Here is a 69101-nt window from a genome sequence, read left to right as displayed (position 1 = left end):
AAACTTTATTGCTTTCTTTAACGGCAGCTCTAAGTGTCTCTCCATTTCCATCGTTTATCTATATCTGCATCTGTGTCTGTATTCGGCATCTCTTGTGGGCTGTTGTGTGTAATCCGTATAAACTCTTAAAAAAAATGTGGTATTTCGCAAAAAAAAAACTGACTCTGTCTCTCCTCTCTAGCTACAGAATCCAATCTTAGAAAGTAGAATTCATAATCCTTTTTCTATCTTGTCAAATGAAAAAGTTTTTTTAGGTGATTGCTTCTTTTCTATCTCTATCTTCATTTGTGTGTGCCGCCGCAGGATCGGACGATCAGTATCAGCAAGGCAGATCAGGGTGCGGGAGATGGTGCTGCGGCGGCGCGGTCATCCTGCTGTGGGTCCTGAGTGCTGCCGCCAGGTGGCAATCGGCCATTGGATCCACGCTTTGACCATTGGCAAGACAGGCAGTTTGACCCCTACCTCGCTGAAGCCGGAAAGGGGAAGAATCCATGCTTGTTCACACTTTGTCGCCCACCTCTATATTCTTTTTTCCCTTATTTTTGTGTATTTTCTGCATTCCTAGTCATGCCATGGCCGCTGTAAGAACCCCTAATTTTTATGCTTTTATTGTGCTTAATATTCCAGATAATTTTAAATCGGGATGGTCTGATCATGATACAAACCTCGGTCTAGGTTCGTATCGGAAGGAGGGTAGAGGGCGATGCGAGGTAGACGATCCCGAGGTACGAGAGTTGAAATGGGAATGATAGGAGGGGTCAAACAGATAGGGCAGGGATCGACCAGGGACGAGCCGCATGATGACGTGGTGAAGGGTTGACGATTGCGGGTATGGGGATCGTCGGAGACTCGAAGAGAACCGAATGGCAACGGTAGGGATCAGATTGGAGGGGAGTCGGCTGAAGATCCTGTTAGACAGCCTTTATTTTTATTCTTTTCTTTTCTTTTGTTTTTCTCTTCTTAATGTACTAATGGGGCACATGATATAAGTGGCCCATTTCGTTTAAGTGATGTGGGCCCACCTTCTCACTCTGTATGGCCTTTTAAAGACCAATCCCGTTCAATAGAATTAAGTGTGTTTTTGGCCAAAACCCTAGCCGACAGAGCTTCAGGGCAGAGAGCAGCTGGAGAGGAGAGAGGGCTGATGCAAGTTTGACATGGTATTAGAGCAAGTCTGGTGAGCACATTGCGCCTCCCTTCTCTCCAGTAGAAACCTTCCTCTCTGTTCCACTATCTCTCTCTTGCTAGAGGATTCACTGTTTGTGAAGAGGCATTTCGAAATCTGGAATGGAAGACCAGAACAAGATCTCTACCACTGTGGCCATCACAGATCGAGACAGGGTCACGATTTTGCTCCCTGATATCAAGATAAAGTTCAATGGGCTTAATGCATATCAATGGCGTAAGCTGGTGGAGTTATCTTTGGAGGCTAGGTTCCTTGGAGACCACCTTGAGGAGGATCCAATAACCCCTGGAGATCCAAGGTATAAAGTGTGGAAGTCAGAGGAGTCCCTTATCCATCAATGGCTTCTTGGAACTATAGCCTCTGATATGGTAGACGATTACCTTTATGTGAAATCTGTTAAGCAGATGTGGGAAGAAATTATCAAGAGCTGTTCTAAGCAGCGGATGGATTGGAGAATTTATGAACTCAATGCACAGGCCATTCATGCAAAGCAAGGGGAAGCAACCATCATGGTTTATGCTAGCAGATTGAAGGGAATTTGGAGAGAAATCGACCACTATTGGCCAGTTGAGAATCCCCAGTCCAAAGAAAGAAAATACACCCTCAAGCAGAGACTCTTTACCTTTCTCATGGGTCTTAATCCAGAATATGAAAGTGTCCGAAGTCAGATCCGTCATCGTGAACAGCTTCCAGACCTTGATGAGGCAGTTGGAATGCTTTTAGACGAAGAGAAGAGACTGAAGCTTACTCCAGATGCACTTGGTGCAGGTGGCACATCTGGAGCATTCTCCACTAAGAAGAATGATTCCAGGGCTATCCATGGTGAACCAACCGGAATATCTCAGTATGCTGGAAACTCAGTCCAGAAACAGATGCAAAAGGGAGACACCAGGGACACTCTTTTTTGTGTTTATTGCAAGAAGCGAAATCACACTAAAGAGACTTGATGGAAATTAGCCAACAAGAACCATCATCAGCATCAGCAGCCTCAACAGTACAGGAAAGCATATGTAGCGACCTCTGACACTCAAGAAATGGGAGAGATCCCCTTGGGAAAGAATCAGGTGGATGAAGCACAACAAGACACAGGGGAAAGTGTTCATGCACTGAAGGCTGAGGTGAATCGCCTTAAGGGATTATTGGGCTCTACATCCTTGGCTCATTCAGGTAAAACTTTGGCATTGTTGGGATTGACTTCTTTCCTAAATTCTAGTGAAAGCACCTGGATTCTAGATACTAGGGCAACTGATCATATGACCCTAGATCGGAATCAGTTTGCTTCGTACCTACCATCAATGAGCCCCACATGGTAATAACAGCTGGTGGAGGAATTTTGACTGTTGCTGGGATTGGAAGTATAAACCTCAATATTGGTGTACTCAAGAGGGTGTTACACGTACCTGGCCTCAGGGCGAGACTGATTTCATTGCAGAAGTTGATGACAGTGGATGGATGTTTGTTCTTTATAATAATGGGTGTTTTCTCTATGACAAGGTAACCGGGAGGAGGACTTCATCGTGTAGTAGGGAAGATGGCTTGCTGCTCCTCGAGGGCTCCCCCGTCACCTGTCTCACCTCCATTAAGCTTCCTCAGGCTGTGGATCGGGTCCTACTGCTGCATAAGCAAATGGGCCATCCCTCTTTTGAGTTACTAAAACTATGTTTTTCCTCTGTTTTTGAAGGAGTTGATATTAGTACTCTGTTTTGTGATATTTGCCAACTGGCTAAGCACCGAAGGATATCTTACAAAAGATTAAATGAAAGGAGTTCAACTCCATTTGATTGCATTCACAGCAACGTGTGGGGCCCATGCCCAGTAACCAGTCTCTCCGGGCATAAATGGTTTGTGATTTTTGTGGATGACTGCTCCAGGTTAACCTGGCTATATTTGTTGAAGTCGAAGGCATAAGTATCGTCTGCGATTGTTCAATCTTGTGAACTAATTAATAATCAATTCGGTGTGAGGATTAAACGACTCCGATCGGATAATGCTAGGGAGTACTTCAATGTGACAGTTAATACCTACTGTGACCAGAGATGTATTCTTCATGAATCTTCATGTGTCAACACCCCGCAACAGAATGGGCTAGCCAAAAGGAGAATCAGACATACTTACAACAGCTAGGTCTCTACTCTTTCAGGAAAATATGCCCAAGCCATACTGGGGAGAGGCAGTATCAACTGCAATCTATCTCATTAATAGAACTCCGATAAAGGTAATTGGATACAAGAGCCCTATTGACCTTATGTCCTCAATCTATCCTCACATGACATTGAGGGCTGGGCTGATGTCCAGGATATTTGGGTGTGTTGTGTATGTTCACATGTATGCAGGAAAGCTTGATCCGAGGCCGACCAAGTGTGTGTTTATTGGGTACTCTAATACTCAAAAGGGTTATAGGTGCTATCACCTTGGGTCCAGAAGATTTTTTGTTACAACAGATCTGACATTTAATGAAAAGCAGATGTTCTTTGCCCATGAGAAAGAGGACACAGGAGAAGCTTCTGTGATAATGCAGCAAGACTTCCAGTTCCTAACTCTAACGACGGGAATTCTAAGTGTGGGAGAGGCCATTCCACATGAAATTGGTCAACCGGAGTCAGAGGGTCCAAGATGTGATGAAATGTTGCCACTGGCCTCTGAACAGACGATGGAGATTTAGGAGACATTCAAAGAACTGATTGTGCCCAGTGAAGGAGAAGCCAACGATGTTCCAGCAGGCGATGAAGAACAACATATTGAACAACTTGAGGAGATTTCTGGAACTGATCCAGTTATTGATCAGGAAGAGGAAGACCTGGGACGGCCAATTGCATTGAGAAAAGGGTACGAGGAGTTGTCGAAACAAACCCAGATATCCGTTGGAGAATTATGTCTCTTACGCCAGACTGAGCCCACAATACCAAGCATTCTTATGTGCTCTCAATGGAATATCTGTTCCCAGAAATGTTGAAGAGGCTCTAAAAAGTAGAGAGTGGAAGACTGCCATGGATGAGGAGATGGAGGCATTAAAGAAAAATCATACTTGGGACTTAACTTTCTTACCTCCAAGAAGAAAAGTTATTGGGTGTAGGTGGATATATACACCAAAGTTCAATGTTGATGGGACTCTAGAGAGATACAAGGTAAGGCTGGTTGCCAAGGGTTATACTCAATCATATGGCATCGATTACTTTGAAACTTTTGCACCTGTAGCCAAGTTCAATATTGTCAGAATCTTGATTGCTCTAGCTGCAAAGTTGGGATGGAATTTGCTCCAGTTTGATGTTAAAAATGCTTTTCTGCAAGGTGATTTAGAGGAGGAAGTGTATATGACTACTCCTCCTGGATACCAACTAGCAGATAGACCAAATGTGGTGTGTAAATTGCGGAAGGCACTTTATGGCCTAAAACAGTTGCCAAGGGCCTGGTTTGGAAAATTTTCCACAGTCATGAGAAGTTTGGGATATCAGCAGAGTAACGGTGATCATACACTGTTTATCAAGTACAGTCCCTTTGGCTCTATGGCAATTCTTAGTGTCTATGTGGATGATATAATTGTCACAGGAAACAATGAGGAAGAAATTCAACAACTTAGCCAGCGACTTTCTGAGAAGTTTGATATTAAAGCATTGGGGGCCTTGACATATTTCCTGGGTATTGAGGTTGCATACTCAAAAAGAGGGATTTTCATTTCACAGCATAAGTACATTCTGGATCTACTCCATGAGACAGGAAAACTTGACAGCAGATCGCTGGGAACACCAGTTGACATCAATCTTAAACTGGGTAAGGAGAACGATAGTCCTCCAGTGAATAAAGACTCGTTTCAGAGGTTGATCAGGAAACTCATCTATCTAAATCATACCCGGCCAGATATTTCGTATGTTGTTAGTACTTTGAGCCAGTTTATGAATAATCCATGTGAAGCTCAGCTCCAGGCAGCAAACAGAGTATTGCAGTAAAGCTACAGTGGGACTAGGTATATTGTTCACAAGAGATGAAGATGTGTCAGTAAAGATTTATTCCGATGCTGACTTTGCTGGTTCAATAACAGACAGAAGATCCACCTCTGGCTATTGTACTTTTATTGGGAACAGTATGGTGACATGGCGAAGTAAGAAGCAGAAGGTAGTTGCTCTCTCAAGTGCAGAAGTAGAGTTTAGAGCCTTACCACATGGTGTACGCGAAGCACTTTGGATCAAAGGCATCATGGAAGACCTTAGTTTATTCTCCCAAGGGATATTAAATTGTGCTGTGATAATCAATCAGCCATTGCAATTGCTCAGAATCCAGTTCAGCATGATAGGACGAAGTACATTGAGATTGATCGGTATTTCATTAAAGAAAAAATTGATGGAGGAGTTATCACACTCCAGTATGTGAGGTAATTGGAGCAAGTTGCTGACATCTTCACCAAAGGCCTTGCTGGTCCCCAGTTCCAGAGACTCATCTCCAAGTTGGGCATGATCAACATTCACGCCCAACTTGGAGGGGGGGGTGTTAGACAGCCTTTATTTTTCTTCTTTTCTTTTCTTTTGTTTTTCTCTTCTTAATGTACTAATGGGCACATGATATAAGTGGCCCATTTCGTTTAAGTGATGTGGGCCCACCTTCTCACTCTGTATGGCCTTTTAAAGACCAATCCCGTTCAATAGAATTAAGTGTGTTTTTGGCCAAAACCCTAGCCGATAGAGCTTCAGGGCAGAGAGCAGCTGGAGAGGAGAGAGGGCTGATGCAAGTTTGACAGATTTGGTAAGACAATCAAGGGGATAGGGGATTGCTGGACGGTCAAGGGGACGGGACCGAGACAGGGAGGATCGAGATAGTGAGCCAAGAGGCTGATCTTACCTTAAGTCTTGACTGCTTTCCTCAAGGGAGGGCTATACATATTTATAAGAAAAGAAAGCAATTTACCGTAAGCATGATATGACTAAAATGCCCTTAGTGGGCTAAAATGCCCTTAGTGTGAAGGGTTGCGCAGTGTGATGGGGGCGAGGATGGCTCAAGACCGGTTTCGTCCTATCCCACATCCCATTTTTTGGGGTTGTTCCAAAATGTCCTGTCTAAAAACCATCCAGTTGGGAACATGCGCACCCTGATATCCAGATTTCGTACGACATTTGGAATGGAAAAAAATAATTGTTCTCATCAATAAAAGTTTTAAACTTTCATATAAAATCATAATATGAAATTTTAGTACATTTTTCCCACATCGCAGCCAATACCTAAGGACATGATGGTTTTTCATCCCATAGCACAGGACATTTTTCCAAGATCCTGGACAGGACAGTTTTCTTCCCATAGCACACTCCCGGGCCTTGGGTAAAGCGAATAGATAAATGACTAGTGTGAGTTCATTATGTGTTTAAAATATACTTTCTGGCATTAAATCTAGTGATTTTTTTGTGAATGAATTTAGAGTTTGCCATTTTGGACCAGGAGCTGGTTAGACCGGACCTAATGGGGACTAGTGATGCGCCATTTCTGGGTGGACCGACTGGTCGGTCCAGATCCAGTCCGAAGGTCAAACCGGATTGGGACATATTATTAACTAATATTCTGCTCAGCCCCCACTCCTCGCTTCTCCAGCATTGCCACTCCCCCCCACTCACACACAGTCATGGTTCTCTTCCCCCTTCCTGACCCTCTCCTCACATGTGGGCTCGCCTTCTTTTCATCTTCTTCTTTTATTCTTATTTTTGTCTTCATTTATTCTTCTCTTCTCTTCTTCTTATTTTCTTTTTCCTCCTCTTCTTCTCTTCGTCTTCATTTCTACTTCTTTTTCTCTTCTTCAGTTGTTATTTTCTTCTTTGTATTCTTCTAATTTTCAACTCCTTTCTTCTTATTTTTTTCTTCCTCACTTGTTCTTTTCTTCTTTGAATTCTTCTAATTTTCAATTCATTTCTTCTTCTTTTATTCTTCTTATTTTTCATCTTCCTTTCTTCCTCTTCTCTTCTTCTTCCTTTGTTCTTCTTATCTTCTTATTCTCTTAGTCTGATTTTCTTCTTCATTTTCATTTTCCTTTATTTCAATTTTCTTAATCTTCTATTTTGTATCTGTTCCACTTGTTTTTATTTTGATTTTTTTTTCTTATTATGTTGGTTTATAGTCTTGCACTATTTCATATTGATTAGTTCCAAATTTAATCAGCTTTGGATTAATGGAATTGGGTGAAGACAATGTATTGTACACTACAATAACTGATTTAGGGATAATGGATAATGCCTATCTGGCTGACACCCAAGATCCCCATCATCAAATTCATCGATTATCCTACAATGCTATACTAAAAATAGTGATAATAATTATAAACAAAAACTTTGCATTAGAAAGTAAAGAATAGTGACCAAGAATAAGACTCATAGCACATCAAAGTTATAGAAGCACCATAAAGCATGCCATATCAAGGAACACAATGACTTAAAATCTCCTATGGGTGTGAAAGCTATCTCAGGTTATTTTGCAAAGACTATAAGGAAGCAAAAAAAATACTTTTGTTGGACCTCTTTCTGAGTGTGGATCTACTGTTCTCGCTCATTGACCATCCAAATTTAAGAAAGTTTTATCCTTCTATGCACAATGAGATGATACATATATTCCAAGTTCTAAGACTGTACAATGTTCAGCTGTTGAAAAAAATATGCAGGAAAATTTGAAGCTGAAAAAGGTACTGAAGCCAATATAAAAAGTGTCGCTCACAATGGACACTTGTAAAACCTTTAACCGAGTCACTATACTTGGGATCACTGTGCATTGGATTGATACAACATGGATAGTTTGTGATGTAACACGACCTGCCGGGATCGAGCGGCGCGCGTAAACATCACAAGGAGTGGAGGTAAGCGGCGGAGCGGCATCACGAGGCGGACGCTTCGACGGTGGTTGCGGAGTGGGCCCGACTTCGTTCTGTTATCGAACTGCAAAGAAAGGCGTCGTCGTTGCGGAGCGGAGGCTGTATATCCTACTGCGATCATCTACTTGCAGCGGCAAACTAGCTGCGACATGTCATCCAACAACCGTCTCCTCTGAAGCTTCTCTAGGAGATCGGAGTGACGGGCAAGTGGCTACGGACGGCGCAGCGGCATAAGGCGACTGCCTCTACAATCTAGCGGTAGACTAGGAAGGCTTATCTAGGAAAACTGTAACTAGCTATGGTTCAATCTAAGAAGGCTCTAGCTAACTACGAGGGGCAACGCTTCTAACGGCTCTAAGGCTCTAGCTAACTCGTGCGCGATAAGGATGATGGATGCGACGCACGATGAGTTAAGGCGATGGAGGCAACTGAGTGCGGTCGCGTCGACTAAGGGTGGCAGAGGGTTCTATCAGCGATTGAGGACGACGGATGGTAAGGCAGCTAGAGGCAGCGGAACGAACTCGGCTAGAGGTGGCTGACGGTGGCTCGGGCGACTAGACGTGGTGGGGTGGCCCGAGGTGGTCTAAGGTGGCCGAGGTAGTCGTATGTGGCCATAGGAGGAGGTCTTCGTCGGGCGGTTCGTGACGGTCGGTTGGAGACCGAAGGGGCTGGAGACCGTCCGAGGGCCGGCGGCAGCCTAGTGGGCTCGAGGCGACCAGCGAGACGAGAGTCGGCATGGACGACGGAAGGGGGAGCCGAGCGGCCGAGGGCGACCGACAGCAGTCGGGCACCCAAGGACCTTCGAAGGCGAACGGCGGCGGTTGGATGACCGAGGCCGGACTGACAGCAGGGCGACCGTGGAGGCCGTGGCGGCTGTAGTGGCGGCAGCGGCGACCGTCGAGGGCGGCGGCTTGGAGGTGGACGGGGGGCCGAATCAACCGAGGAAGGACGGCGAGGGCCAAGGGTGGCCGAGGAGCGTCCAGGGACATCGTCGAGGGCGGCCGAAGGGCTTCATAGCCGCTGGGGCGGCGGATCTGGCGACGCCAGCGAATGCGGCGCCGGAACTGCAGGGCGGATGAGGCGGAGCCGGAGGAAGCCAAGGATGGCCGAGGAATGCTCGAGGGAGCCAATGACATCGACGAGGGCGGCCGCGGCGGTTCATAGCTGTTGGGGCGGTGGAGCTGGCGGCGCCGGAGCTCCGGCGACGGGAACAGAACGAAGCCCTAACGCGCAATCTTGATGGCAATATCGTAATTTCCTCCAACTCGGAAAATACACTAAAAAAACTCTCAAAATTCTCAGAAAAATGACTAGAAACTCAAAAGAACAAAGGGGTTACATTTTGGCAATTCGATTTTCAACTCTTGGTCTTCTTCTTTTACAATGGGCATCCTTCCTTTTTATAGGGGAAAAGCGGAAGCCCAAGAGGTTTTAGGGAAGATGAAACAACAAAAAAAACAGAAAACAAAGGAACATAAAAAACAAGGAAGATAACTCCTTGAGGATTGATGGTCCCCCATCAGTTTGTGAATGAGTTCTCAGTGTTCAATTAGTTGGTTCTCAGCAAGGTGTAAACTCGGTGGAGTTAGTACACACCATGTCGAAGGATCATCATCTCACATAAGTCATAGTTAATAACTTATTATGTAGTAATTACTGAATTGAAATATTCTTCCTTGGTTTCCTAGGAGCTTACTATCACAGATGAAAAAATGTCAATTATAATAAAAACCGCCATTGAAACTTTTAAAAGGTTCATGAAGGGCTCTGGATCAGACTTCACTGGCTGATATCACTCACCATGCATGCCAGAAGTTCTGAATTGGCGAGGCAGTGAGGCTTGAAGGAACTAGGTATTTAAAGTTACTCATTTTTTTATAGTTCAAATGTTTCTTTTTAAAAATATGTCGCACATACTTTTATTCATATAAAAATTTGACAAGCTCACTTAATGATGACATTGAATACCATAATAATCTCGTCAATAATACTCAATTAAATAAATTCTATATAGACTTTGGAGTCTTGTCATTGCAGCCAAAGTTTCACCATATGTACTTTACCATTATTTTACGTTATGCCATGATTTGGGCGTGGAAAATCAGAACTTGCTCATCAAAGATGTGCCCACTGCGTGGAACTCTACAAATGAAGTGACTGAAGCAGCTTATGAGAATATAATAGTATTAGGCAAGATGGGGAAGGATTATCTAAATACAAACAAAGTGACCTATTTGATCATGGCTGTAGAGGGGGGTCTCGTGAGAAATTTTTTTGATGTACTAGGGGGCTTTCATGATGCTACTAACATCCTTTCAAAGTCAGATGCCACTACACCATCTACTATTTTCAGGCACATTAAAATATATTAGATCAATTAGACTATGCAATTCATGCATTAGACGATCTGCGTACAGAGCTCTCAAGGTCTCCAAGCAAGCTACAAATAAGGTGGCTTAAAATTGCACGTGATGTAATGAATGCGAAGTTGATTGATTATCAACATCACTTGAAGTTGATGTATATGTTCCCCATAAAATAAAATTGAGTTTATCCCTGATGATGATTTTTTTTATCACTGACATTTATGCGCAATTTCTCAATAAAGTGCCCTCCTCTTCAACTTTGACTAACCAGAAAATTATTGAAAATCAACCTTTATACTTTCAAAGCAGTAAATTCATAATTAAGGTAAAACTATGTTGTTGCGGATTTGGGTTTAATCAATAAAATTTATAAACCTTTACTCCTGAACAATTTGATTAATTAGTGATGGGCAAGAGTCGTGTCCACAGGGAACAAATCTTAGGGAATAACTTTCTCTATCTAGCGAGTTTAAGAGGATGAGTAAGGAAATATATCATTTTAGGGGTAGCGGTAGGACGAAGATAATGATCAGAGATAGGGGTAACAATTGTGTACGAAGAATGGGATTAGTATTACACTATTGGTGGACTGTAATCGAAGCAAGTGAAAACGAGAGAGAAGGATGAAGGAATTTGTGATTAAGTAATGGCAAGAGGAGACAAGAACTTATGGGAGATGATAATAAGAAATTTATGTTTTATGGTTTTATATAAGATATGAGACTTGAAGGCAATAGTGAAAGTGGGAGTAGAGTGATGAATGAAATCAAGGAAGCTAGTGGTTTGGATTTTCTTAGAGAAATAGAGGTGGGAATATGTGATGAGATCATGATGGCGTAGGTGATATGTGAGGCGGAAGGTAGTGACGGTAGATGACGATAGATAGAGATGGATGATGGATGATGATGTATTGATTCCAGCAGACCATAGGGATCTAAGGTTAGTCTCTTGTCGTATATTGGTCATTCTCCAACGAATTCATTTAGTTAGATCAATTAGTTAGAGTGATGAATGAAATCGAGGAAGCTAGTGGTTTGGATTTTCTTAGAAAAATAGAGGGGGGAATATGTGATGAGATCATGATGGCGTAGGTGATATCTGAGGTGGAAGGTAGTGACGGTAGATGACGATAGATAGAGATGGATGATGGATGATGGATGATGGATGATGATGTATAGTGATGACTAGAATGATCTAACTAAATGAATTCGTTGGAGAATGACCAATATACGACAAGAGACTAACCTTAAATCCCTATGGTCTGCTGGAATCAATGCATCTTCGTGGTACAAATGAGCATTCCACTTCTTTGTTGACCTTCTCCAGGCACACAAGAAACCAAGTCACTCTCGATGAACCTTCAAAACCTCACTTGTTTTTTAATATCTAGGAGGAAGTGATCTTAAAAATGTTTTTTACAAATATCGGGCCAAAAGTGGTCTAATGGAATAAATACATCTTCGTGGTACAAATGAGCATTCCACTTCTTTGTTGACCTTCTCCAGGCACACAAGAAACCAAGTCACTCTTGATGAACCTTCAAAATTTCACTAGTTTTTTAATATCTAGGAGGAAGTGATCTTAAAAATGTTTTTTATGAATATCAGGCCAAAAGTTTGGTCTACAAAATAATGGTCAGAAGTTTGGTCTACAAAATATGCACTGTTTGTAATGGTTGTAAAGGATCTCCTCTATATTTGTGCATAGAGTGCACCATAACAGCGCACTTGTTCAGAAGGTAGAGGGCTTGTCACTTTTAAAAGAGGACCCTCTATCTACAAATGACTTTAAAATGTTTGTCTTCAAAGCCGATCAGGAGTACAAAGAGGAAGATGGTGAAGTGGAGGAAATTGCAACGGTCGACGATGAAAACTCAACATTTTTGTGACCATTTTATGTTAGTAATATATTCGATTTTTAGAATGTCTTTTCCAATCATATGTTCTTTAATTGTGACACATGTCTATGCTTCTTTCAGGTTCAAGCAGCGAGGTGGCACCAAAGCAATGCTATGTTGGATGTGGCGTGACAATCGAATTGAAACGAGCTAGGAAGCAACATCAAAAAGGATTTTTTTTGTTCGCCGAGATGGACATTATAAATCACCTTGTACAACATTATTCCTTTATGAAAAGTTATCGTCAATTTTTCATCATTAACTTTGACTTTAACTTTGACCATACTGAACTTAAGATAAGGTTTAGGTCCATGCTGAAGACCGGTAGTGTGAAACCATAATTGAACTCTTGATTTTTATGCTTTAATAACTTTATTGGGTGAGAATTCCATATAGGGAATGGCAGCCGTCATCCGTCACGTCACATGTCACGGTGACGACAATGTGACGGATGACGTGATGGTGACGGTGATGAAATTAGGGGCCCGTGACGGTGATGGTGATGGATGACGAGCTGGGCATGACGGTGACGCGAAAGCGACGGAGGGCCTCAGATGAGTGACGTGACGGGACGGCCATCACAATGGATGGCCATGACGGGTTTTTAAAAATTATAAAAAAGCTTAAATATCTTTAGATTTAAGCTTTTCGAAGGCTGAAATTTCGCCATGTGGTGTCGCTAACTCGATTCCTTGGCATTTTGCTGAACAGTCCCAGCATTAATTTGCGCTCGCAAAAGGATGCCGTCCAAAGATCATTGGAGATATGCCCCTCCAATTCTCTCTCCTCCGCATAGTTGTTTTTCCCGTCACATGTGATGGTGACGCAGTCCAGTGACGGGGACGTGACGGGAACGCCACAAACCATGACGGTAATGTGTCCCGTCACGTCCGGGACCAGATACGAACATGACAGATTTTTCCAAAATGCTCGAATGCGTGACGGGATGGTGACATGATGAAACTTTCGTCACATCACAGTCTGTCACAGATTGTCGTCAGTACCGTCACGTTCCGGCCGTGCCGTTCCCTAATTCCATACTATTCAACCCAAGAAAATATCGGGCCGGCCCAACGTGGCGTGGGCGAAGGCGGAGGATAATTTCCACAGATAAATGCCACAGCACGTTTCGTCAAGACTCAGCCAATCAGAAGCAGCCACGTGGTCCACTCATCTACCGCTCTCTGGGAATCGGAGCCGACCAGATGACGTATGGACGGCCAGGATCAGCGCAAGAGAAAGCGTAACGGATGCAGTCCAAAAAGCGCGGCGAAAACGAAGGAGAGAGCGACGGCATTCGAGGAAGCCTCCCAATCTCCGGTACGTCGATACCCTCTTCGATCGATTCTTGTTCATTTCTACGTTTTTCCGCTCAAATCTCTGTTTTTTTCTTCGTTTTTGGTGTTGTATGATGATCAGAATGCGAAAATCGAGCTCCTGAGATGCTCCGGCCGTAGATTTGATTGCATTTTCGTCAGATCTCGTGTTCTACAAGGTTTATCTAGCCGGCGACCATGGCCTGGTTCAGAGTTGTGTCCGGAATCGCAAGGCAAGCAATCAGAAGAAATCTAGCGGCGAAGACGAACGGATTAATCGTTCTTCCATCTCGCGGCTTCCGATCGAGCTGTGCCAGGCCAAACGCGGCTCCGATTCCTCGTCCGGTGCCTCTTTCCAAGTTGACGGATAATTTTCTTGATGGCACGAGCAGCGTGTATCTCGAAGAACTGCAGCGGGCTTGGGAAGAGAATCCCGATAGCGTCGACGAATCTTGGGATAATTTCTTCAGGAATTTCGTCGGGCAGGCTTCGACTTCGCCTGGAATATCCGGCCAGACGATTCAGGAAAGCATGCGCTTGCTCTTGCTCGTCAGAGCTTACCAGGTGAACGGCCACATGATCTCGAGATTGGATCCATTGGGGCTTCAAGAACGCGAAATACCGGCCGATCTCGACCCAGCTTTTTACGGATTCTCGGAAGAAGATCTCGATCGAGAGTTCTTCATCGGAGTCTGGAGAATGTCCGGATTTTTATCGGACAATCGCCCTGTTCAGACGCTTCGATCGATTCTCGATCGTCTGAAGCAAGCTTACTGCGGCACTGTTGGGTACGAATACATGCACATTGCGGACAGAGATCAGTGCAATTGGTTGAGAGACAAGATCGAAACTGTCAAGCCCAAGAACTATGGCAAAGATCGGCAAGAAGTGATCTTGGATAGATTGATCTGGAGCACCCAATTCGAGAATTTTCTTGCCACCAAGTGGGTGACTGCGAAGAGATTCGGGCTTGAAGGGGCAGAAACTCTCATTCCAGGAATGAAGGAGTTGTTCGATCGAGCTTCTGATCTTGGAGTAGAGAGTATTGTGGTGGGAATGCCGCACAGAGGAAGACTTAATGTTCTTGGGAATGTTTTCCGCAAACCCCTTCGCCAAATCTTCAGTGAATTCAGCGGAAGTGGTTCAAAGGCCGATGAAGAAATTGGGCTTTACACGGGCACTGGCGATGTTAAATACCATCTGGGCACCTCTTATGATCGACCCACAAGAGGGGGAAAGAGAATACATCTCTCTCTTGTTGCAAATCCGAGCCATTTAGAAGCTGTCGATCCAGTTGTTTTGGGGAAAACAAGGGCTAAGCAGTATTATTCTAATGATCTTGATCGCACCAAGAACTTGGCTGTTCTTATTCATGGAGATGGGAGTTTTGCTGGGCAAGGCGTGGTTTATGAAACTCTTCATTTGAGCGCTCTTCCTAATTATACAACCGGGGGGACTATTCATATTGTGGTGAATAATCAGGTGGCGTTCACTACTGATCCGACGGCTGGGCGTTCGTCGCAGTACTGTACTGACGTTGCAAAAGCCTTGAACGTTCCTATTTTTCACGTCAACGGAGACGATATGGAGGCCGTCGTCCACGTCTTCGAGCTGGCAGCCGAGTGGCGTCAGACATTCCACACGGATGTGGTTGTTGATGTTGTTTGTTATCGGAGATTTGGGCATAATGAGATGGACGAACCTTCTTTCACTCAGCCAAAAATGTATCAGGTGAGAGTTTTCGCTAAATCTTTCTTAGAAAATTTTCACTAAATCTTTAATAATTTAATGTTTTGATGAATACTCTTTTTCAATATTCTCGTCATAGGAGATTAATATTTAACAGTGTTATGTTTTGATGAATACACTCTCGATTTTCTCTTCATAGTGATCAATCTTTAATAATTTAATGTTTTGATGAATGCTCTTTTTCGATATTCTCGTCATAGGAGATTAATATTTAACAGTGTTATGTTTTGATGAATACACTTTCTCGATTTTCTCTTCATAGTGATCAATCTTTAATAATTTAATGTTTTGATGAATGCTCTTTTTCGATATTCTCGTCATAGGAGATTAATATTTAACAGTGTTATGTTTTGATGAATACACTTTCTCGATTTTCTCTTCATAGTGATCAATCTTTAATAATTTAATGTTTTGATGAATACTCTTTTTCGATATTCTCGTCATAGGAGATTAATATTTAACAGTGTTATGTTTTGATGAATACACTTTCTCGATTTTCTCTTCATAGTGATCAATCTTTAATAATTTAATGTTTTGATGAATACCCTTTTTCGATTTTCTCGTCATAAGAGATTTATCTTTTATAATTTTATGTTTGGATGAATACACTTTCTCTATTTTCTCTTCATAGGTGATCAATGTATAATAATTTAATGTTTTGATGAATACCCTTTTTCGATTTTCTCGTCATAAGAGGTTTATCTTTTATAATTTTATGTTTAGATGAATACACTTTCTCGATTTTCTCTTCATAGGTGATCAATGTTTAATAATTTAATGTTTTGATTAATACCCTTTCTCGATTTTCTCTTCATAGGAGATCAATATTTAATAATGTTATGTTTTGATGAATACCCTTTCTCGATATTCTCTTCATAGGTGATCAATGTTTAATAATTTAATGTTTTGATGAATTCCCTTTCTCGATTTTCTCGTCATAGGAGATTAATCTTTTATAATCTTATGTTTGGATGAATACCCTTTCTCGATTTTCTCTTCATAGGCGATCAATGTTTAATAATTTAATGTTTTGATTAATACCCTTTCTCGATTTTCTCTTCATAGGAGATCAATATTTAATAATGTTATGTTTTGATGAATACCCTTTCTCGATATTCTCTTCATAGGTGATCAATGTTTAATAATTTAATGTTTTGATGAATACCCTTTCTCGATTTTCTCTTCATAGGAGATCAATATTCAATAATTTTATGTTTTGATGAATACACTTTCTCTATTTTCTCTTCAAAGGTGATCAATCTTTGATAATTTTATGTTTTGATGGATACCCTTTCTTCACAGGTGATCCGCAATCACGCGAGTGCGCTGCAAATTTATCAGAATAAGTTGACGGAGTCTGGGTGTATAGCAAAAGAGGAGATTGAAAGGATCAATCAAAAGGTGAATTTAATCTTGAACGAAGAGTTTAATGGTAGCAAAGACTACGTGGCGAAAAGAAGAGACTGGCTTTCGGCGTACTGGACCGGTTTCAAATCTCCAGAGCAGATATCGCGAATCCGCAACACAGGGTAGAGTAAACCAACGTTTATTTTCTTGGGTTTTTTTAAAAAATGAAAATTTTTAATAATTTCTTTTTTCTAAGACAGTGTTAAACCTGAGATTCTGAAGCGGGTTGGCGAAGCTATTACTACTCTTCCAGAGAATATTAAGCCTCATAAAGTGTTGAAGAGGATTTTTGAGGAGAGAGCTCAGATGATTCAAACAGGCGAAGGGGTTGACTGGGCACTTGGAGAGGCGCTCGCGTTTGCTACGCTCTTGGTGGAAGGAAATCATGTCAGATTGAGCGGGCAAGACGTTGAAAGAGGTACTTTTAGCCATCGCCACTCCATCATTCATGATCAAGCTACGGGAGAAGTCTATTGCCCGTTGGATCACGTTATGATAAACCAAGACGAGGAGATGTTTACTGTCAGCAACAGGTTTTAAGCTGCCATGAACTCCTTTTTTAAAGTGGGAATTTATTATATTTTTTTGAATCAAATGGAATTAATTCTTACTTTGTTTTTTTAAATTACTTTTTGTTGTCTGTCAGTTCGCTTTCTGAATTTGGGGTTCTCGGATTTGAGCTCGGATACTCCATGGAAAATCCGAACTCGCTGGTGCTCTGGGAAGCGCAGTTTGGGGACTTTGCTAATGGTGCCCAAGTAATTTTTGATCAGTTTTTGAGTAGCGGTGAGTCTAAATGGCTAAGGCAAACAGGCCTCGTTGTGCTGCTTCCTCATGGGTACGATGGTCAAGGCCCTGAACATTCATCTGCGAGGCTAGAACGTTTTCTGCAGGTATATTTTGATTCAGTTAACCCTAGAAATATTTCCTGGATGCCTCTATTCTCTTCATGTTAGAACGAGTTCTTTTTCCTTTTGGTCAGTTTTGTTTGTCGGAATGGAAATGCTGGATTGAAACAAGAGATTTCTGTATTTTTCATTTTTTCTTTCCCCTAAGCTGCGAGTCTATATTGTTGCAAAAGTCATTAATATATTTTATTTTCTTCGCATAATTGCACTATTTATGGGATATTTTATTTTATTTCTTAATTTCGGAACATTCTCTGAAAGTGTCAAAATTTTAATATGCAGATGAGTGATGATAATCCTTTTGTGATCCCTGAGATGGAGCCTACCATGAGGAAGCAGATACAAGAATCAAATTGGCAAGTGGTGAACGTGACAACACCTGCAAATTACTTCCATGTCTTGCGTCGCCAAGTAATTTCCCTGAACTCAGACTATGTATACATTGATTTTCTAGAATCTGGTTATCATCCCCTAGAGCCTAAGTCTTACGCCCTGAACACAGAATCAAGCATTAACGTCTTTTGAGTCCATCGACATCAATTTCGTTGGATTCCGTCTATTCTATATCATTGGACTTTTTGAAACTCTATTAGGATTCAGCATTAATGTAGACGATGACGAGTTGATGACCCCAAGGATGTTGACAACGACGATGTCAAATTTTCATCGCCCTTGTGTCACTGTTCATCAGTTGATGATGAATGATCATCATCATTGCCATTCATCCAAGCCCAAACATGGATGAGGATGCCGCTGACAAGATTTGTGAGGAGCACCGTGACGTCATTGGTTGGTTGATGGCAAAACACCATCATAATTCTGATACGACTCCGACGTATCTAGGCTCTTTTCATCCTTTAGCCCAGTAGGGCCATTTAGGTCATTTGGACCTTTTGTAATCTCTTTAAATAGAACAGCCCTCCCTTGAGAGGGCAGCCAAGAAGTATCATCAAGAAATGTGTTTGGCTCCCTCCGGTGACGTCCACTCCGCCGGACCCCTCACGTAGGCGACGTCCACTCCGCCTGCCCCTACTTGCCGTAGTCCATTCCGGCACGCCGACGACCATCCTGGCGCCTTCTTCCTCTCTTCCCGTCTTCTCCCGATACGAACCAACCGGGTTCGTATCAAATTCCTCATTGGTCCAAGCAGAAACATAGATGGCGATGTTAATTATGAGATTCAGGGATGATGATGACGAATCGTCCTTGCCCATGTCCTGGTCACCCATAGATTGATGATGAATCTTCGACGCAGTTCATCCCATCCAAAAGATGGAAAACGGATGACGTTGACGACCTTCGGGGATGATGACAACAAAGACGGATTCCTCATTGTCAGCTAATACTCGTTTGGCATCAACGTGATGAATTATCATCTTCCTTGTTCTCCTTGAATACTGTTGATGATGAATCATCGTCATCATTCATCCAAGCCTAATAACAGACAAGAATGATGCTGATTAGATTTGGGAGGATGATGATGGCAAATTGCCGATATCATCATCATTCGTCTGAGCCCAAACATGGATAAAGATGATGAGATTTGGGGATGACGATGACGAAGATGACTGGGGAATTAATAATCTTCATGCATTTCTGATAATGTAATTCAAATTTCACATTGAGCTCTCGTTTATCTTTCTTTTCTTTTGGTGCCTGGCAGATTCACAGGGAATTCAGGAAGCCGCTGATCGTGATGGCCCCTAAGAATCTGCTGAGGCACCCCAAGTGCAAGTCAAACCTGTCCGAGTTCGATGATGTTCAGGGCCACCCAGGCTTTGACAAACAGGGGACCCGCTTCAAGCGGCTCATCAAAGACCAGAACGACCACTCGAATCTTGAGGAAGGCATTCGGCGTCTCATTTTATGTTCTGGAAAGGTACAATCTTCTCCGTTTTTATCACTTTTTATTTTTCTCGGTCACCCTTTTTTTTAAATGGTGACAAATTTTTTTTTTTCAAAAGGTTTATTATGATCTTGATGAGGAACGTAAGAGGGCGGGCGCCAAGGACGTTGCTATTTGTAGAGTGGAGCAGCTTTGCCCCTTCCCCTATGACCTCATCCAGCGAGAGCTGAAACGATACCCAAGTATGATGATCTCGTTCTCTCTCTCTCTCCCTTAGTCTCTGTCTTTCTCCTCTTATTGTTAACATTTTCTTTCCCTCTTTTTCTCTTTTTTCTCTTTCTTTTCTCTCTTGCGCAGTCTCAATTACTTATTTTCTCCCTCCTTTAACCTCAGTCTCCCTCTCTTTCCTCTTCTCTCATTGTTAATCGTTTACTTCCCTCTTTTTCTCTTATAATCGTTCTGTTCTCTCTTGTTGGCAGTCTCAGTTACTCTTTTTTCTCTCCATTTATCTCCTGCGCCCTCTCTCTTTCTCTCTCTCCCCAGTCTCCGTCTCTTTCTATCTTGTCTCCTTGTTAATCTTTTCTTTCTCTCTTTTTCTCTTTCTAGTTGTTCTGCTCTCTTCACCTCTTTCTCATTCACGGTCGCTCCTTAGTCTCTCCATTTATCTCCATCCCTACCTCTCTCTCTCTCTTCCCCAATCAATCTCTGTCTCTTTCCCTATTCTCTCATCGTTAATCTTTTTTCCCCTCTTTTTCTCTAACTAACGTTCCATTCTCTCTCCTTCGCCGCCTGTCTATTGTTTTTCTCTCAATTAATCTCCCTCCCTCTCTCTATCGTCTATTCTTTCTCTATTCCCTCTGTCTCCTGTCTAATTATAGTTCAGGGCCTTGGACGGGACAATTTTTTCCTCCTGGGACGAAAAAATTGCCCCATCCAAGCGTATGGATGAAATTCGGGACGAAAATTCGTCCCAGGGACCACCGGACAAGACGGTTTTCGTCCCTTGGGACGAAAAGACCGTCCGCTCGGAGGTCTCGGACGATGGACGGACGAATGTGGACGAAAAACGGCCGGAGTCACATCCGATGGTTGAGATGTAGCCACGTGGCCTCGCTATGACACTTTGCATCAAAGTCCCTGTATTTTTTCGCACGATCAAACTGACGCCGCTGAGAAATAATTGTGCATATGTCCATTTGGATTCTCTCTCCTCCTTATTTCCCTAAAAAACTTAGATAAATCTATATTAATATATTAAAAATATCCAACGGTTTTTTCCGTCCGGGACGAGGGACGGGACGGTTTTTTCCCCGGACGGGACGATAATTCGTTCCGGGAGGACTGGACAGGACAATTTTCGTACCGTCGGAAGAAAATTCGTCCCGTCCTTCGTCCCTTACTGAATCCGGACGTCGGACGAAATTCGTCCCATCCCGTCCATCGTCCACGTACGGGACGACCCGGAACTATACCTGTCTTTCCCTTTACTTTCATTCTTTATCTTGTATTCTCTCTCTCTCTCTCTCTTTCTCTCTCTCTACTGCTACCTCCACTTAATTCGGCCAATTTTAACTTGGATGATCAATTATAAATAATGGAACTGCGGTTCATCTTTCGTCTGAACACGTGGGCATTGTATTACAGATGCAGAGGTGGTGTGGTGCCAGGAGGAGCCGATGAACATGGGAGCTTACAGCTACATCTCTCCCCGTCTCTGCACCGCCATTGCTTCTCTCGGCAAGAACTCCGTCAGTGCCATCAAGTACGTGGGCCGACCGCCATCGGCCGCCACGGCCACTGGGTTTCTGGGAATCCATCAGAAAGAGCAGAAGGAGCTCGTGCACAAGTCCATTGGGCCAGACCCCATTAGTTTCCCTCTCTAAACCCCATTTTGCCCCTCTCTACCCTTCTCTATATTCCTTTCTCTCTCTATCTCTATCCTCTCGGAGGATGATCATCTGCTTCTGGAATAAATTAGCCCTCCGGCAGACTGATATGGAGATAGAGAGATTGATTTTTCCTCTACCTTTGTTATACAAAAGAATTTGCAGGTGTTTGAGATGCTTTTTCCTGAAAACTGTCTACTTTTAGGCTCAAATTGATTGATCTAGCTAATGACCATTTGTTGCTGCTTTTGATGCTATGTGGAGTGAGAGTGAGAGAGATGTTTGTGTTCTCTCTCAACTTGTTCTGTTGAATTTTGAGGTCAAATCTTGTGACTATCTCTGCCAACCTATAACTGCATCTATTGTTTTCTTTTAGTGAGAGAGAGAGTGTGTGTGTGTCTGAATGTTCTCATCATAATGATTTCTTGATGTCTGAGAAGAAATAGATGTAATGTGTTGATGAATTAGATCAACTCCACAGCCTGATTTATTTGGCCGTCTGATTGCTGCCTAGCAGACAGCCTGCTGTAATGTGTGTGAACTTCTTGTGCTATGGATTAAACCTGAGAATTTGTTGGATGCATGGGTTTGTTTTAAGCATTTTTATTTGGTTGGAAATGCTTTAGCTTGTTGATGAATGCTTAAAATTGTTCAAGCCCAAAATGACACGGTCAACCTTTTCTGAATTCTGACAGACTTGGATCAACTCATGACTGAACCAATAATATGAGCCAAGAATACCATTAAGTCCAATCATGAAGAAATAAATCTAGTTATAATCACTTTCTGTGGCCTAAATCTTAGATTTTTTTGATAACATTTGCAGAAATAGAGATTAATATGCCTTCCATCGTTGTTTCAGATTTATATCAGAGCAACTTCATTTGAATGGTAAAATAATGAGCTCAACATAAGTTTGTATAATTTGTTTTGTATTGACTAATAGAGAATAAAAGTTGAATAATTATTTTTCTTCTTACCAAATGAACAAAACCAAATATAGTTTTGGTCAGAGAGATATCTATCTAGCATATGATGAGAAAGAGTTTAGCAGTCACCCTAGGTGAAAATAGTAATTTAATATCAAGAGTAAAAACATTTAATAAATGAAATTACCTTTTTAATAATAACTACAATATGATGTGAAGAAAGAAACATGAAATTGAATTCACAATATGTTTGATAATATGAAACAGAATTAACCATCTATTTGGAGTTATTGGGCTCAAATGTTTATATGAATATTGGAATAATATTTTTAAAAGACTAATTGAGTTTATAAGATGCATATCCCTCAGGATCAACCCATTCAATTCAAATTGATGAGACACATTTGAGGAATAAAATCTGAGCCATCAAAATGAGGACACCCTAACTATTAGCCAAGTTGATTCAAGTCACAGCTGTGTAAGTTGTCTTGGTTGCGACACAACAATACATATTATGAATGGAAGGTGATTTTTTTACTATGATCCTACACATCTTGATCATAGGGTTCAAATAGGCTTACCCAATGCATCAAAAAGTCCATGAAGGTGATTTTACCGCCAAGCTAGTAGTTTCAGTCGTCGGTATAAGAGGATACATCTCAATGAACAATGTGATGAAGCCCCTGTCCAAGGTAGTGGAAATATTAGAGAAAGCGTTCTCTGATTATTTTCCAATAAATCAACCCTTACGAGGATGACTGATTGGAGTTTTAAAGTTAAAAATATCCTAAATCATTCTAGGAGTTTTAAATCATTCTAGGTGCCAAGCTATATTTTTAAAAGACTAATATCCAAGGTATGACACAAAAAGGTTTCATGCAAGAGTCGATGAACTCATGTCCACCTTCTACAACAGACAATATAGCTTGGCACCTCATGTGTTGAAGATTCAACCCATAAATAATATGTGATGCTTGATCTATATATTGGATATAGTTTATTAATTAAATGGTATAATACAGAGGTATTGGGATTCTGGAGTTACCAAATAGACCAGTACATGGGCCTAACGAGTCCCAGACATATGATATTATTAGTAGAGCACAATTCAACGTAAAGGGTTGGAATAAGTGATCAGTGTTTCCATGTTTAAGAATATAAAACTTCTTTGGACAGCGAGCTCAAATATATAGACATATTTTACCTAAATTCTTACAATTTTAAAGTAAACTTATCAATAAACTTGAATTTTTTACATTTATTTTCACTAAATTGAAAAACTGAAATAGCTTTGTCAACTCTTATCTCTACAGATTTGATTATACTGAGAGAACGACTTTATAGATTTAACTATCAATGACAAAATGTATATTTGTTTCGTAAGAATTTATTTACCTTCACAAGGACAATATATTGTCAAAATTTTGAATTGTACTTTCTTCGGAGAGCATTGAGAAGACGATTGGAACTTAACATGAAATAGAAAACATAAAGTGAGACAAACTATTTTATCCAACACCCACTAAATTTTCCAGGTGGGATGTAGATATGTGGAAATATATACAAATGGGGTTATCTAACATTTATGAAATATCCTTAAGGTTTTTTCTTCCTCTATAAGCAAGAATCATTTTTTCATGATCAATCTTTGAGGATGGATCTATATCTAGTGATTGGACCTGTTTGAGCATCTATAATAATATATATCTTTTCCCATCTTTTCTCACTTTGATATCCTTGCATCATTCAAATGTCAGCCATCATCTAATGGTCTGATATTAGTTTTATTTTTTTTATGTAGTCCTTATGATTGCTGGATACAATCACGGTGGCAGAGGTGGCATATTTAGCTAAAATACTTCTAATTTATCAACACGTGGAATTGTTTTCAACTCTCTACATCATGATCATTTACTACCAGAAAAGAGGGAGGATATAAGTCTTCTAGTACAAAGACACTTGTTCACAGCAGGTAATTCTTGCGTGTCAGCAGCTTAAAATCTAAGAAGATTTACCATCTATTTAAAATGTAAGTTACAGAGCGCAGGTAGTTCATAAGAAGCTATCTTTGTTGCGAGGAAGAAGTCTCCCTTGTTCTAGGAAACTGCTGTCTCCAAGGTATAGCTATACTGCATTTTCAATATTTCTAAAGAAATAGTTCATAAAATGTATAACCCATTATAAGATCTTCGTTTTTCTTGCAGATTTTCCATTATGAAGAGGCTTGAGAGCAAACTTCTGGCTTCTCAACTGAGGAGCTTAATTGGCTGCCCTTTACCCGTTGCAAATATTAAACACATTCAAAATAGTGGTACATATGTTTATTTCTATTAATGATTGAATCTTATTAACTTCGATTTATTATAACTCTGGGTGACAATATTGAGAACTTTATCCGCAGTATCATGTCCAGAGACATGCTATGAGAGAACGGAGTTCCTGGGGAATTCATATTATCTGAAGTGGGTCGTCTGCAGGCATTGTTTTCTCAGATATCCTCATAAAAATAAAGGCAAACTCAAAAGAATAAGGGAGAATATGGTCAGCAATATGATTTTATGTCAGTTTCTAACTTCTGTGATAAAAAATGATAATTTTCTGGCCATTGGTGATGATAATGAAGAAACGGAAGGTAGAAAGCTTGAGAGGGGAGCTGAAGCTAATCATCTAATGAAGCTGATGGGCTTTGATTACGTGAACAAGCGCTACAAAGTTTCACAAAGCTTGATGAGGAGGATGAACTTGGGAGCTTTGGAGAATATTTTAAGCGTAAAATTCAAGAACAAGAGGTTATTGGCGGAGGCCATGACACATGCATCTAAATCCTCGTCTAGATTTCCATGTTATGAGAGATTAGAGTTTCTTGGCGATGCTGTTCTTGGCTTTTTGATCACTATCCATCTGTTCTTGACCTACACTGATCTCCGTCCAAGCTGCCTCACTAACCTCAGAGCAGCAGCTGTTAACAACAATTACTTTGCTCGTGTTACGGTTAAACACAATCTGCATCTCCATCTTCATCATGGGTCTAGCGCTCTTGAAGCCCGGGTGTGTTTTTTAAACCCTAAAATCAAAATCCAAAACCACAAATTCTTTTTGAAACTTAGATTTACTTCTAAACTTGAAAACCCTGATTCTCTCGTTGAAAACCAGCTTAAACCCTGAAAGTTTACTAAGCCTTACACTCTTGTGAAATCTCAGCTTAAACCTTCAAATCTTACATCTTTAAGTATTCTTTTTTGTTGAGCATGGAGGGCACTTGTGGGTGCTGAGATGTTACGACGTTACTTCTCTTTGAAGTACATCAATAAAATTCTAAAAATCAAAATCTTGTTGGAGTACATATTACATGCTAAAGCCTAAACCCTGTTTTTTTTTTTTTTTTGAATTTCAGATTAGTGATTATATCAAGAACATTGAAGGCGAGCTTTCAAATCCGGGTCATAACTCTTCTGGTTTGGGAAAGGCTCCCAAGGTCCTGGCAGACATTCTGGAGTCCATTGCAGGAGCAATCTTCCTTGACAACGGAGGCGATCTAGCCCCTGTTTGGAAAGTAAGCTTTAATCCTTCCTCTAATCTTATCATTATCAACCCATCCAACTCTTAACCCATCAAATATTCCAGTGAGTTCTTTTTATCTCGGAAGGCGTCAATCACTTAAACCCTCCCCCTGATATGAAGATTGTCACCCTCCCCAACTTTTGACCAGTTTTCTTTGAAAAAGCTTGCACTAGACCAATCATTATCTGAAGCTAACCAATGATTAATACATCATCTTAACTTATTTAATCCTCTACCGAATCTCACCATCATCACCCCATCTGACTGCCCAAATAAATCACCTATAAATTATTACAAGTATCAATAATCCCATCCAACCCTTACCCAACTAAAAATCCTGGGACTTACGATCATCTTGCCTTGTGTTAACTTCTTTAATCATCCATCTAATCGCACTATCTTCACCAATTTGACTACCCGTCAACACTTCCTGTAAACTCTGTTCATCTGGGTTGGCGCTCACCGCTTTAATTCTCTTATTATCGATATATACGTCTATCCCATGCAACTCCAACCATACTTATCATTCGTTAATTCTCTGAAACCATAAAAAATTCATCTGGGTTGGTGCTTACCCATTTAATCCTCCCCTAGGCTTAGTTATCATTATCACCCCATCCGGTCATTAGATGTCATTCGATCAACATCTATCCAATCTTAAATGAAACCATCATCGTCTATTTATCAAAATCTAATCATGGGAATCTGGTTAGGCGTTGAAGCCGCTTCTGGAGTCGATGGCGACGCCGGAGATATTAGCGGAGGAGAAGTTGAGAGGAGAGGAGAAGAGCAAATACAATGGGGAGAAGTTCAACCAGAAGAAGTCATAGCTTGCTAGACTTACTAGTCTGCATGGCTGGCGTTTTTTGGGGTGGGAATTTTGGGTCCTGCTGTAATGGACAGAGAAGAGAGAGAAAGTGAGAGTGCTTTTGTATAACAGTGTTGCACAAGTCTGAACAGATGGAGAGGAGAATGAGAGGGATCTCATGCAGAAAAAGATGTGGAGCGATAGTTATTTGATTTAGGGTTGACATAAAGATTGTGGGTAAGAGGGATTTCAAGTACTGGGTCTTCAGTAAAAAGGGTGCAAAGCTAGTGAGTAATTTGGAGTAGTTGATCCAAGTCAGTAGTGGTTTTAGGGAGACAAAAATGAAAATGAGGATTCAGATATATGGAAATATGGATGGAGTACTTTTGAGTTCTGGGTCTTGATGGAGCATGGTCATGATAGATACAAATATGTACATAAAAAACTGGATGCTGGATCTGCAGCATAAGTGGGCTGCAGATCCCGTAAGAGTCTACTCATAGTGACAGAGAGATGTTATGAGAGTATGAGAGTCATGATCAGTTGAGAGAGAGGGGATATATATATATATATATATATATGAGAGAGAGACAGAGAGAAAGAGAATTATGCGAGGAGACATCTCTTGACTTAAACCTCAATACATTATATCACAGTTTTCTTAAATTCTTTCTTCTGAATCTCAACAAAGTACTTGATCTAAATACTCAATCTATATACCTCCATGTCCTCCTGAATTCTTATAATCTCAGTTCTATAATCTCACATGATATTTCCTTTCTCACTTCACCCAATCTCTGACACTTAATTCAAAAACTAAATATTTTAGAAAAATATTAATTTAATTCTATATATTTATTGGGAGGCGGTTATGCATCATTAAGAGGTGGACTTGATGGTGGCATACGGGATTGTGAAAATGTGGGTTATCCTTGAGAGAAGAGTAAGAAAAAGATCAAAGATTTCACAAACCTCATTATCGTGTGCCCAATCGGCTGAGTGGTGCATTCTCTTCACAACTGTTTATCAGATCACTCCTCCAATTCTTCACTCTCATTACTCAATCATACAACCAAATAAATTTTTTTATGAGAAAATCAAAAGGTTAATTTTTAATGAAACCCAAGTGTGCCTTTTAAAAGATATGGTGGGAATTGTATCCCAGACCATGTGCGGTTAGAGGACAAGAGGATGAAACTAACATCTTGTTTCTAAGCTGGAGCAATTTGAGTCATTAAATTTTTTCTCTCTCCTCCTTTGTCCTCATCACGGACTGCTAGTTGGACTCAAAATCATCAGATTTCCCAAACTTTGCATGCCAAAATCCAAATTTATGATGAGGCTCTTGAGAACACTCATATTTAATAGGTCAATAAGAAGATATTTATAAGTTTATTTTCATTAAATTTATATATATGTGTGTGCGTGTTATGATTCCTAACATGATTAAATCTATTTTTAAACTGATGTTTTGTATTTTAAAATATTTTTAGGGATTTTATTCTGAAAGAAAATATTTATTCTCAAATATGAATTTTCCTTTATTTTCGACATTATATCTACGAAGATAAGATTTCTCTAAGTTGGAAAATATATTTATTTATATTTTTGCATTGTATTTGATTTAATACAAATTTATTAGTAGGCTTTTGGGTTTAAATATTTGTCATACGATTTAATCTAATGGTGACCAATCAGCATTTCTCTGAAGAATTGGCAGCCCAATAATTGTGAAAAAGTACCATTATGGCATTGCCAATCGTGATGCTATATTGGCTAATCATTGACCAACACTGAGTTCATTCTTTTAAACGCTGATATTACGTTGGCGAATCAGAAAAATACCATATTTTTTGAAATAAAATGTGATTTAAAATAACGAGAGAGGAATTAAATAATAGTTACATTTTCTTTTTTTATTCACTTTGACTGGTCAATCTTTGGGGCGTGGGCAACACATAGACAATCCAAGTATAAAAGTGGTGCTCATGTGTATACGTGTCACCCATGTGTTAAGTATTTAATGGCTGATGAAAGATATATCATGGACCTGGCACAAATTGACACGCTTCCACGTCACACGCTTATAGTAATTAATATTATGATTCCTTTTTTAATTTTATTTTGTCTTATATTGCAGGGAGTCAGGGACACATGGCACATCGAAGCCATTGATCAAGGATGATGTGTTAAAACCTAGGTGAATCATTGAGGACAAGAAAAGAGAATTCCAAACTTCAAGTCTTGATATCTGACAATCCAGAAGGTCTATCGATCTGATAATTTGAGGGCATCTTCATCTCTCTCTATCGATCCTCTACCCGTCAATATGGTTGGATCTATAACTTGAACGCCAGATATTTTTACAAAATATATTTGAACTTACTTCGTCCTAGAGAGGCTGATTGAAAGAGAATGAAGTTTTTGAAGATCCATCAAGGCGTCTTGGTGTTCTGGGTACTATAAGAATGTCAACAGATGGGGAGGCTTATTTACATCAGGATATCACCTTGATCATGGTGAAACATAGGGATCTAAGGTTTGTCTCTTGCCTTACATTACAGTTTCTTCAACGAATCCACTAATTAGATCCTTAGCATTTTTCCACCTCCATTTCGATATATCATCCATCATCCCCATCACACATCCTCTACATCAATGGTGATCATGCTTATTGCCCTATCGTCCATAAAAAGCACAAAACCCCCAATCACAAACTCTCCCACCTTTCCCCCCTACTCATCTTCCCCCAACATCTCCCAACATCTGACATTCTAATTTCCATCTATTATATTCATGTCAGCCTATCTACTTCTCCTATTGACCATCACATTTTCGTAAAATAACTAGTACCATCCTCTCATCTCTCATTTATCTCATCACTACCTCTTGCCTAAAACATGAGACAGTTTCCCGAATCATTCTCTAGAGATAGTTAAATCCCTAAGATCCATTCCCTGTGGAGATGACCCGTACACAACTACTTGCTACAATTATTACGCGAATATTGATTTATAAATTTTATTGACTAAATTAAAATAAAAATGACATCATTTTGACTCCAAATTTGAGTTTAGCAGCTCCAATATGCTACCACATGCCCTTTGTTTTTTGCATAAAGCACTGACTTTTTGCATAAAGTTCTACTTATTTGATGCGAACACATGTTATCATTTTTCAAAACGTTAATAATTGTTGGGCATCAAAATCCAAGTGTTTCATTCTACTATAGCATGTGTACCTGAAAAGGGTGAATTAAATGAATTTTGGGGCATCCTGTGCATCATCAAATAACATCATGACATGTATACAGATGTATCTACAGTGGAAAATGCATTTATTACGAGCCCTGTCTTTTGAGCTTCTTTCAAATCAAGGAAAATGGGCAAGTTGTTTCTGAAAGAAAGATTGAGTGCAAAAAAGAGGCATTTTTATCTTGGCTGTGCAATGTTTTATGTAGCAGGTTTTAACAAATAACTACTTTGGAGGATGCATGATGTCAATCATTCACCAATGCCAATGATTTGCTGACAACAACCATTGGCTGCAATCCAAACAAAACAGATTGTGACATCTGATGAAGCAGATAAAATAAAATAAAAATAAATTTAAACGTTATAAATGTTTAAATAGATAACTAATCTATATTAGTACTTATAAAATTATATTATTTATGAATTTAACGTAAAGTTTTTAATAAAATACAAAAAATGATAAAAACCGTTCTAAAAATATATAAAATCTATTAAGCAGAAATAATAATTGTTTATTATCTTTTTTAATTGAAACAAAAAAATTTAAATTATATATTTCATTAATATTGGCATGTTGTTTGTTATTATAAACTATCCAAATGTTTAATGTAAGGACTTACTAGAACATTTTTGTAAAATAATGAGATACATGAATTAGATGAATATTTAATGAAAACAAAAATAAATCATCAAAAATAATAATGGTGATGGAAGTTGAGTGGACTCCTTGGCTCAGAGAAAGATATTTTCCGAACATATATCATATACATACGGTGGAAGAGCACTTTAAAGAGCTGCATTAAATTTCTGTATTCTTGGAGATGGAATTAACATTTGGTAATTACCCTATACAGAAAGACAACATACATTTTTGGTACAACATTTGGCAATACGCAAGGGAACTAAGAGTTTAAGGTGATGCCTTTTGACGAACCAGTAGAAGTTTTGCGAACGATATTGCTCCAAAGAAAGGGACATCACAAACATGTAATATATATGCTGGGAGATATGTTTCAAGAGTTTTATTGAATGTCTATATTCTCAGAGCAATAATTAGCAAACGGTTATCAACATATACAAAAGGCAAAAGACACTTGAAAACTGGCAATCAAAACTTCTCAAGGGAAAAATGCTTCAAAGGTGATGCCTTCAGGTTAAAAAATGCTACATTAGTTTTTCTAACTCGTACGAGCCATATATGTCAACCATTTAAATGTAAAGTAAGTACTTGTATTTTTATGGTGTAATGATCCTTATTGCACTCATATGGGAAATTTGTGCCCAGTTTTCTCAACTTTGGCCTCAAAATTAGGTTTAATCATAAAAAAATACATGTCAGGCTAAGTTTTCATCACATACATAAAGAATCGACCTTCACAGAAGTGGTATCAATTGATTTTCATAAGATTCATGACATTGCAGAGTTAACTTATTTATAAAATATTCATCATTTAAAGTATTCCCTTTGTATGAGTTGTTATTTGTACAGGTATATGACCATCCCTTTTTCCTCTAACAAAATTACATAGGAAAGAATTTGCATACGGAATGCAGAGGTACATAATGTTATTCATAGTCTTAAAAGGGCTTTTATAAAATAATGTTTTTGTCTCTACATTAATTCTCGAAATCATTTTTGGTTTAAACATATATGTCTGGGTGAGAAGTGGAAGAACTTTAGTCTTTTTTATTAGAGAATTAAACTCAAAAATAGTAAAAAGAGTAAACCTTATTTTTTGTTAGAGAATTAAACTTATTACCTGATGTTTAAGTGATTCCAATTACAAACCTTTATTATATTTGGTCTGATACTGACTCAGGAAAATGTGATGAAAACTGACCGATGAACACGACTTCACGGAAATTATAGTGGTTATCAACAAAAAAGGTACTACTTGATGCTTAAGCGATTAAAATTACATGTACATCGGTATAGATTAAATTCTGTAGTTTGAGACAATGAGATTCATCCTTAAAAACAAGAATGGAGGACAAAACTGGCTAAGCCTCTAATAGTAACCAATCTGGAATCAAATAAAGATGATGCACATTTTGTGGCCTTCTATGTTTCATAACATAATTAGCATATATTTTTAAGATTGGAACGTGATGTAGGAAGAATTACTGATTTACTGTGTGTGGCTATTGAAACATCAGATCCCAACCATGGTCTAGAAAAAAGAGTCACGGATTTAAATTTTATTATCAACGCAGTTCTCTTTCAAAAAAATATATAGATTGATAGATATCGAGGTTGATAAGATATTGAAAACCTCAACTTAACCCCCAGATTCAAAGTTCAAGTAATTTAACATTATATCAATATGTAGACGTAATGGCATGGACCAATTCTTAAGGATTTGCAAAGTTCCCTAGAAACAGATGGTGGAATTAAGGTGAGCGCTCCAGTCTCCCTCATTGACATTATTGGCTCAAAAACCAAATACACGCATCAAAACTTTTTTTGCTATTTGATATTTTGGTACAATCAAATTAAGTCAATAACAAAGATAGATAAGTAAATAGATAGATAACAAGGTGAATAGAACTGGTTACGGCCTCAACTTATCCCCAAGATGGAAAGGAAATATTTAATAACATTGTCAATATGTTGATGTAATAGATGTGGACTAATTCTTTAGGATGAGAAAAGTTTCCTAGAAACAGTTGGTGCAATTAAGTTGGCCCCAAAATCAAACCCCTGCATCTAACTTTTTGAACTCTGTATTGATAACATAAAATTAAGTCAATAAAAATGTGGCATTATACTTGACTTTTCCACTTAATTTTAAGTTTGCACTTGAATTATTCACCAATTGAGGTTAAAAGTAAAACAAATTGAAATAATTTTCCGAAGTCATTTGTTTCTATATGTAATTGATTTCTGAGACTAACTGCACTTGACTCCTTCGAGTTGAGAGTATTTTTTTCATCTTCTTGGAGTTTTACTAAAAAATAAAGAATTTGATAAATTAATCGGTGATTTATGGATGACAATACAAAAAAATATAAACCCAACCATGGCCTGATCAGGAAAGATAACCTCAACACATGAAGTGTTGGGTGCTGGGGGCTTCATTGGAAGCTAGAATGTGATTTTCTAAGCGGAAGAAGTTGAAATTGATTCATAATCGGTCTAGAAAACAAATCAAAATTGTTTACCTTGTGGAGAACTTGTTGCACCCTTGACTTTATCCCTTGGAGAGTGTTCTGAAGCAATTCACGCGTCCAACTTCTATAAGGATCCATGGGATCAAGGTGCTCTTGGATCTCTTCTTCGAACTCTCAAACTCTTTTTGAAGCTCTTATAGCTTCTCACCATGAAGATACTCTTCTTGGTTGAAGTAGAAAATGAAAAGTACAAAAGGGGAGGACGCCCAGCTCTGGCTGCCTGGGTGCCTTACATGGGTGCCCCTCTTCTATTATACTTAACTTAATTTTTTCCATAAAACCCTTAATCTTATAACCATAAATGCCCCTATAATCTTATCAATCGCTTTAGTAAAAGTATATTTGTCCGAAATTCAATTAAATACTGTACTAGTCTGGTAAGGTGAAATGTGGATCCTACTATTTTCTTCTGCCACACGGGTGAAATTCGATCAATTGATGGGCCATGTGAGTTAGCTGAGGCTGGATTGGCTAAATATAAAAGTTCATGGTGTAACCACATGCAATACCACAAGGGACAGACGTGTCCTGACAATTATGATGCATGACATCAACATCATCCTTGACAAACTAAAAATGAAATCATGATTATATCGTAGTTAACATGCATTGATGTTGACGTCAACTTTGACTTTTTATGCACTCCCTAGATTTCATTGTCCTCAAGTCCCCCGTCAATGTCATCTGCTGATGTCATTATAACCATTCTGTCATCGTCGTCATCGTAATATGATGACAACTGGCGATCCCCAATTAGGTGAGCCCATAAATGAGAAATTAGCAGTGAAATGTGGGTCCCACTATTTGCCAAACCACATGGGTGAAGTTAAGTTACAGCAAGTTAATGGGCTTTGGAGGAAAGGTGGGCCTAATTGGGCCTTAACAAGGTGGGCCCGGGTTAGGTTGAACGCGAGGGCCAGTGGGGTACGTGGAAGAAGCAGACGCCGTACCGTTGGCTAAAAGTCGTTTGGTGGGCCCACCAATATGAGTTTTTCAACAGCTTCTCGAAGCGTCGTCTACATAAGCAAGACGAAGAACTCGTAATCTCCCGATCTGAAGTTCGAAATCCGAGTCTATTGAAGGAAACTCTCTTCTTCTACCATCTCATGGTAAGATCACGTTAGATGAATGTCGAATTCGTGCTTTTGCGTTGTTTTCTATCGTTGAGTTTTCCCTTCTTCTTGATTTTTCCTTCAAATTCTGTCAATTCTTCCAATTTTCTTGCCGACCTATCGATTATAAGTGGATTTCGAGAAAATTTCGCAGGCTGTATGCATGATTTAAATTTTCGCCACTAGACACTCAAAAATCCGCTGGAATCACCAATGAATGTGTAAGTAATAGATAATCTGTAAGAGAAAAGTTAATAGAAGATCAACAGTCCGTGGATGAAAATTCATCTATCGCTCGTCTAGTGCCCCAATTTCGAAAAAGATGAGGAGGAATGAGGATATTGATTGTCGTTTTACATTCTCGTAATTTTTATGACATCTTTGATGTTTTATGGTAATTCATCAGGGTTTGAAGAGTGTATTTTTTGAATACAGGACTACTGCCCGAGGGTTAAAAACATTTTTCTGTTGGACTCAAAGGGAAAACGAGTGGCTGCCAAATATTATGCAGACGATTGGCCGACTAATTCTGCAAAGTTAGCCTTTGAAGAATCTATATTCACCAAAACTCAGAAGACAAATGCACGAAATGAAGGTGAGATACCGCCCAGAATTGACTGTTGAAACAAAGTTTTTAATCAAATGTCAATTCATTTGGATTTGTTTTGTCAAATGTCAGTCTTTTCAACTTAAGCCGTTATCTGAGCTTCTGCAAAAGCAAAGAGAATGCAATAGCCGAGATACAATACATAAAAGATCAGAAAATTATTAACAGCTTATCATTTGTGAATCAGATATATTTTTAGTGTTTTTTTCCTTAATTCCACGCTAAAAGATCTTCAATCAAATATATCAAAATAGATCTTCTATCTTTTCATAAACTTCATATTTTTTGTTATTTTGACTCAAAATTATGCATTTTTGTACCCAGCGGAGGTGACCATAATTGACGGTTACGTGATCATCTACAAGTTCATTGAGGATCTCCATTTTTTTGTTACTGGCGGTGACGAAGAGAACGAGCTCATCCTTGACGCAGTTCTTCAGGGATTCGTTGATGCCATTGGAATTCTTCTCAGGTTTTTCTCTTGCTTTCCTTTCTTCTCATTCTCTTAAAATAAAACTCAAATCCAACCAAATTTTCTTGGAAAAGTTTGTACATTCACCGGTCTTGATCGAATCTGCAGAAACAACGTCGAAAAGAAGACTGCCCAAGAAAATCTGGACCTCATTCTGCTCTGTCTAGACGAAATTGTCGATGGGGGGTATGATAATTCCTGTCGACAGCATTATTTATTTTTTAAGCTCAAGCCAAAAATCTATGATTTTTTTATCTGGAACTCAGAAGACCCGGCCAGAGACCGGCATGATCATTATCGATCAAAGTGATTTGATATTTTTTATCCATCTAGATCGAATATTACATAGATCTATCAAGATTTCAATCCATCGTCTGATCTAATTGGCCCATCGGACTGTCGATTCCATCTGAATTTATTGTCCGACAAACTCAGAGAGTTATATCGTTCAATGATCGTATACTATTCGGATAACCTTCAAACCCATTTGAGAAAAAAAAAATTAGGTGAAAAATTTGGGATGTTCACCGATTCGTCGGATGTTCATCCCTTGTTATAGTTCAAAAAAAAAAACCCATTTGAGAAAAAATATTTTACAGGATTATTTTGGAGACTGATGGGAATGCAGTGGCTGAAAAGGTCAAAGGTGATACTTCGGATGGCAGTTCATATCTATCTGACCAGGTATGCTATTTATCATAGGCTTAATTCTAGATTATCTCCAGGTAACGATCATTGATATCAACTTCTATTATGATAACAGACAATAAGCCAAGCTCTAGCAATGGCGAGACAACATCTGACAAGATCGCTGCTCAAATAGTCTTATCTCCAGTGGAAACAAAAACTCAACAGGTTTTATACCGTCTTTTTTTGTTGAAAAAAAGGTTTTTTACCTCTTTATACTGCACCTTTCTTTGAATAAAACATTAAATTCCTCATTTTTTTTTTCTTTTTTGAGGTTAGCTGAGTTATGTAGAAGAGAAAATGGATAATGGACCCAACAGTGTATCCCTTGATATTTTTTTCAGTAAAAGGTTGAGTATTTCACCAGGATTTAAAATATTAGATTAATAACACATTTTCTCTCTCTCTGGTATAACAGCCTCTTACCCCTGGTTAATGACACAATCCTACTTTTAAATCCTGATGAAATATGAGTAGAATTGAATATTATAAAATATTTCTCAATTCAGGATATAAAATTCTATAAACAGCCTTTCAATATATGTGTAGAACAAACTGAATATTACTGCTTTACTCGATCCCCGTTCTCCGTAATTGTCGCGCTATTGCGAGATCTTTATCTAAATTTCCTTGTTGTTCTCTATTTCCCTCTCTGTAAATAATCATAGGATATAGAAGGAGAGGAAGAGTTAGTATGACATAAATTTCATGTTTTAGAATCAACAAAATGTGAAAAATGAAGATATAAACAGGGGGGAAGATGAGAACTATCTACAAAACTGGGCACACCGTAATCTCGTCCCAATCCTTCATCTCTACACGCAGCGGTGACGTGCCAGATTTCATGAAAAAATGATGTCCAATTCAGGACAAGTTCGGCGAGTCGTCGGCCTCCTCATCCTCGTCCTCTTCCTCCTCGTGGAAGCTGTCTTCGCTCTCGCAGCAATGACTCCCATCAGGGCCACAGACTTTGACCCTGGCAGAGATCCAGTTTAACCGTTGACCGTTGACTTAGAGGGAGAAAACCATGAGAGAGAAGAGAGAAGAGAATAAACCTCGGTTGACCCTGCTCACCTTTCCAATATGAACATCCCTTCTTTGTATCTCTGGTTCACCACGTGTGATGTCTCCTGCGAGAGACGGCAAATCAGTGGATATAAACAGTATATATTAATATAAATCCTTCTCAATATGTATCTCTATCTCTATCTCTTACTCCATCGCCATTGCCATTTCTATCTCCATCTCTTTCTTTATCCCTATCTGGATGTCAATGTCAATTCTCCACGTTGATTCTATATCACCATCTCTATCTCATTCTCAATCTTAATATCTCTCCCAATATGAATCGCAAATTTTTTCCTAATCCAGACAACAATCTCCATTGCAGTCACAATCTCTATCTCTCTCTCTCGATTTCAATCACAACTTTGATTTCTATCTACATCTCTATATCGATTTCAATCACAATCTCTATCTCTATTCATATCCCCATCAATCACAATCTCTGTCTCTATTCATATCCCCATCTCTACCTCTATTTTTATAGATATCTATACATCAATTTAAATCACCATCGGTATTGGACATCTCCATCGGTATCTTTATCTCAATTTATATCTCCATATCCATCCACATCTCACTTTCGATTTCAATCACAATCTCCATCTCTAAATATTTCTGATACACAACACTTCTTCTCCAAGACTTACTGAAAAAGGAAAAGAAAGAACGAAGAGTAGCATCACTGTGTCGTTCTTGTGAGAAAACCATGAATAAGGAAGATCAGGAGGGAGCAGACGACATTCAGTCTTTTCTCAAGGAGGAGATCTCAACTCTTCCATTTTTCTATCTCAAATCTATTTTTACCTCAGATATTCTTGATACTCTCCACGGACCATTGGATTTCTACATCTATCAGGATTCTACTGATATAAATATCACATCGTCTTCTGATAAGAAAATATCATCAATTTCTGATCTCATCAATCCATATCTCAATCTCTATCTCCATCTCCTTCACAATCTCTCTCACTATATCTGTCTTTCTTTCAGTCACAACCTATATCACTATAATTATCTCACTTTCAGTCACAACCTATATCACTATAATTATCTCACTTTCAGTCACAATCTCTATACCAATCTCTATCTCTATTTTAATCACAATCTCCATCTGTTCCTCTTATTCTGACTCTTTCTATACCTATTTCTCTATCTATTCTATATATATCTCGATGTCTGTGTCGATTTCAATCGCATGGAAGAAAAAAATGCTAAGAATATGGGTGTTGGGTAGACATGGTTCTTCTGTTCTGTTCGTTTAAAACAAACAAAATATTCGCACAAAAGAACCGCACAGGGCCTTGTTCTTTGTTTTGTTCTTTTTTTTTCAAAAACAAACCAAATTTGCACATGCGCACAAATTCGCACATTCGCACAAAACTAGAACAAAATTCGCACAAAGCGAACAAAAGAAACGCACACGGGTCTGTGCGATGTTCTGTTCGAATTTGTTTTTGTTCTGTTCGGAAAATCGAACAGAACAAACAATTCGCACAAATTCGCACAAAAAGAACAGAACGACCATGTCTAGTGTTGGGGGCTTTTAATCACAATCTCTATCTGTATCTCTATCGGTTCCTCTTATTCTAACTCTTTCTCTACCTATTTCTCTATCTATTCTATAAATATATCTACATATATATCTGTGTCGATTTCAATCTCATTGAAGAAAAAAACGCTAATAATATGGGCTCACGTATTTCCAGCCCAGGATGGAACCACATCTGACGCAGAATATGTCAGCAACCGTGTGCATTCCTGTGGTCATCAGCCGTTCTTCTTTTCGTCCCGCATAAATATTGACTCTGTGAAGATGGTAAAACGCCACTTATGTCAATGTTCTGGGCATAGAAGGAAAGTAGTTGACGTTAGCTCTTTGAACTACAGAAAGAAAGAGAGGTTCAAGCCAAGAAAAAAAAGAGAGGTTCAAGTTTTTCAAATAATCTGAGTTTGTATGGTTTGAAAGCTAAAGTTTTTGATGATTGAGACGAGGAATTCTTAGTTTAAAAAAAATTATAATGGTGTTGGGCATTTTCTCCCAAAAGGTAGGCGCATGCTCCCTCTCCTAAAGTCGAGCATTACGTCATTTCATCTTGATAATTGGCATCAAGTTTCTTTGTTTAACCTTTGGATAACCAAAGTTTCTGCTCGTAAACTCACCTGTCAGAATGTTCTTAATTAAGTAAACTCAAGTGAAGAGAAAGCAAGCCCAAATTGAAGATATTCACCCAAAGAAAGTCAATTGTAATAAGAGGTACATAAATCGGAATGATTATGAACTTAGGGGTCTTTCCCTTCTTGATTATTTCTTTTTAAGCTGAAGACGAGTATGAAAAATTCGTATCCAGGAAAGAGATGATAACTTACACCTTGCTGAAGAGGTAGGCTTTGCCACGGCTGCATTGAAAAAGCTGGACACGGAAACAGGAAAAAAACAGATCTTTGAGACACTAAATAGAGGAAGAACGTCAAGTATTAAAATCTTTAAAATTATAATTTACGACGAACACTTTGTAGGCACTGAAGTTGATAAAAAATATTGGTAAATTGACAGTCAGACAGTAAATCTCAATTACTGAAAGCATTTCCCAAGAGCCACATACAATGAACCCTAAAAAGAAAAGTTAGTTCGTAATATGTTCTCGCCGATAAATTGATGATGAAAACTTATTAAGATGTCGCCATAGAATCAGTCTATTGGAGAAAAATACAAGGATTGGGATCCGATTACGAATTGAATTTCTCCAAGAAAGTGGGAAGGACCAAATATTGTAAACATATATCTAATTAGGAATTGCTTCGACCATTCTAGTTGAATTTGAGGATCATTACTTCATCTCCGTATTTTCAGAGGAAGTGGACTAAAATCTCCGCATAAGCATTTGTATTTTCTTAATATTTTTCTCATAATTTATCAAACTCAGGGAATTTGGCAATTATCAGAAGAGGATTTCATTGCCAAACGCGAAAAGACAACGTAAACCTGAAAAATTCACACGCAACATAAAACCTCATATCCTAAACATATTAAAAGTTGCAGGAATCGAAAATGATGAACTCCACATCCAATTCGGACAGAACTTCCAAGAAAACTTAAAATTCACACGCAAAGGAGAAAAAAAATAGATTTATCTCATCGTTTCCAGCAACAATATATCCGAGATGAATTCGAAAGAACCTCATACCTAAACCTCTTAAAAGTATCATAAAAACGAAAATGATGAACTACGCACCCAATTCGGACAGAAATTCCGAGAAAACTTAACAGACTTATCTCATCATATTCGGCAGACATATATCAGAGATGAATTCGAAAGACCTGATATCCTAAACCTCTTAAAAGTATCATAAAATCGAAAATGATGAAGTCCCCACCCAATTCGGATACAAAGTCGGAGAAAACTTACAAATCAATCGCAAAGAAGCAAGAAAATAGATTTATCTCATCATATGAGACAACAATATATCAGAGATGAATTCTAAAGATCAATATCTTCCCCAAAAAATATTTTAAAAAAACTCGAATTTTCCACAATCTTCAGCTTCAAGAAAACCAAAGAGATGCGATTAAAAGAGGAAATCGACGAAGTTCTACCCGAGAGAAGATGTCTCCTGCTAGGGCAAGCTGAGTCTCGCAATGCTTACAACTGTAGATCTCCCCTTCAAGAGCGACGAGATGCAGCCGCCCCATTCTCCCGACCTCCTCGTCCCTTCTCGCTCCGGCAAATGAACAGTCTAAAACAAACTATCTTCAAATTACTTAAATATCTTTATAAACAAAAGTTTTTCAATTCTGTTAATAACTTAATAGAAAATTGGGATTATTGGGCTCCAAAACTTCTTTTATGGGCCGATTAGGCCCAATAAGATAAGTCGGGTCTACTGTTCCCAACTTCCGCCTTGTACCGGCTCTTATCGTGGGAAGAGAGAAGAAAAGGCAACGGATAAGGCCCTGAAAAATTGTTCTGGCAGGACACGGTAAGCAAATTTGAAAATTTGAAACCCGCCTTGGCTTTTTTATGCCACGGCAACGGCTCAGTTTTTCTCCTCCGTGGAATTCATCGCGAGATCGATCGGGAAGTGGTAAGAAGCTTTGTTGACTATGATCTTGTTGATTATCTTTTGTGATTTGAGATGCGATGGATCGTCTGGTGTTTTTTATCGCTGTTTATGCTGATTTGAAAATTGATTTGATCGTTGTTTATGCTGTTTATTGCTGTTTTTTATCGTTTTTTATGCTGATTGGATTGTTTATTTGGGATTGAAGAGGGCTGAGGAAGGGAAATTCGGTGTTCCTTGGTAAAAGAAGATGTACTTCACTCCGAATAGGAGGCTAGGGTTTTCTCTGCCTCCATCTCCGTCGCCGTTCGCAACACCGCGTTCGGAGAGGCGGCCCTCCGATTGCAGATGGGCAGACGGTTTCTCTGCCTCAAACCGAAGTGATCGAGACAAAGAAGTGAACGTACAGGTCATGGTGAGATGCAGGTCAGCCTTCTCACAAACCAAAAAACGGTTTATAATGTTGATTTGTGGAGATACTTCAATTTTTTCTGAGAAAGTTTATAATGTTGAATCCAACTATGAAATCATCAGGCCGTTGAGTGATGAAGAACAAAGGGCAAATGTTCAAAGTGTGATATGTTGCAACGAACAGCGAAAAGAGGTGACAGTGGTGCAAAGTTTAGGTGGAAGGCAACAAGATAAGTCATTTTCTTTTGACAAGGTATGTGATTCAATGATTCGGGTCGGCTTATTTCTCCTTTTCAAATGGGATTTCTTATAATTCTTCCTTGAATTCATTCATAGGTTTTTGGTCCGAAAGCACAGCAAAGGTCGATCTTTGAACACGCCATTTCCCCAATGGTTAACGATGCTTTAGAAGGGTTTAATTGCACTGTTTTCGCCTATGGGCAGACAGGAACAGGGAAGACTTACACAATGGAAGGAGATATCAGGTCTAAGGTATTGAGATTATTTTCTTTTTGCAGTCATTTGACAATTTAACCTTAAATATTGTCTTTTTTTTTAATTCAAACAAGGTGGGTGAATTGTCAGTCGAAGCAGGCATTATTCCTAGGGCAGTCAGGCAGATATTCGATACACTTGATGCCCAGAAGGCAGATTACAGTCTGAAGGTAACGTTTTTGGAACTATACAATGAAGAAATATTTGACCTGTTGACTCCAGAAGACTGCCCAAGATCAACAGACGACAAGCCAAGAAGACCAATCTCCCTTATGGAGGATGGTAAAGGAGGAGCAGTTATAAGAGGCCTAGAAGAAGTAGTTGTCTACAGTGTAACTGAAATATACAGTCTTCTAGAACAGGGCTCAGCGAGACGAAGAACAGGTGAAACTTTGTTGAACAAGCAAAGCAGGTGACATTCTTTACTATTTTTTTAAATAATTGATGAGTGCTTTTACAGGACTAAACGATTATTAATCTTCTGCAGCCGATCTCATTCGATTTTTTCTATTACTGTCCACGTCAAAGAAGCGACGACAGGGAATGAGGAACTCATTAAGTGCGGAAGATTAAACCTTGTTGATTTGGCTGGCTCGGAAAATATCTCTCGATCTGGAGCGCGAGAGGTATCTAATTTGTCGCTTCTTGCACTGAATAATTGCACTTAATTTGATGATTTTAGAGGAAAATACGCACAGCCCACTGTTACCATTGCACAGGATATCCATGTTGGAAGAGAAAGAATCTTAGATTTTTTTTATATTCTGTAACTTTAATGCATTGGATGCTTTTCTGTGGATAATCTTTGACTGTTATTGGATATTTTAACTATATACTTAAACTGAGCAATGATCTTTTATCTTAGAGTCGTGCTAGGGAAGCTGGAGAACTGAACAAGAGCCTCCTCACACTTGGGCGTGTGATAACTGCGCTGGTTGACCACTCCGGTCACGTCCCGTACAGGTGGGATTTTATATATTACTTGAGATAAATTCATTTTTGTATTTTCACTCACCATTGCTTACGTCTCAATAATTTTAATTTCTCATTAGGGATAGCAAACTAACGAGGTTTCTACGAGATTCATTGGGTGGGAAAGCCAAGACTTGCATTATATCAACGATATCTCCCTCTTCTCATTGCTTAGAAGAGACACTAAATACGTTGGACTATGCTTATCGCGCAAAGGGCATTAAAAACAAACCAGAGGTCTGACCTGGATTTCATATCTTCATGTTTTTCCAAATATTAATTCCCAAATCTTGTTCCAGGTGAACCAGAAACTATCCAAATCTGTGCTGTTGAAGGATCTCTACATGGAGATCGAGAAAATGAAGCAAGGTTTCTTCAATTTTTTCTCTATTTACCAGTTCTGTAATAATATTTTATGTTTAACTGGGTTCTTGCGTCAGATGTGAAAGCTGCGAGGGAGAAAAACGGTGTGTATATTCCGCAAGAAAGGTTCTTGCAAGAAGAAGCTGAGAAGAAGGTTTCTTTCTTAACTCATATTTTCTTCTTCATTGGAATTGTTTTAATAGTAGTTCTTACGCAGGTGTTGAAGGAGAAACTAGAACGTTTGGAATATGATTTAGATCTCACAAAAAAGGTTAGCCCTTCTGTTTTACCATTTCTGTTCAAATTTAATTAGTTTACGCGTTCCCCCATGACAATTTCGTCATTGTTATCCTTTTCATTCTCCACTCTCTCTCAGTGTCTCTTTCATCCAAAGCCGTCATCGTCATCCAGTTTCCTCTTGAAATTGACTCTATTTGACACGCCTGTGATGATGACGGATGACGATGACGAGTTCTTCTTGGGGATGATGCGCCCGTACAATGAAACGCGTGGAACTGAGGCTATCTCGTTTTTGGCAGCAAGCGGATTCGTTTCGAGAACTATACAACTGTGAACAAGAAAAAAACTTGGATTTGGATTGTGAAATTAAGAAACAGAAGGTGAAATTGGAGTTTTGGTGTTCGCATTTATGTCGATTTATCCTAAATTAAGTTTTCTATCTCGGGTAATTTCAGGAAAATATTGAAGCATCAATGAAAGCACTCGCCCATGCCCAAGAAGCACACCGCAAAGTCAACCTTCTACTCAAGGAAAAAGATCAGACCATCTCCAAACTACGTTCCTCGGGTAATTACGGAATTCAGAAAAAAATTATATTATTTTTTGTCCGACGTTCGAAAGATTAACATTCTTTAATTTTTAATTGGTTTACAGAGAATGCAATTCTTAACAAAGCTAGAGAGTTGCATTCTAACTTGGAGTATGCATCACGGGAAATAAATACACTTCAGTCTGAAATCGGTTCGTTCGCTTGAAATTCAAATCCAACTGCCATTCTGCTTGCTGAAATTATTTGTATCTTTCAGATGACAAGAGCACAATCGATGCGGAAAACCACAATCTGATTATTAACTTCCGAACAAAACTCGATCAGGGGTTGAGAGATTTGCAGGAAAATCTATGCTTATGTGTTTCCAAGGAGCATGGTCTCTTAAGAGACATGGACGAACGTCTTTCGTTGTTCGTTAGGCGAAAGTTCGAGGTAATTTTCTTCTGTATTTTTTCATGTTCCAAAAAATACTGTCTAACTTCCGCACTTCTCAGGCAGCTCAAATAATGGAAGCAAAGATCGAGAAGGTCAAAACTATTTATTCCGCAGGAGTGGATGTCATGAAGGAGTTCGCTCGGAGATTGCATGATGGAGCTTCTTCGAATTCAGAAGAGCTCGCATCAGCTATTGCATCAGAAAGAATGGCCATTGAAAACGTAAGTTTAGAATTCTTTTGTGTAATAGTCCAAGGATTCCGTCCAGAGAATTCTAACTTTACTAACGTTTATCCTATCAAAAAAAAAACGTTTATCCTATCAAAATTCAATTTCTCTGAAAATGGATTTTCTTCCATTAGTTTTTGACCACGGCAGCTTCGGAGGCTGAAGAGATTGCCTGTAATATTCAAACTTCGCTAGAAGAACAGAAACGTCTGCTGGTTCTCTCCGCTCAACATCGAGAAGAGGTACCCGCTACATAAATGATTTGTATTTTTCGTAGTAATTCTTTGATTTTGATTGAAATTTCTTTGCATTAACATAACAGAGCTTGCAACGGACTCTGGCAACTTCTGAGGCCATTTCTAGGGCAGCAAATGGTTTCTTCGATGACCTTTCCAGTCAGGCGTCCAGATTCCTGATGATGGTTGAAGAAACTAACGCTGAAATATCCCGGAAATCAAAAAGTTTCAAGAAGGCGTTTCAGGTCTGGGATTTTATTCCGTCTAAGAAATTCTAGTAACTTTCTAGTTCAATAGAAATTGGAAAGAACATGCTTAATTTCCGCTTTGTGCGCAGGAATCATCCATCAAAGAAGAAAAAGAAGCCCTAGAAAAGATTGCCGGAATCCTTTCTGGATTGCGGCTGCGTCAGTTAAACATGGTGAACCTTTGCAGAGTGGTACATTTTTTTTATAATTTCCGGACTAAATTAGAGTTTTCTTTTTTTTATTCTAATCAGGTCTCAGAAGCAATTGATGACGTGGACATGACCTGTCTCCATGGCAAAAATAACTTAGAACAAGAGATGTCGGGGATGAAGAATTTGTCACTAAACGCCAAGAAATGTTGGCTCAGAAATGTGAATGATTTGGAAATCCTGGCGAGAAAAGATGAACGTCTAGCCACTGAAAATATAGCGGCGGCGTCGAAGGCGGTCAACGATTGGTAGAAAACCGTTAATTGAGATTTGAGATTTCTTAATTGAGATTTTATCTGACAACGTTAGTTTTTTTTGTTTCAGCTCCGACAGAGTAGCAGCGTCTGCACAACAGTGGCGAAGTATTCTGTCATCTGTCGACTCTCTTCACGAAGAATTTCTTGCAGAAAGTCAATTATTGTTTGAGTGAGTTATTTAGGTTATTGTTCTTGCAATCGTTTTTTGGATTGAAATTAGTGCTCGTCTTCGACTGAGTTTATTGTTCAATGTACAGGAGAGGTTTGTCTCGTAACCAACATGATCTCCAGGAGTTCATGTCTCAAACTTGTTCTGTAGATGTGGAATTCCATCAAGGAACAGTCGATTTGCTAAGCTCTGTTCATGGTAAGAACTCAATTATTCGGAAAACAACTGTGTTTTTTTTTGGCAGAATTTAATATTTGCTTGACTTCCACCAAGAAAAGTACTGGGCCGACTTTCATAACCTCAAGCCAATGTCTTCTACTCCGTAAAATTTCAGATCTGCCCTTTTATTATTTTGCTAAACGATAATTTCAAATAACTACTTTTTATTACTTTGCATTTCATAATTTCAAATGTATGCTAGTCTTCAGTATGTAGCAGTACTGGGTTGACTTTCATGACCCGAAATCGCTCTGTTTTTTTCTTAGCTTTTGTCATCGACTGGGTTTTTCTTGACCTGAGAATTCAACAGATAACTTATTATTTTGCGTTTTAGAATATCAACTTATAAAAGTGACGGGTCGACTTTCATAACCCCAAACCAATCTATTCTACTCTGCACAATTTCATATCTTCCTTTGAGAATTAAATAACTAACATTTTTACTATTTTGCGTCTCATGAAGTAATTATATGCTTTCCTTCAACAGATAAACCAACGGGGTTGGCTTTCATTACCACAACCCAATTTATTCTACCATGTACAATTTCGGATCTGCTTTTGGGAATTCTAGAATAATTTTCACAGAGTTTTAAATGAATGACTGATTGAAACAAATTAGCTTAATGGGTTCTCTTTCATTAAAAGAAAAAAAATCTACTCTGCTTTTGAGAACCAATTAAGTTGTGAATTCAAGAACCAACTTTTTAATATTTGAACTGCTGATTTCATCAAACTAACAATAAACTTGAGAATTTTCCTCTATCAGATTCAATTGCGATGGATCATGATGCCAAGAAGGAAATAGATCCGGCGACGATTGAATTGTCAGAAAAGCTGACGTCTCTCAAAGATGCTCATTCTCATATCCTTGCTGAAATCAGAACGCAGACAGAGAATTGCTTCTCCGAAGAGTATCAGGTGAGCTATTTTCACTTGATTTCTTCTGATTATATCCTGAAAATATTTAGTCAAATTAAGCTGTTCATCATGAATTAAATTTAATCAGGCGCCTAAGCTGAATGGGAGGGGACTGGAGAAGGTGGCAATTTCCTTGCCAAGCATCGAATCAATAGAATCGTTGCAGGCGGGTTTGGAGAGTGTTTCTGAGAAGGGTAAAGAGGATAAATCTCTGATTGATCCTCCAGAAACCCCCAGAAATCCCTTCCGCACTATCAACGAATGAAGAGAGAGAAAGTGAGAGTGAACAGTTCTGCAGCAGCCCTGCTTGAATCCATAGATTGATGGAATTTACCCTGTAAAAAATACTATCTTGATGAACTTCATGTGTTCTGAAGTGTATTTTGTCAGTCAACTTATACTAATTTATTTTAAACTCCCTGCAATTGGGAGCATGTGTTTCTCAGATTTCTCTCACTTCATCAGTCACCATCTCTCTCTCTCTATCTCCCAGCTCCCTCTCAAATTTCTCTCTTCATCTGTCACTATCTCTCTTTCTCCTTCCATCTCCTATCTCTCCTTTACCTTCCATCATATGGTTTTATCTTCTACTCTTTAACTCTCTTCATCTCCAAGATCTCTCTCTCTCTCTTCATCTTTCGCCCTCTCTCTCTCTCCATCTTTCACCATCTCTCTCACTCTGTCTCTTTCCCTCTTTTTCTCTCTCTTTTCTTGCTCTCTCTCACTCTCTCCATCTTTCACAATCTCTCTCACTCTGTCTCTTTCCCTCTTTTTCTCTCTTTTCTTGCCCTCTCTCACTCTCTCCATCTTTCACAATCTCTCTCACTCTGTCTCTTTCCCTCTTTTTCTCTCTTTTCTTGCTCTCTCTCTCTCCATCTTTCACCATCTCTCTCACTCTGTCTCTTTCCCTCTCTTTCTCTCTCTTTTCTTGCTCTCTCTCACTCTCTCCATCTTTCACAATCTCTCTCACTCTGTCTCTTTCCCTCTTTTTCTCTCTCTTTTCTTGCTCTCTCTCTCTCCATCTTTCACCATCTCTCTCACTCTGTCTCTTTCCCTCTTTTTCTCTTTCTCTCTTTTCTTGCTCTCTCTCACTCTCTCCATCTTTCACCATCTCTCTCACTGTCTCTTTCCCTCTTTTTCTCTTTCTCTCTCTTTTCTTGCTCTTTCTCTCTCTGTCTCTTTCCCTCCTTTTCTCTCTCTCTTTTCTTGCTCTTTCTCTCTCATTATCTCTTTCCTTCCCTTTCTCTCTTTCTCTCTCATATTTTATTTTGGGCTGGCCGCAATTAGTGATTCAAGGTTATATATGTGCAGCGAACAAAAATACAAATAAAATTGAACCATAAAATAAAAGCCAAGACGCATTATTGAGTGATTACATTGCATAGAGTCTAATTTTCTATTGTTTGGTTCCTTGAATGAGTTTCCTTGAGTAGAACAAGTGTCCAATGTCTTGACGTATCCACTGCTGCATCTGCTTATTAGATAGCATCATCTTATTATTTTTCATAGTCCCAGACATTTGCTCTCACCATTATATTGGCACCGGGAGGGAAGGGTACTCTGGAAGAAGGGGGAAACTTGCATGGACATTCCTTGGAGTTTTGTTCCTTTTATACTCCACAAAAATGTTTCATACAATCCTTTTGCTTTAAGTGTATTCTCCAACATCTAATAGATGTCATATATGGATTATTAACCAATCATATATTTACATCTAATTGCATTTAAAATTCTTATACAGCATTGTTCATGTGTGGTATTATAATGAAGTGCAAGTATATGTGGAGCAATAAATGAGTTATGACGATATCAGATTGTGGTGATTGTATAAATTTAAATACATATGTGATTCACGTAGTATAAGACAAAATAGAATAATAGGGGGCCATTATAATGATTGAAACATTGATTATTGAATCTCATGACGCACAGGTGGGTTATGTTGATCTGCTAAAGTCAATAACCTCTAGGTGTATACAGGTGACACTTTACACATCAAATATCATCCTTTTTCATCTCGAAGACCCCTTTATTATTGATCCACCATTTAGTTTTATCGTTTCAATCACAGCAGGACGGAATGGCACCCTAGGAGAGAAGGGAGAATCAGGATTGACACCTGAATAACTCTCTTAGTGTGAATTTTTCATGGATTTCTCTTATTTAAACTTAATGAAAATTTTTCATAAAACCTCATAACTTAAAAGTACATTTGCATACGTTCAAAAGACTATTTGATATGAGCCCTTAGACCCATGTATTAGTCTAGTTAATATTATTATGGCTGAATAAATATTATTCTCCAACCTTATTAAATATAAATTTTGATTAACCCAATTGATAGGTTGACTTGCCAATCTATGAGGTGCCAAGCTACACTCTGTGCTCTATAAGACACAAAAGAGTTTATTGTCCAACCTTTGTATCATTTGGATCAAATTAAATAATATAATTTGTGTAACCCTTGAGTTTCAATTTCGCTTCTCCATGGACTTAAAATATATCCTTCAACTATCTCAAAACCTCAAGAACACATCTAATGTCACTAAAGTGTCCATAACTAATAGAGCAATTCCATGTTTTAGGCCATACATCTCATATCCTTCATGATAGATATGCTTGTCATTGCATAATGGACTATTTCATATTCTTCCTCTATTTATGAGTGTTTTGTGGATTCTCTTTAGAGTTGTGAGTTTGATGACTTGTCGACATGGGACTCTCTTGGAGTGCTCCATCCTAAAACCCTTTTTTGGTGATGGTTTTTTAAATCCCTTAATGAAGATGATCTTTGGCATATTCTCGAGGATAAAATTCTTTCATCATTCATAATGAGTAAAATAACTTGTACTTTAAATATTATGAATATTCACGCTACAACAAGTGTTTATGTGTACACACACGTTCATCTTCATTCTCAAAAAAGACATGAGATTTTATCACTTTATCAAACCTCATTTTCCAACTTAGTGAAGTTTTCTCGTTCTACAACTCAACCCTTATAATTTTCACTTAGATGTAATATCTTTGGATTATATCATACAAATTTTGACCCATTTACAACATTCCATGATTATGGTGCACTTTTATGGCGAGGACTCTGTTTGAATTTGTCACGACACTTTTGGAGAATCATTCTCAAGTTTCCCATCAATACAAGTCTTTTTTTTAAGATGCACTTGCACACGGCAGGTACTATACACTAGGGGGAGCTAAAATTCAGAATTTGGTTAAGTTCATGGGTTAAATTTCAGAATATACCATTTATATCACATTCACATAGTTATAATAGACTCTTTATATGTTAGAGGTCATCATCTTTGAGATCTGTACATTTACAGGAATCATTATAGCTAACATTCGGAGCAGGTTGTCTACCTATCTCAATCACACATATTTATTTTTTGTATATCTCAACAAGTTGAGGAACTGAGTGTTCATCCAATGAGCTTGTGATGTTATTAAATCCACATACAATAAAACTAGTATTTTCACAAATATGATGAGAACGGTTGAGCAAAAACTTGTCAAGACTCTAAAGTTAGATTCTTGAAGCTCTTTAAAAATAGTTTTCATTAAATTTATCTATATGAATTAATTTATGGTTTTGTACACAAATGTTAATCATGTTTATTCATTTCATGGTTGGTTAAATAGACCTAGGGTTCTATGATCATGATATTTCAAATCATATTAGTATGGAGTCAACGAAAAGTTTACTGGGGTGATTCAGTAGTCAAGATGAGACTTCACACTCTTGGGATAAGAGGAAACAATTCTATGGAGGAATGTGATGAATTCCCTTCACCAAGGTAGTGGAAATATCAAAGATAAAGTTCTTTAGTGATTTCATTAGTCATAACAAGGATGATCACACCATACGTCCATTTTAGGAGCGCCACACAGTTTAATGATTATAAGAACTCAGTGGCACAAGGAATAAAATTTTCCTCTAAAGAGTTGATGAACTCCTTCTAGAACTCATGGTGTAGCATGACACTTTACATGTTGGCAAATCAACCGTTCGACTGGGTAAAATTGAATCTTTAGTTAATTGAATAAGATAATAAAGAGATACTAAGATTATATACTGATTAAATAGACTGGCATATGGACACAGAGAGTCAAACACAATTTTTTTGGACATTAGATTATATGCTTAAGTAAGAAGGGATTTTACAAAGTATCCCGTGAAGGTATACAAGAATATGGACAAAAAATGTACATGTGCAAGTCTTTCATTAGATCCCCTTCTTCTCCCTTTTTCTTTAGGCACTCCTCCTGTGATAAGAAGGTTAAGATTATCATCTTGAATTGATGATGACTATTGTCGAGTAAAATACAGAGATTTTATGTGTCAATGATAATGTGGATACGTTTAGAGGCCAGTCCTTTGTGTGACTTATGATAACTCAATCAAATGACCCAAATTTTATTCTACATACGTTGATTTGATTCATATATTTTAGATTGATAGCTTTAAAGGTCTGATTTGGCTCATTTTGTTCCACCACTTCTCGTATTTGGATTTTCAACCACAACCAAACCCATTGTGTAAAAACTATGTTGGAGTTCCATTTAGCATTATTGTCTGAGTTGACCTAGGCTTATCTAAATATATTATATTATTTATTTCAAAACTGCCAATCATAATCATAAGAAATAAGCTAATGTTTCGAAGTCTTGAGTATCTTAGAACCTTGAAACTTAAACTTTCTGAGAAAACTTCCAAATTATTCTAAAATAATTTACAGAAAAGGAAAAAATATATTGTGAGAATTGATTCATCTATAAGCATCTTCTTTTGCCATTATTTATAAGGTCAATCTGACATGAATCCATTTATCAAAAGCACAAAATAATGGTGAGAAATGGAAACTGATATGAATCCATTATTTATAGTCATTGTCACTTTGTTTTCATTTTTTCCAATTTTTACCTTTCTTGGTATACTGCGCTAGATGGTTTTGATTGTCGCTTGATCCGTTAAGCAACATACTATGGATAGTATGTTACTTAACCTATATAAGTATATGGACCAATCAATGAAATGATACGAGTTGGTTGTCTTTGTTTCCACCACGAGTTTGTTACACTTTTTTTTCTCCATGAATTTGAGAGTGGTTCTTCTAAAAAGTTCATCATGAAAGCTTAGGCCTTTTAGGACTATATGACATTGAAGTATTGAATAAAGTCTATGACAGATATCATAATGACGTCAAAATAATTTAATAGTGATCAATTGTTTTGTTTTATATGATAAATATTATGTGGCCATCACACCAAGTACACTTCTCTATCATGATAAGTTAATTAAAAAAGATATTTTCTCTTTATTTGCATGTGATGTTTATAATAAATTCCATGAATTCACAATACAGTGATTGTCATTTTTTAAAAAATGTGTTCTAATCACTCCTATTCAAAGGTTACTTGAGAAGAACATCAAAATATCCATAAAAAAATGTCACTATCTAAACCTAATTAATGATAAGTTTAGGTTATCATGTTGCCACTAGTGTGGAGACTCCAAGGATATATGGTGGATGCTATTTAGAGAAAGAATTCCTGAATAATATTATACCTAAACACCAATCAGGTACATATATGTCATGGTCATATATGTTGTCCATTGACCTTAGACACCAAGGACATCTTGTGCATGGAAGTTTCATGCAGAGAAGGATTATACATATACAGAAATCAATAATGATAAAGGTTCCACGAGAGAATTTAATCACTACTGTGTATCTTTAAAGGCACAGAGTGTAGCTTAGCACCTCAGAAGCTAGAAACTCAACCTATTGACAGGGTTAAAAACTTACTAATTAATTTATATTTTAATATATTTAATTAATAAGGTTGATCTGTAAGTGATATTGGGTCACTAACGTTATTAGTTAGACTGATACATGGCCTACAGGGCCACACGCACTAGAATGATGGATGTGGGTGGATATACTTAACTGTTTAAGGTCTTTTACAAGTAGAGTGGGGCACCCATTTTATTTCCCATGTTAGCCAGACCTAGGCACACCTCTCTCCCCTCTTTCTTTCTTTCTCCACTCACTCAATTAAGTGAAAATTGACGGCGAGGAGATCAACCAGATATTCGAAAAGAAGAGGATAAACATCATTGTGTTCATCGTGTAGATAAATCTAAAGTGTGAACATGTGAAAAGCTTGAAGAACCTCTTCCAAGGAGCAAGTCGGGGGTAGAATTAGTGACCCACATGATAATGTGATTATATATTGTTTCCTTGATAAATTGACAATTTATTCAAGCCATCTGCTGCATGAAATTTGATTTCGTTCAATTAATGAAAGCCATTCGAACCCAACATCAAGTACATTCTATCAGTTTGATTCAGTCCTTCCATGATTGATAGTTTACTGATTTCATGGCTATCAAGGGATGCATTGAAAACATACCAGGGGATGGCATTTGCCAAATTACCTTTTATGCAATTGTTTCTTTTGTCATGAATTTGAATTTGAGTGTCTTGGTATTGAAGTTTGAATTATCGTTATCAGAATTTATCAAGCTGATTTACTTGCATACTGAGCATTGATTTTAACTGACTTTTTCCCCCCATTTTCAACCTAGAACACCAACACAAATAATTCAGCTTTAATTATAGTTTTGTACATAGATGTGTTTTTTAGAAACAAATAAAAAGTGATGGGTGCTTTTACGGTCATCAGGCTTGAATTGACTTATATCAGTGTTATTTATTATATTGTAATCTTACACTATGTTAACCTCTGCTTGATTGGTAAAAAAATAATAATAATGAACTTCAGAACCAATGTTGGCCAACTTGGGTCGATTATACACTGGACTTGCACGTAAAGTTCAGTCTCTCCATCAAGTAATTGAGTCATGACATAATTTTAAAAACAAGATATTTTGAAAAATACCCTTCACCGGAGAAACTTTTATTTAAATAAATATGTCATCCTTGGTTAGGCCAGCCACCTCTGATCCAAATCACTTATCCGAATAAGATAAAATGAGCTAAACTAAGTAACTCTATGAACATAAATAAAAGCAGCATATGGTAGGAGATGAACAAGGTTCCTTTTTTGTTCATCAGGATTGGCGATAGGGTGACGTGGCAAGCAGAAGACCACCCAGCTGTGATCATCAAGAGAGAGAGAGATAGAGAGAGAGAGAGAGCGTTTTAACATTGAAGAGGGGCAAAGAAGACATTTCGTTTATCACCCCCCTTCGTCTTCCTCAGAGGACATCTGATCTCTGGTGTGAGCATGGCGGCTGTTTCCTGCTGGGTCTCCGGCCTTCCCAACAAGGTCCAATATTTTCTCTCTCTAAATCTCTCTTTGTCTCTCTTTCTCTCTCTGGGTCTTTCTCTCTTGCATTTCTCTCTCTGGGTTTTCCTCTCTTGCATCTCTCTCTCTTTCTGGTTCTCTCTCTTTGCATCTCTCTCGCTCTGGGTCTCTCTCTCTCTCACTCTCTCTCTCTCTTGCATATCTCTCTCTATCTGGGTCTCTCTGTCTTGCATCTCTCTCTTTTGCATATCTCTCTCAATCTGGGTCTCTCTCTCTTGCATCTCTCTCTCTCTATCCCGGTCTCTGTCTCTTGCATCTCTTTCTCTATCTGGGTCTCTCTCTCTTCCATATCTCTCTCTATCTGTGCCTCTCTCTCTTGCATATCTCTCTCTACCTGGGTCTCTCTCTCTTGCATCTCTCTCTCTCTCTCTATCTATCTATCTATATCTCTCTCTACTGTACCCAACAGCAAGAAAGTTCATTGAATTTGCAAGAACATTTCATCGATGTGTTGCCAGCTCATATCGCCGAATCCAAAGATTAACTCTCGCTCTACCTCGGCTCCTGCGGCTTCCTTCAAGGCCAGCTTGGAACCCTCTTCAGGTATAATCTCTTCTCTCTTTTCTCCTCTTCTTTGATCGGCCAAGATTGGACTTTTGTGTTAATGGCGATGTCTATTGTAGTTTCTATCAATAGACGGTCGATTCTACTTGGAACTGGAGCTCTAGCCCATGGCTTAGTCCTCTCCAATGGCGCACTTGCCGATGGTAAGAATAAAAATTGGGAATTTTTCCTTTGATGAAAGATATGAGGAAGAAGTCGCTTAGTTTTTTCTCGCTTTTGCAGAAATTCCGGATAGATACAAAGCCTTCGTCGATCCGATCGATGGGTATTCTTATTTGTATCCGTCGGATTGGCGGGTGGGTTGTTCTTCGCCGTGATTGATTGCTCAATTTGAGAACGAGTTTGGGATTGTTCTATGTAGGCTTAATTCTTGGGAAATTGTATGCTGATTAGGACTTTGAGTTCACGGGATGCGATTCAGCGTTCAAGGACCGGAATGTGGCTTTGCAGCACGTCCGGGTTTCCTTCGTGCCGACTGAGAAGCGCGAGATTAGCGATCTGGGTCCAATTGATGAGGTACTTCTTCATCTCTCTCTCTCTCTCTCTCGCTCTCTCTCTCTCTCTGTCTCTCTCTCTCTCTCTCGCTCTCATTCTTTCTCTCTCTCCCTCTCTCTCTCCCTCGCTCTCATTCTCTCTCCTCTCCCTCTCTCTCTCTCGCTCTCATTCTCTCTCTCTCTCCCTCTCTCTCTCTCGCTTTCTCTCTATCTTTCTCCCTCTCTCTCTCTTTCTCTCTCTCTCTTTCTCCCTCTCTCTCTCTCTCTCCCTCTCTCTCTCTCTCTTTCCCCCTCTCTTTCTCCCTCTCTCTCTCTCTCTCTATCTCTCTGTCTCCCTTTCTCCCTCTCTCTCTCTTCCTCTCTTTCTCCCTCTCTCTCTCTCTCTCTCTCTCTCTCTCTCTCTCTCTCTGTCTCTCTTTCTCCCTCTCTCTCTCTCCCTCTCTTTCTCCCTCTCTCTCTCTCCCCTTCTCTCTCTCTCTCTCTTTCCCCCCCTCACTCTCACTCACACGCACATTCTCAACTCTCCCATAACGCAATCTCTCTGTCCCTCTTTCTCTTTCTCACATACTCTCTTCCCATCTCTCTCTCTGCTTTTTCTCACACACATACACAGATTCTCTCTCTCTTAACGTACCCTCATTCTCTCTCAAGGATCATGCAACATTATCTTGCTAGAACTGCCCCAATATATGTCATTAAGAGTATCTAAATTTCGTCTCTCTAAAGATGCTCATATTATCTCTCCGAATACCCAATTTTTTCTTCCCTCTGAAATCACCTGATTTTCTCTCTGTAAAGCGACCCCAGCATGACAACCAGGTTACGATCCATTAAAGAACCCACATCCTCTCCATATGAATAAGCACATCATCTTTCTAGAAATTCTCAGTATCTCTATCCAAGAGTAGTCGAATTTTACCTATCTAATTTAATTACCTATTTTCTCTCTCTAAAACAACTTCAGTGCGTTAACTTCTGTCCCTTGGAATACCCACTTTCTCTTTCTAAAAATGTCCAGTATATCGTACCCATTAATCCAATTCGGCCCCTCCAATGACGCCCTCTCTCTCTCTACTAATACCCTCATTCTCTCCCTCTAAAAAACCCACAATTTTCCCCTTAAACATGCCCACATTCTCTTCTCTCTAAACAAACCCTAAGCTTTCTCTCCCAAGTTTCACTCACCACTTAATCTATTAACCTTAAAAATACCCTCATTCTCTCTCTTAAATAAACTCCTCCCTTCTCTCTCTAGAAATTTAACATCTCTCTCTCTCTCTCTCTCTCTCTGCGCTCTCAGGTGGTTCCCAGCCTCGTGAAGAACGTCTACGCAGCGCCGACTCAGAGGCCCACCATACTGGACATGCAAGAGGTACGCCTCAGGACGAAAGATTCATCTTCATGTTACAAAGTCAATTGATAGTACCGCCGCGTTGACTTACAGCATTGACTTATTTACGATGACAAATTGACTCTATGGTGGATACTTATATATCTCATTATGTCCAACATTATGATCAAGTTATCTAATCACATCTCTAATGTGCAGAGAACTATAGACGGCAAAAAATACTGGACCTTCGAGTACAATCTCCAAACCCCGACCTTTGGCAGGACCGCCTTCGCGACCGTCGCCATCGGCAACGGTACATTGACTGTTCGCCGTTGACTTTATTCGTTGACTCGACTAGTCTAACGTTGACTTTTACAGGGCGGTATTATACGCTGGTGGTGGGGGCCAATGAGAGGAGGTGGAGGCGGGTCCGGAGCCAGCTCAGCACCGTTGCCGATTCCTTCAGGCTGGTGGACATCTAGAAGAACCGGCCGTTGACTTTTCCATCTCTCTCTCTACATCTCATCTCTCTCTCCTGGTCTCTTGAGCTTCTTGTACCTCCAACTCCATAAGCTGCAAAGAATTCCTTGTTCTCCCCCTCTAGACCCTTCCACACTGAGCCAAAAATCGACGGATTCATATGGAGAGAGAGAGATAGAGATGGAAGTTCACACTATTTTTAGGCATTATAAATGCATGTCGGATAGGAGCATGTATACCCCATGGGAGAGAGATAGATGGCGGACTGAGGAGAGAGAGATGACCTGTTGCAGTCACTATGGGCTCAATGTCGGCTAGTCTGGAGAGAGTTTCAATGCACTCCTCTTGAGTCATGCGGAATACCAGACATTTCTCGATCAAATGCTGCACCTGCGTTTTACCATGATCGATCATCATCATCAGCATCATCGTCATCATCATCATCATCATTATAATGATTAAAAGAATCTGGGGAGAGAATGTACCTTGTAAACGTAAGAAGCGGCGGGCTCTCCCATGGCGAAGAACAAAGACGCAAAAGAAGAGAACGAGAAAGAGCTACTTGTAAGTGGCGGAGGGCACCAGGAGCGGCCACGTGGCGCCACGTGTTTCTAGACTGGCGGCGCTGCTGTCCACGTGTCTGCCTCGTGGCCTCCTCCGCCGCCAATCGCAATCTCCGCCGATCCCCCTGCAGCCTGAAATTCAAAATATTTGGTAATATTTCTTTTTTGGGTATTTTTATACAAGCAAATGGAGAACTTTAAATTTAATGCTATTTTTTTGTCAATGGGATTTTAAAAAAAAATGGAAATAGAGATTTTATTTCTTTGGAATGGTAACCATGGAGGTGTGCTTCAGGATGGAGAGAGAGGACGAGCGGCTGCCGTTGTCACGTGAGAGAAGAAGCCTCACGTGAGGGATGATCTTCCAGCTCTCTCCCAAGGCCGGTTTGGCTACCCCTCCCTCCCCGTTGACCATATGATTCGTCACCTAGTCAAAATTTCACCCCAATTTTTAAATTAAAAGAACAAATTTCATGGGATGTATTTTAATCAAGTAAATAATTTTGAATCCATAGTTTGATAATTACCAAGACGCATAAATTATATTCGTCTGCCAGCCTCTTCAGAGCATACCCTATGGAAACCATCATCGAGTGACCTGCAATAAAAGAAATTTTTTCATATTTTCATCGTGAATTAGTTTGAATATTCTATAGACAAAAAGGTTATTTAAAAAATCTAATTATATTTACTGATGAGCATGTTAGGCTGATACCATGCAAGTCTTTGCCTCCCAGAATCGGAGTAACGAGTGATGAGATTGAATCAATGACGAGCAAACGAATTTGGGTGGCTTCATTCTTTACCTAGGTAAAAGAAAAATGGAAAACCGTATAAATTTTGCAAACTGAGGGAAATAATCAATAATCAGACAGGGAAACATTCAAGAGAGAAACAAGAAATGAACTCTTTAATCGCAATGAATTTCAAGAAATAAATGATCAAAAATACCCATAGAAGAATGAAATGAGACGAAAATAACCTGATGTTCTAGCTTGGCATTTAACCAAATCAACGTTTGCCAAAGTTCATATAAGTCGAACACTGGCCTACATATTATGCGATTCATTGCGCCATGGAATCTTATGGAATTACCCTGAGATCAAACATACAGTCGACCGATGTAAGCATCAACTATAGGTATAATTGCAGAATAATTAAGAGGTAACCTCTTCTATTAAATGATTAAGAAAAAAGGAAATGCGCTCCGCTGAGAAGGCATTGCCAGTGTCCAAGAACAAGACGCTTCCCATATCACTATGAGCAGTATGCGCAGTAGCTTGCAAGCAAAGCTGCAATTAATCCAATCAAAAAAATAAAACCCAAGATAAATTTTTACAAACTTTGATATAATTTTCAGAAAATGCATGCCCATACTTGAGTTTTTCCTGATGAAGAAGGGCCAACAAGCTCTACTAATTGACCCGCGCGAAGCCCTCCTTGAAGAAGCAAATCAACCCTGAAGACGCAAATCAAGGATAAAAATTAAGAAAAATTATCTTCTGAGGATCAGAAAATTGTTTATTAAGAATCACGCCTTTGGCAGCCGGTGGGAAGAAATCTCTTCCTCGTTTGCGCATCTTCGAGCAATTCCAAGCCGTTTAACCAAGGTCGGTGCTGCCGATCGATTAATGACATTACCTCTGCAATGGCCTGTCATAGAACGATGAAAAAGCGGTTAATTATGGAGAAAAACGAAGAACAGATTATGGTTTTTTATTTTTATTTTCAAGAACAGGAGATTAATTGGTTACCTTCTTCAAGTTGTCGGCCATCGGCTCGCTCTCGGCAAGAGCGGCGAGAGAATTGAGATCATTGACGAGGAAATCTTCAACTGATCGGTCAAAAATTGAGATTATTCATATAGAAATTTTTTTCCACTGATCAACAAAGAACAGGGATCTTCGACGAGGAGATTTTTTACCGAGCGTCGAAGAACAGAGATTATTGACGAAGAAATGTTAACAGTGATCGACGAAGACCGAACTTATTGACGAAGAAATTTTCCAGTGACAGTCGAAAAGAGAGACCATTAATGAAGAAATTATTCACTGATAGCCGAAGAAAGATGATTAATAACGAAAACTATTCTATTGATCGTCGAAGAAGGGAGATTATTGACGATGAACTCTTCCATCAACCGGCGATTAAAGTAGACTATTCACTATAAATATCCGCTGATCGGCAACGAGATCCATGGCAAGAAATTATCTGTTAACGAGACGAGTTTTGAAATTGTTCGCCGATTTACTCGAATCCTAAGCTAGAGATTCATCTGATGATCAGTCAGTAGGGCTGAGGAGCTGAAGTTTCATTAACCGCGATACTTACCTGTGTATATGCCACGGGTTGCACAGAAACGAAGGAAGTTTGAATCGATCAGAGGATATCCTCGCTCAAGCTCGCGCAGAGGAGGCATCACGCTGTGGAAATCGCCGCTCAAAATAATTGCAGCACTGCTGGTTGAGTGATCTTAAACTTTAAATATTAATGTCCAAACTTATATACGGTAGTAATGGTAGCTTTAAGCCTTTTATTACATGTTATAGAACCTTAATCACGTAATTAATTGAGATTACTATAATCACACCACCAAGAGAGTAGTACACGAATAAAATTAGATACGAGGCGTATCATAGATGATTACAAACAGAGGCAATACAAGATCGCATCGAGAGAGGACACGGAATCAACGGCGCGGAGATCAAGAGCTGGTGAACTTCGTCACAGCCTTAGTTCCCTCGGAGACGGCGTGCTTGGCGAGCTCACCAGGGAGAACGAGCCGAACCGAGGTCTGAATCTCCCGAGAAGTGATCGTCGGCTTCTTGTTGTAGCGAGCCAGGCGAGAAGCTTCCTGCGCAAGCTTCTCGAAGATGTCGTTGATGAAACTGTTCATGATCCCCATGGCCTTGCTGGAGATGCCGATGTCGGGATGAACCTGCTTCAAAACCTTGAAAATGTAGATCTTGTAGGTTTCGACGCTCTTCTTCGCCTTCTTCTTCTTCTTCTCGCCGGTGGATTCCTTCGCTGGGAGCTTCTTCTCGGCCTTCGGCTTCTTCTCCGCGGGAGCCTTCTCCGCCTTCGGCTTCTCCTCTACTGGCTTCTTCTCCGCGGGCTTCTTCTCAGCTGCTTTGGGCGCCATTTTCAAATTTCTTGTACTGGATAGACGGAGGAGGGGAAGTTTCGACGTATTTAAATGCGTCGGAGGGGTGGCCGGTTTTGGGCTTGGGTCGGATCGATGACATGGCGATATCTTGGCCGTTTATATTTCCGCCACTAGGGATTTATCGACGGCTATGGTAATTCGAGAAGGGCGGATCGGGGATACCGCCAAATCTCCCCGCCGATGGGTTTTTTAAAATAATAATTGCCACGTCATCTGTTTTATTATTTTTTTAATCGAATAAAGACGGCTACGTCAAGACGCAGTTTAAATGCTTTTTAAATAAGGTAAGGATACACAAGGAGACCAATAGTATTAATTTATTAAATAGATCAAAAACTTAACAGGATAATTAACTGATAAATTCCGCATTATTTACATTTTTACGAGTTGTAATTAAAGGGTGTTGTTAAGATGGCTGGAATCATTATATTTTTTAAGAGATTAAACACTGAGTTAAAAAATTATATTGCTCTAATTGAATTTCTACGCTGCCACGTAGAGACTATTCAAGTAACAGGCGCTGTTCAACGGGCTAAATAAGTATTTTTGAAAAAATATTTCCCATGAATTTAAAAAGTAAAATCGCCGTTGCCGGGGATCGAACCCGGGTCACCCGCGTGACAGGCGGGAATACTCACCACTATACTACAACGACTTAGTTGCACACTGAATCAATAGTTATATACTAAATCTAAAAACAATATAATTATACACTAAATATATTTGTTTTCATTTTAGACTTAAAAAATTAATTTTAACATTTCACCTTAAATTATGTAGTAATAAGCATATGATGAATAAATGGTCGATACTTGATGACATGGGATAATGATTTCTTTATAAGGCAAGTGTACGCATTTTAATTAGAACTCAAAAAATGGAAGTTAGTTAGGGTTAAAGTTTGAACGTTTCTATGGTGCTCGAAAATGATAACCATTTTTTCAAGGCTTCTTCAATGATCTATGGAATGATAACCCAATTTAAAACTCGATGAGAGTCAATGGAATGCCTAATAACTATTTACTCTGATCAAATTAAAATGTGTCCAAATGAGAGAACCAGCTGTTTGTTTCTCAGATATAGTAGATGACTTTTTTCATTTTAAGTTATTAAATATTGAAATCCGTTGTACTATTTAAGGGGTTGAAAATTATAAATGTGGTGCCTCTTAAAGGTAGTTAGGAAAGGTAGTCACCTAAGATTATTCTTAAAAAAATCCAAGACATCGTGTCTTTTGTTAAATAATTTATATTATTATATATGGAGATTTATCATGAATCCATTTAAATCTGAAAATTAAAATCCTCGTGTTTTTTTTTTGAATTGACATTGCCAAGTAATCATTTATGATGAGCAAGAAATAATAAATGGTACCAAAGTTATCAAAATAAGGGTCTAACTTAAAATGTGTATGTTGAGGTATATGCAAGCCATTTGTGCGAATGACACGAGATTGAAGAAAATGTGATTCTTAAAAATATGTATATATAAGTTTTTGTTCCAAATATTTCTGATAACTCTTGTTATGAAATTCACACACATGAAAGTGACGAATATTTTTAAAATGTCATACGAGTATCGCTAAACCATTACATGAATCAAACATAAACTGGTGAGCTTCTAAGAATGTTGATTATATGCATTGATAACCATACACATGTTTCTATTAAGTTCTTGGGCCAATGACTGAAAAAATGTTTTTCAACATTCGAATTAGACTTGGGGTATTCAATAGATCAATAAAAAATGAACTAATGCGTAGGTGAATCAAATAAATTATCACGTCAATTGGTAAAAATTTGTATTCAAAAATTTTATTTATTTTTATTACAATTTACACTGATTCAAGAAGTTTGCAAGTAAGAAAGTTATTTACACAAGGTCATTTCCTTTTTTTCCAAATGCTTGAGATTCTACCATATATAATTACTCGTAACAAAATTTTTATTTGAATATGCATTATTATCCATAAATAAACGAGGAATAATTTGATGAAAATTAACTAAATATTCATGTGTTTCTTCTACTCCATTACTTCATTTATCCATACATAACAAATTAATGTCCAAAATAATGTCATAGTGTTTTTTATAAACAGAAAATGAATATCCGAGATAATTTTATCTTCAAAATAATAATTATTCATGAATCAAGAATGAATTTGAAGATCTTCTTTAGTTGGTTCTCACTCCAAACCTTCATCATGCTTATTATCGTCTCCTTGAACCTTATTCTTACAATATTTCTTCATAAACACATATAACTATTTTGAAAATCTTATTCTAGGCACAATATGAAACCCTTCCTTATTTTTGTTCACATTTAACGGCATGGTAAATGATTACGCACTAAGGTTGAGTTGGAAACTGACCTTTCTGAGAGTTTGTCTGAACTCCTCATATATTTTTTGATAATGTTGGGGCTGGTTATGAGTCCAATTTATCCTCTCTAGATCTGCTATCTTCGTCACTAGTTTTTTTATTCTTACCCATCATCATCCTTGATTTCTTTTCCATCATCTGTTTCATCATCGGGATCAAAGATTTATTAAATATTTGGTTATTTGTATGTATAGATTGAAATTGAGGTTGAGAGTTAAATTGAGATTAAAGGTTTTAATGTTGTGATCACCATTGAAACAGACATTGGGATCCACGGTTGAAGTTTGTATTTTCTTGACTCCCTCTTGCATTGATTGGTTTTGGCCTTGGTCAAAATGCACGGTATTTCCTTCTTCAACCTCATGGCATTCTCCATCTCCGTGATCCTAAGTACCACAAATAAAACAATAAGGTATAGGACTTACTACTTCATCCTTCTAATCCAATTTAATTTTGAAAATATATAAAAACTTCCCTAGGTAAGTTCATGAGTTTTCTTGGGGAGTAGAACTTCTCAGAGTCAGTACACTTATCAAATAATCTAGATAGAATGATGGTTATCCTCCAGTGAAAATGTGGTTTCAAAAAGATACAATTCACTTGTGTAAATCTTATCACTTTTAAGATATTTTCTAATCAAAATTTTAATTGACTGGATTGTTGATGGAGAGCACCCGTCCGGGATCGCCGTCACGTTGTCAAAGCCGTCAACATCATCACCGACAACCGCCAGCTCGCGCGCCACATGACCAGCATGCCAAGGCTACGGTGAAGAAATTCAGGTTTAACATCTCGGGTGAGAAGCACGACTGCACCATCAGCTGAATCGAATCTCTCGCCGGATCATGCTCGTTTCATTCGCCAATTTATCATGTTTTCATTTCCGTATCACCATATCCATCTGTATCGTTTATTTTCGTGTCGTCTTAATTACCTAGTTTCTTTATTTATGTTGTAAAAGGGGGTCACTTAATGGACCTCCCTTATTGGACTCTTTGTAAGGGGCCCATTATGGCCCTATATAAGGCCATGATGGGCACCAATTCTGGTCAGATCTGGATTTTCAAGTTTGTTGCAGTTACCCACGTTGTTCAGATCTCACCAGGAGGAAGGACAGAAGAAGAGGAAGAAGAAGGGGAAGTTGGAAGGGAGAAGGCATTGAAGGAGAGAGGGTTCGTCTCCCATCACCTGAAGGCTCTGCTAGTTCTGCTATTGTTGAGAGGACACTAGACATGGTCATTCTGTTGTATTCGTTTTAATCAAACAAAAAATTTGCACAAAAGAACCGCACAAGGCCTTGTTCTTTGTTCTGTTCTTTTTATAAAAAAAACAAACAAAATTCGCACATTCGCACAAATTCGCACAAAACTAGAACAAAATTCGCACAAAGCAAACAAAAGAACTGCACACGGGTCTGTGTGATGTTCTGTTCGAATTTATTTTTGGTCTGTTTGAACAGAACGAAAAATTTGCACAAATTCGCACAAAAAGAACAGAACGACCGTGTCTAGAGGACACGTACCCGTAAACGCGGCAGATGCATCAGACAGTGCGTTGCACCCTCGCCCGTGCCTTACTCATTCGATGCCCTTGACCGCTGCGAGAACGAGGTTTCTATCGTTGTGCGCGCATGCGTGCCGTCACGGATGGATAGCCTGGTGCAAGGACTACACCTCCCGGTCTAGTTCTTTCGTTGGCATCCAGGACAGTTCGCTGACCGTTCAGTTCCTTGCCAAATGCGTGGATCATTCGACGACTGACGATCACGTAGTTGTTGACTACAAGCCTTGACGGCTGGACTGCTCGCCCAATGCGTGGACCACCTGACAGCGAGCCGAACGTGTTGCTTAGTTGACTGGGCTATGAACTGCGCCACCCGATGGCGCGTGGGCTACTTGGGGGTTGATTGTGAATAGGTCGCTGTGAGTTTTGCTTGACCCATTTGACCCGTAGAATGGCCTATAATGCTGAAGGCACGGCTGCTCGCAGCCGCGTGGACTGCTCGACGGCAAGAAGACCGGCATGTTCCTCTGTCTGCGTGACGAGCTACACAAACAATGGACTATTTGCGAGGCATCCGACTGTGCTGACCCCGCATCCATCCCAAGTGCTGTGAGATTTGCCCTGCCGCCGCAATTGTACAGAGCTTGTGATCGGACTCGTCACACCACAAACCCTCCGTCTGTTCGGTGGTGCGCCTCCTCAACCTCAAAACTCACCGCTTTGCCGAGGTTGTCGTGCCGCATGTCCCCGCTCGCGTCCACCGTCAGACTTTGCCATGCCGATTCCCATTGGAACGTACCTACCGGGCTCGACCGATCACTTGAGCCAACTCGTCTCCACACGCCTCACATCAACGCCCTTTCGTCTCCAATCTCTAGCGTCACTCTCCAACGTCGCAGCTCCATTGCCGGTTGAGCTACGATGTGGCCGTCCCAGGCATCTCTCCGCCACGCCAACCGTGCCGATACGTGCCGATGAAGAGACCGACGACAAGCATCGCCACCGACGAGGTACGCTGCCCCTTGCTCGTGAGTTATAATACTTTTTACAGTATACTATCGACTGCACTCCACCGCGCTCGAGTTAGAGATAGGTGAGAGAATTACATCGAGAAAACTATGAGTTGAGCATTTCCCTAGGCACGGGCTGAGCCCGTCCGTTATGTGCGAGCCCTACGAAATTATTTTGTTCGGCGCCGTAGTTGCCGTCGTCGCTCCGACGAGGGTCAGAAGGTAACCGTCACCGTCACTGGTCGCTAATACAGTCCTCCCTAGGACTTATCAAAGCAAACGGCATAAGAGAGAGGCCACGTCACGTGCCAGCGTGGAGTCTGAGCGCCCAACCGAATGAGTTATATCGGGAGCAGAAGAGAATAAAGTGGGGAACATCAGAGGTGGAAGGAGGAACTCGATCAGAAGTTGTTACGAGGAGATTCTCTCGAGGAGAAGGGGGGGTTGATTCGACTCGTCCCATCGACTACGCGAGGAGGGAGCCGATCCGGTCTCACCTGAAATTATCTGTTCTTCTAGTTGATTCCTTCTTTCTTGAGAGACTACTATTTCTTTGTTTTACTCTACGGATTGCATCATATGGTGGTTATAGTTCTTACACTAAGTTCGTGTGTTCGTCGAGTCGCACTGCCAGACGCTAAGGTCCTAACTATCGCTGTGCATTTTATCGAGAGAGTCACTCGGACCTAGCAAGGTCATTCTGCGGTAGATATCCCTGCGGGTTCTATCAGTCGCTCACCCAGAGCTCGGAACCCGGCTATTCCCACGAGTCAATGTCTGCATGTACACCCATCTGGGGTTTCACCGCATTCACGTAGTTACATCTCTCTTAGTGAATTACCCGTCGGACGAAGTCATTGATGACGTCCGGCATCAATTGTAGAAAGGCAATGATACTTAAAGGTTTTGACATATTACTGTATTTTATTTACGTATGGATTAATATGGAGAAACACCACATGCTTCATCCATTTCCCACATATTTGGTCGTAATTTCACCACTCAATATCATTAAATATTTTTTTAAAATTAAGAATGAAGTATTTAATGACATGAATATTGCAATGAGATAATGTAGGGGATTATCTTCAGACTTCATCATAAAAATCGGCTATTTGAGCAATATCCATATCACCTCGATGCATTTACTTTCATAATTCAACCCTAATTTTCACGTGGCACCAGCTGATGTAAAATTCAAATGACATAGACTTTGAAAATTTCGAGCAGCAACTAGTTTAACGTCATTTGTGTCATGGAGACCTATGGAGGAGATCAATTACAACTTTTTAACTAAATTTTTATTTCTTTTATATATATTTAACTAATCCTAAATTTAACCAATTGAAATTTAGAATACATAATCCCATATTTTAATTATGTCCACACATGCTTTCATACTAGAAAAATATGTTCATCCAAAAGATGAATGATCAGGGTAATTTTTTTATCGATTGAGAATGATGATGATTATTTTTCATATTCATAATTATATGGAGTGTCGTATATCCAGGACTGGATGCCGGTACCTTCTGCATACAATAGATGGAATAACGATTTTATCAATGAAAACTAAGAATGAGAGAAACATGTGTATTGAGTTACCGATTTCCATGTAATTTATTTCCTAACATATTATATTGTTTCATTGATATCAATATCTGCTTTACTTGAACCAGTTGGAAACCCTTGACGGTGGATGTTAATAGGTAGATTTCCTTGCTGAAAAGTGTGACATTCATATTTGTGAATATGTTATTACCATTATTAGTAAATTTAAGGCCATGGTTCCCAGTACAATTTATATGAATCGGCCCCGAGGAAAATAGATTAGCTAAAACAAATATATTCTACCTCTAAAAATATGTTGAGGATGATGTGTGTACTGTGAGTCATTATTAGACATACATATATAGTATAACTTAGTATCAATACACCGATAATTTTTACTGCACATGAAAGTTAAATACCTAATCTGATCTCCACAAGGAAATTCTTTGTCATTATAACTTAACACACCAATTTAATTACCATTCTTCGTGTATCCAATGATTCATTCTATAGTACTAATATAATTTTTTTTGCAAATTATAAATCACTGGGGATATCTCTATTTCATTCAACTTCGTGTTTTAGATCAATAACTCTTAATTCTGATGTTTCAGGTATCTGATTTTAATGAAAAATATATTTCATCAACAATATTGAATTCTCATTCAATACATGTGTCCTTTCAATATGGTATTAAATCATCATGAATAAAAACCTAAATCTATATAAATTATATCATAAGTCCAACTTTATTAACAAAAAAATAAATTAATTCAAATGAAAATGTCTAAATGTTGAAAACTATTGTCCTACACATGTTTCCCTCAATATATCTTGATAAGAGTTTCCATCATAAATTAAAACACTTTAATATTATTTTTTAAATTTCACATATAGTCTGTTGCATAAAATAAATTCAAATTTTAACATAAAAATTAAGTGCGGCTTTATCTTTCATCAAATACTTGTCGATGCAACGAAGCTTTGACTAAGCCTTTCCTTTCTTTGTTATTGAACTTTTTCTATCAACAAAACAATTGTTTGAAATTCTAAATAAAATCAAACGAGGATTTAATAGTATGCTTATATTAGAAATAATATGTAAAAATTTAGGTTTTACAGCTCAACAAAAGTTACCACTTCACATAGAATAAATCACTTCATTAAGAAATTATAAATTAAATTTCACATATTTTACCTAAAGTTTACACTTTCAACTGAATATTTGCATGCACCATCATATGATTTTAAATTCAGGCTTTTGTATTAAATATGTTTACATATCATGGTTTTTTTAGATCAATGACATTAAATAATGAAGGTACTTATGTTTTGATGAGAGTTCATTAAGTGTGTTACATGTATCCGATTGAAAAGTATATAAGTGAAACGAAAACATGCTAAAGACATTGTAAACCCATGTAAATGTATTAACCACTTCCAAACGTCTAGGATATTCATAGTAAGATAAGGGTGGGAGCTATTGACCTAGTATATCCATATGTTTCGAGGACTAACTTTTGATATGTACATCGATGTCATCACTCAATGAAATGTTTCATAATTCATATTTAGTATCTTTTTAAGAAATTGATAAAGTTATTAAGCAGTCGAGGCGATAAATATGGTGGACTCA

The 69101-nt window shown here is 38.9% G+C and overlaps 9 protein-coding genes and 1 non-coding gene across 13 annotated transcripts in view; 6 read left to right on the top strand and 4 right to left on the bottom strand.

Moving 5' to 3' along the window:
- Window positions 1-638, top strand: part of LOC144714298 (ras-related protein RABE1c) — a 3589-nt gene extending 2951 nt beyond the window's left edge. For both annotated transcript variants that reach the window (XM_078589019.1, XM_078589020.1), the window contains exon 9: window positions 304-638. In XM_078589019.1, coding sequence (XP_078445145.1) covers window positions 304-565 — 262 coding nt within the window. In that variant the 3' untranslated portion in view covers window positions 566-638. The remainder of the gene's footprint in view (window positions 1-303) is intronic.
- Window positions 639-13499: 12861 nt separating this feature from the next.
- Window positions 13500-21587, top strand: LOC144714634 (uncharacterized). The gene is made up of 9 exons (XM_078589420.1): window positions 13500-13604; window positions 13704-15331; window positions 16652-16878; window positions 16957-17289; window positions 17403-17649; window positions 17947-18075; window positions 19328-19543; window positions 19629-19752; window positions 21155-21587. Exons 2-9 carry the CDS (start codon window positions 13799-13801, stop codon window positions 21391-21393), a joined length of 3048 nt encoding a protein of 1015 aa, XP_078445546.1. The 5' UTR covers window positions 13500-13604; window positions 13704-13798; the 3' UTR covers window positions 21394-21587.
- Window positions 21588-24863: 3276 nt separating this feature from the next.
- On the top strand, window positions 24864-26133 carry LOC144714228 (endoribonuclease Dicer homolog 1-like). The gene is made up of 2 exons (XM_078588922.1): window positions 24864-25373; window positions 25684-26133. The coding sequence occupies exons 1-2, from the start codon at window positions 24864-24866 to the stop codon at window positions 25930-25932; spliced, it is 759 nt and encodes a 252-aa protein (XP_078445048.1). The 3' UTR covers window positions 25933-26133.
- A 7892-nt stretch (window positions 26134-34025) lies between these two features.
- Window positions 34026-37193, top strand: LOC144714351 (coatomer subunit zeta-1-like). 3 transcript variants are annotated; one of them, XM_078589075.1, is made up of 7 exons: window positions 34026-34228; window positions 34667-34826; window positions 35163-35310; window positions 35419-35496; window positions 35910-35994; window positions 36074-36165; window positions 36866-37193. In XM_078589075.1, the coding sequence occupies exons 1-6, from the start codon at window positions 34226-34228 to the stop codon at window positions 36131-36133; spliced, it is 534 nt and encodes a 177-aa protein (XP_078445201.1). In that variant the 5' UTR covers window positions 34026-34225; the 3' UTR covers window positions 36134-36165; window positions 36866-37193. The 3 variants fall into 3 exon arrangements, with proteins under 3 accessions (XP_078445201.1, XP_078445200.1, XP_078445199.1); XM_078589074.1 differs by having other exon boundaries at window positions 36823-37193; XM_078589073.1 differs by lacking the exon at window positions 36866-37193 and having other exon boundaries at window positions 36074-36373.
- On the bottom strand, window positions 36670-40818 carry LOC144714353 (protein yippee-like). Its single transcript, XM_078589076.1, has 5 exons — window positions 40658-40818; window positions 39430-39473; window positions 38759-38867; window positions 37072-37127; window positions 36670-36973 (listed from the first exon to the last, which is right to left on the bottom strand). The coding sequence occupies exons 1-5, from the start codon at window positions 40751-40753 to the stop codon at window positions 36862-36864; spliced, it is 417 nt and encodes a 138-aa protein (XP_078445202.1). The 5' UTR covers window positions 40754-40818; the 3' UTR covers window positions 36670-36861.
- Window positions 40819-41096: 278 nt separating this feature from the next.
- LOC144714508 (ATP binding microtubule motor family protein) lies at window positions 41097-47510 on the top strand. The gene is made up of 24 exons (XM_078589256.1): window positions 41097-41145; window positions 41330-41547; window positions 41656-41785; window positions 41869-42024; window positions 42102-42439; window positions 42515-42653; window positions 42893-42990; window positions 43080-43236; window positions 43299-43368; window positions 43440-43516; window positions 43580-43633; window positions 43902-43982; window positions 44058-44169; window positions 44257-44343; window positions 44409-44584; window positions 44647-44808; window positions 44949-45056; window positions 45137-45295; window positions 45388-45471; window positions 45550-45755; window positions 45832-45933; window positions 46022-46131; window positions 46919-47070; window positions 47159-47510. The coding sequence occupies exons 2-24, from the start codon at window positions 41372-41374 to the stop codon at window positions 47333-47335; spliced, it is 3111 nt and encodes a 1036-aa protein (XP_078445382.1). The 5' UTR covers window positions 41097-41145; window positions 41330-41371; the 3' UTR covers window positions 47336-47510.
- Window positions 47511-54223: 6713 nt separating this feature from the next.
- On the top strand, window positions 54224-57408 carry PNSL1 (PsbP-like protein 2). The gene is made up of 8 exons (XM_078588869.1): window positions 54224-54381; window positions 54879-54963; window positions 55044-55127; window positions 55207-55280; window positions 55378-55500; window positions 56779-56850; window positions 57028-57124; window positions 57190-57408. Exons 1-8 carry the CDS (start codon window positions 54340-54342, stop codon window positions 57291-57293), a joined length of 681 nt encoding a protein of 226 aa, XP_078444995.1. The 5' UTR covers window positions 54224-54339; the 3' UTR covers window positions 57294-57408.
- Window positions 57409-57777: 369 nt separating this feature from the next.
- On the bottom strand, window positions 57778-60353 carry RAD51D (DNA repair RAD51-like protein). Its single transcript, XM_078588868.1, has 10 exons — window positions 60186-60353; window positions 59609-59688; window positions 59392-59507; window positions 59232-59313; window positions 59024-59146; window positions 58837-58950; window positions 58570-58660; window positions 58382-58452; window positions 58132-58281; window positions 57778-57986 (listed from the first exon to the last, which is right to left on the bottom strand). Exons 1-10 carry the CDS (start codon window positions 60271-60273, stop codon window positions 57903-57905), a joined length of 999 nt encoding a protein of 332 aa, XP_078444994.1. The 5' UTR covers window positions 60274-60353; the 3' UTR covers window positions 57778-57902.
- Window positions 60354-60458: 105 nt separating this feature from the next.
- Window positions 60459-61012, bottom strand: LOC144714173 (histone H2B.7). Its single transcript, XM_078588870.1, has one exon. The coding sequence runs from the start codon at window positions 60994-60996 to the stop codon at window positions 60559-60561; it is 438 nt and encodes a 145-aa protein (XP_078444996.1). The 5' UTR covers window positions 60997-61012; the 3' UTR covers window positions 60459-60558.
- A 591-nt stretch (window positions 61013-61603) lies between these two features.
- TRNAD-GUC (transfer RNA aspartic acid (anticodon GUC)) lies at window positions 61604-61675 on the bottom strand. Its single transcript has one exon. It is a non-coding gene; the product is annotated as a tRNA-Asp (tRNA).
- Window positions 61676-69101: the final 7426 nt, after the last annotated feature.

This window comes from Wolffia australiana, chromosome 17 (genome assembly GCF_029677425.1).
Source record: "Wolffia australiana isolate 7733 chromosome 17, ASM2967742v1".
In the NCBI taxonomy this organism is placed as follows: Eukaryota; Viridiplantae; Streptophyta; class Magnoliopsida; order Alismatales; family Araceae; genus Wolffia; species Wolffia australiana.
This window is presented reverse-complemented; position numbering and strand designations above follow the sequence as displayed.

Coding starts and splice junctions, on each gene's coding strand:
- LOC144714634 (XM_078589420.1), top strand. CDS start 13,799: ATGGCCTGGTTCAGAGTTGTGTCCGGAATCGCAAGGCAAGCAATCAGA. Junction 17,650..17,946: donor GGCTAGAACGTTTTCTGCAG/GTATATTTTGAT, acceptor TTTAATATGCAG/ATGAGTGATGATAATCCTTT. Junction 18,076..19,327: donor TCCATGTCTTGCGTCGCCAA/GTAATTTCCCTG, acceptor GGTGCCTGGCAG/ATTCACAGGGAATTCAGGAA.
- LOC144714228 (XM_078588922.1), top strand. CDS start 24,864: ATGGTCAGCAATATGATTTTATGTCAGTTTCTAACTTCTGTGATAAAA. Junction 25,374..25,683: donor CTAGCGCTCTTGAAGCCCGG/GTGTGTTTTTTA, acceptor TACATGCTAAAG/CCTAAACCCTGTTTTTTTTT.
- LOC144714351 (XM_078589075.1), top strand. Junction 34,827..35,162: donor GACAAATGCACGAAATGAAG/GTGAGATACCGC, acceptor TTTTGTACCCAG/CGGAGGTGACCATAATTGAC. Junction 35,311..35,418: donor GCCATTGGAATTCTTCTCAG/GTTTTTCTCTTG, acceptor TCGAATCTGCAG/AAACAACGTCGAAAAGAAGA.
- LOC144714353 (XM_078589076.1), bottom strand. CDS start 40,753: ATGGGGCGGCTGCATCTCGTCGCTCTTGAAGGGGAGATCTACAGTTGT. Junction 38,868..39,429: donor GCCTACCTCTTCAGCAAGGT/GTAAGTTATCAT, acceptor CCATCTTCACAG/AGTCAATATTTATGCGGGAC. Junction 36,974..37,071: donor GGGATGTTCATATTGGAAAG/GTGAGCAGGGTC, acceptor GATCTCTGCCAG/GGTCAAAGTCTGTGGCCCTG.
- LOC144714508 (XM_078589256.1), top strand. CDS start 41,372: ATGTACTTCACTCCGAATAGGAGGCTAGGGTTTTCTCTGCCTCCATCT. Junction 42,440..42,514: donor TTGTTGAACAAGCAAAGCAG/GTGACATTCTTT, acceptor AATCTTCTGCAG/CCGATCTCATTCGATTTTTT. Junction 44,344..44,408: donor TACACTTCAGTCTGAAATCG/GTTCGTTCGCTT, acceptor TGTATCTTTCAG/ATGACAAGAGCACAATCGAT.
- PNSL1 (XM_078588869.1), top strand. CDS start 54,340: ATGGCGGCTGTTTCCTGCTGGGTCTCCGGCCTTCCCAACAAG. Junction 55,128..55,206: donor CAATGGCGCACTTGCCGATG/GTAAGAATAAAA, acceptor TCGCTTTTGCAG/AAATTCCGGATAGATACAAA. Junction 55,281..55,377: donor TGTATCCGTCGGATTGGCGG/GTGGGTTGTTCT, acceptor TATGCTGATTAG/GACTTTGAGTTCACGGGATG.
- RAD51D (XM_078588868.1), bottom strand. CDS start 60,273: ATGCCTCCTCTGCGCGAGCTTGAGCGAGGATATCCTCTGATCGATTCA. Junction 59,147..59,231: donor CTTCATCAGGAAAAACTCAA/GTATGGGCATGC, acceptor GATTAATTGCAG/CTTTGCTTGCAAGCTACTGC. Junction 58,661..58,836: donor ATGCCAAGCTAGAACATCAG/GTTATTTTCGTC, acceptor TCTTTTACCTAG/GTAAAGAATGAAGCCACCCA.
- LOC144714173 (XM_078588870.1), bottom strand. CDS start 60,996: ATGGCGCCCAAAGCAGCTGAGAAGAAGCCCGCGGAGAAGAAGCCAGTA.